The sequence below is a fragment of the Schistocerca piceifrons genome, chromosome 1, assembly GCF_021461385.2.
Source record: "Schistocerca piceifrons isolate TAMUIC-IGC-003096 chromosome 1, iqSchPice1.1, whole genome shotgun sequence".
Lineage (NCBI taxonomy): Eukaryota > Metazoa > Arthropoda > Insecta > Orthoptera > Acrididae > Schistocerca > Schistocerca piceifrons.
In genome coordinates, this window is record NC_060138.1 from 57,881,498 (window position 1) to 57,953,586 (window position 72,089).

The window sequence follows — 72,089 nt, forward strand, 5'->3', positions numbered from 1 at the left end:
TCCAATCCAAAGCCCACAACCGCCTCTGACTCCTCAAAATCCTCTCTGGGCGGACATGGGGGTTGCAACCCTCTACCTTCCTCCAGACCTACAAATCCTTAATCCGACCCATCTTCTGTTATGCCAGTCCTGCCTGGATATCTACCCCCCCCCCCCCCCCAAATTCGATAAGTCCTTCCAGATCCTTGAGCGTCATGCACTCCGCCTCGCCTTCCGTATACGCCTCCCATCCCCTATGCGGATCCTGTATGACCTCATTTCTTTCTCCCATCTGCTCCTATTCCTCGAACATATACGCATCCTCTACACCTCCCGCCGCCTGCCGCATGCCGTGTGCACCACTGTGTGAGAATGAAGCTCTAGTATTACAGGTTCCTCGGTCTGCCTTTAATCGAGGACAGGAAACAGTAACATCTACACCGAGAATTAGACGTTGTGGTGAAGTCACAGGACTCCCATTGGGGAAGTGTATGTTGAGCTACAGGTGCAGTCATCTAGACTTGTGTATGCCTTCATTTACCTAGCCTTTTATTTGCTCTGCTAAGAAATGATGTTAATCCTGGTAGCATCTTCGCCCAGTATAAGAGTTTGACTCTTCTGATGGTTTGCTTTGGTTTCGTTTCCTCAGTATTTCATGTGTCATATTCATAACTTGCCATGAAGAGGAACATGAGTGAAGGTTCACAAAATAAGACAAAATTTGTCTATGAAAACTTGGCTACATGAATGTCATTTACACAGTATGACTATTTACAATTTTTATTTACAACATAGTTTGTTAAATGTAATTCTACCACATACATGCTATTTATTGAGAATTTCTTCTATGAAGCAGATTTGATTTCAGTTTGTGTCTTAAACCTTCATTGTCTGTCTCAACGTTTAATTTACAAGAGGAATCATCAAAAATATTTTTAAGGCTGCAAATATTGTTTCTTTCTGTGCCACAGTAAGTTTAATTTGTGGATAACGGAGAGGTTGTTTTTGTACCCAGTGTTATATTCCTACTATTACCTTCAAAGTGTGATGATTCATCACAGGAAACCCCACAGTACATGTATATGTATTCTGGCACTGTAGCTCCTGGCCTAATAATTTAAACAGTGACATACATAAATTTGGAAGATGATATCCTTACTGCAGAATTCTTTGTAGTGAATACTTTATGCATATCTGTGGATTTGACCCTGAAAATTACATTAATCCATATTGTCATAACCTCGTCATCGAAAAGTCTCTAAATTCTAAGAATTCTTCCTTCAAATAATTATTGTCTGCCGCTACTCTTCAGAGCAATCTGCGGTGAGGTTAACCAGACACGTCGGGACTGTTACGAAGCCTACAACCAAAACCACAAATGAAGTGTGTTTGTCTCAGTGAGCAGTTTGCTACCAGAAATTTTAGGGCACAGCACAAGTAGGAAAGAATCAACATTGGAACGTACAATGTGACTCTTCAGATTCTGTCACGAAGTTGTAAATTAAGCGGTAGAGTTAGGGGGAAGCAAATACGGATTATTATGCTGTGTGGTTAACCTAATTAGCATCGAGCACGATGTTAGTGGAACTTCCAGGTATTAAATGCTGTAGCTCGCGCTAGGAGTGGGATGTCGTTTCTTGGGAGAGACCGTGAGATCACACACTAGCTGGATAACTGATGCACGACCCACAACATTTTAAGACCTTTTCTTTTTTATTTATTCACAACATGCACCATTACAGGACTTGTGATACTAGATGTATGTATCGTGTGTGTGCTTCTGTTGTTGTTGTGTACGTGTGTGTGTGTGTGTGTGTGTGTGTGTGTGTGTGTGTGTGTGTGTGTGTGTGTGTTTTTGTGTAGTGTAATGTTTGTGTCGTATGACAATGATGATGACGATGAGAGAAGGAAGAGGCCGAAACACGGTCCCGGCACATAGTGTACTTCTCGCGAAGCTTAACGTCTACACCTGATTCACGGGTCACCATCAACAGCGTCACATGCGCTTACCTCATGAGACTCGAGAGAGGTTCGATATTCAGATCAAGATACTGGCGCAAAGGCGGGTGATGAGGAGCTTTACGTCACCACCTCTCCTCATATTTCATGCCAATTACTGGGAGTGAAAATTTTTTCTACGACCAGAATTCGAACTGGCTTATCCCGGGCAAGCGCTAAGGTACAAGGGTGTGTTTGCGATCTCGGCCACTCTTTTGTTCTTTTCTTTCTTTTTTTTTTTAAGACAGCACTTTACAACCTGCTACATAAAAAAAAGAAGAAGAAGAAACAAGATCGTAGTTAAACCTACGTGGCATTCGTTACTTAAAAATGAAAAGGGCATTTTATTTCCAGTCGCAGCGTCCAACAATTTTTGTTTATTTTTTGTTAATGAAGTAATATGTGTTACAGTACATCTCAATAGGGGGCTATGACGAGAATACATACGAGGGCCGGTTAACTAAACCGATACCTTGATAACGAAATACAAGATTCAACATATTGGTGAATAAGTCGCGATATCGTGGCAGCCGCAAACACTTCCAATATGCAGTGGACATATATTGGTGGATGCGAGGCAGTCCCCATCGTCCCCTACATCTGAAATGTAATGAACAAAGTCAAATACCATATCCAGTAGTATTTGACTTTGCCGTCGGAAAGTGGAAGGAGCGTGGACGCAGTAGAATATCAGCTCAAAAGGCAGGCTTAAGGGATAGAGCTAGAAACACTGCATAGAAGCCGCAGCTGAGCCTCCGCTATACAGTAATCACAATCAAATTGTTACAGGTACCTCGGATGGGTGAATAGTTTCGGGTGGTAAATGGCCTGACACAGTTGTTCTGATAGAGGGACTTTCTAGCAATAATTTTGTGTGTGTCATTGTTAAGGAACTATGAATTAACTACGGCATGTTGGTCGACAAGTATCTGGCATTACCTAGTAATGCTCGCATTGACTATCAAATCTGCCCCGTCTGGAGAGGGCAACTCTACGAAAACAGCGATTTACAGTTGCCAGGATACTACATATTATGAAATCTGATGTCCAAGAAATGCGTAGTGCTGTTTTGCATGCCCTTCGTATACATATCGTTTTATAGTTGTGCCCATGCAATACAATAATACGTGTATATTGCAGGTAAGAATACCACACAATTGGAAATAGCAAATGGGATTATTTTACAAAAGATTAAAGTCAAGGGTCCTCCTGGCTTCTAACTGCTGATACAGACCCATTTGCGTTCTCGATGCCTCATGTTAAGGGCTGATGTAAACTATAGGAAAAAGACTTCTTCAAGAAACGTACTTCAAATAATATGGGTGGTAAATTAACAGAAGACGCTGTAAATGAGATGATACGTCTTTCAAAAGCGCTTCAAATAATTATGTTGTAACCATAATGGTAGATAACATCAGCACGTTCGATCGCTTATGGACAACCAGTGAGCATTATATGGTAGTTAAAAGAAATATTTCTAGTACAGATGAGCAAGTTTATCCTTCCCAAGAGAAATCTTTAGAAATAAAAGTTTAAAATGCTGCCCATAGTGATCCATTATTATTGGCCCTGTGTTTGTGATCTGGCACTCGACCTCGTATTAGGGAAAGTTGAAGGACAACTAAGCGGTGAGTAGGTGTGGTGATATATGCTGACGACGTGATAAACCTTTTGAAGGGAACCTCCAGCAGTACACTGGCAGAAGGATCTAACCAGTCCTTCAAGAATTACACCGGCTAAGACAAAGAGGTAAACTATCTGTTGCGCCAGTAAGGACCAAGTGCATGCTGTTAAATGAAAAACTTTTAAAAGACCTGATGATGGTAGTAGTCATAGCTTCATTCGTAGTAGGAAAAGTTGCGATGATCGGAAGTGGTCTGCGTTAGATTTAACTGTGTACTTTGTGTATTTAAATGGCTATGGATAGTGCAAAAATTGATAATTGATTGTAGTAATTTGAGTAGAAATGAATGCAGACTGTGTTTAAATTATAGGCAAGACTCTATAATGTAATAAATCAATAAATATATAGTTAAATGAGCTGGTGGTATAAAGTAACGCACCACCCACTAGCTTACAAGATAGGAAGATGTGTTAGGTTTTTAATACACAAACACGATCCAATACCGTATTGATAAGCTAAACTCATTCTCAGCATCATTCGTGAATCAGGTCTAAAACGGCTACTCTTAACGTCATGATAGGTACCTAATAAGAAACCCCCTTCTTCATTGTCCGTTTGCATAAATGACTAGAAATTAAGGACGTATATGGATTTAAAAAAAACTAATCATTGAATGTAATGTTGATTTACATCTCTAGTCAATCTGTGATAGTAATTCAGACTTTTATTGTTTAATCTTGAAGGCCAAAACTTTTCTAGTCCCTATTTTTCATCTTTGTTTATCGCTTTTTCCATGTCCAAAAGTGGTCAAAGATAAATATTGAGCACTTTGTTTGCAAGAGTAATACACTGTGCAACAAAATTAAAGGACTCCTTTTTCGAAACACCATAATTGTCTCCCATTTTGAAGCATAAGTTTGAATATTGGCTCAAAAGTGCCTACAACCTCGCTCTTTGATGGCGTGGCGTCCAGCGACTTCACCCTCTTGCTTGGAGACCTTTCAAACAGCAAGGTGCGCAAATACCACCCAAGGGGTCTCCAAGAGATTGTCTAACCTTTAGGTGACAGAGCAGCTGCTAGAGTGAATTGGTGTCGAAATTTCTAGAGGTGCATTTATAACGTGCGTGACGAAGATGCTTGGGTGTCTCTGAGGATGCTGCCGAACCTGGGGTCTTATAGGGCTCTTTGCCATTTTATTCACGTACATGTTAATGTTGCACTCCTGCGTGATCACGCCACAGTAGGACGGAATACAGGAAGGTTGATAAAGCGTAAGTTTTCTTTGCTGCTTCGGATCACTTTCAAATGCCGTGGAACTGTTTCGAACGTCTCCAGAGCAAAACTTACGGTCGCTGTGCGTGCCGAAAAGGGGTGCAATAAAGTAAAATGTAGGTACGGCCACACAGTGGCCTTAGAGAAGGATTGAATCGTCTGAGGGTGTTAGAAGTGTCAGAGGTTGTGAAGGACAACTTCTTATTACTCGCCGCACTGCGAACTGTATTTTCCGACAGCGAAATTCGTGGGAAATCAACGCCCCAGGGAAAGGGGTGCTTTCACTGACGCCGTTTATGCAACCCCCAAAGGCCATGTCGTGTCGATTCTGAGTGGTCAAAATATTTTCCTTTGGAAACCTAGAAGGAAACCGTCTGATTTCAACTCTGGGTGTCGCGCTTCTGACCTCAGTCGCTAAGACGTCAAAAGAAGGAGTGAAAGTGGGTACAAAGGACTGTGACGACCTTCTCTTCGTGCGACACGTTCACGGTGGTGTGGGGCAGAAGTTTGGTAAGACTTGGTGCCTATTTAGCATCATTAACCCACCTGACAGCCCACATAAACTTTGGAGGTACGGCTTATTTTTCGCATACGTCGACACCTTGCTGTTAACGTCCCCGCAAACGCTCAAACGTGTCTGACAAAATCGCTCTTATCTAGCCACGGGTATGCCAAGCAAGCCGGTAGACGTTTAAATAATGCTTGTCAGTTTAATCCCGCTCTGAAGCAGACGCCATTCGTGTTCCTGTGTATTTTGAGAGTAGTGAGAACGGCCACAAGTGCAGAAAAAGCAGCCCTGTCATTGACTTTGTGAACTGGGTTGAAAGAAGAAGAAGAAAACAGCACTCTGGTCCTTGGGAATGGCGTAAAATGAGAGATATACCCTGAAAATACGCTAAAGGTAATATTACCTTCAGAACCCGTTGATTACATCACCTTCCTTCGCATGGTGAAACTTTTTAAAACTTATTACGTCCCCCCTAAATGAGCAAACTAGCCAGTCAGGTTCGCTCGTATATAGGTACGGATGCGTGAAACAAACCCGTAAAGTTACTAAGGAACCTTGTCAAATTATCCTTAATTTTGAGGCAGGCAATTTTCCAGTATGCTGTATTCCGGCACTAGTGGAAATTACTACAAAGTTATGTAAAGCATTTATAACATTGCCTCAGGCAGAAGAAGAAAACAAGGCATTGGTCCAGGAAATGGTTTAAAATGAGAAATTTACAACTGGCAACCTGTTGACGGAAATGTTTCACTCCGAACCTGATTATTACACGAACTTTCGGTAATCGTACAATAACTTGATAAGCGTTACTTCACCCTCACATTGGAAAAAAAGACACAGTTATGCGAAAATGTATTATCTTATACTTGTTCCTCTAACGGCAGGTTATTAAAATAGCGCAACGTTGAAACATGAAGCGCACATCGTCCATGGAAGAACCGGAGGACTTCTATTTCTTTTATTTCAGTCCACTCCGCCTGTATGTCACTGTATGCGTAAAACACTGATTTTCATCATAACCTCTTCAAGTGTAATATATGGCTGGTGAAGTACCTCTAGCATTGTGGTAATTGTCAGTGCTAGTTTGTTTTTATACACGATCGTGGTCTTCATAGTAGTGGAAACTAACGATACAGTGAAATAAATATAAATAAAATAATTTTTCCCGAAACATATGCGTCATATGGTATTGGCTCATCCTCAGCCTTGATAACAGCTTCCACTCTCGCAGGCATGCGTTCAATAGGGAACTGGGAGGCTTCTTGGGGAATGGCAGCTTATTCTTCACAAAGTGCTGGACTGAGGAGAGGTATCGATGTCGGTCGGTGAAGCCCGGCACGAAGTTACCATTCCAAAACATCCCAAACGGTGTTCTATAGGATTCAGGTGAGGATTCTGTGCGTGCCAGTCCTTTACAGGGATGTTGTGTATCCACTCCGCTAGAGGCCGTGCATTATGAAAAGGTGCTCTCAATCGTGGTAAAACATGCAATCGTCATCCCCCGATTGCTCTTCAACAGCGGGAAGCAAGAAGGTGCTGAAAATATCAAGTAGGCCTGTCTTGTGATAGTGCCACGCGAAACAACAAGGGGTGGCAAGCCCCCACCATGAAAAACACCACCCCCTCCGAATTTTACTGTTGGCACTACACACGCTGACAGATGAAGTTCACCGGGCATTCGCCATACCCACAGCCTGCCATCGGATGCCCACATTGTGTACCGTGAATCGTCAGCCCACAAAACTTTTTCCACTATTCAATCGTCCAATGTTTACGCTCCTTTCACCGAGCGAGGCGTCGTTTGGCATTAACCGGCGTGATGTGTGACTTATGAGCAGCCGCTCGACCATATAATACAAGTTTTCTCACCTCCAGCCTAATTGTCGTAGTATTTGCAGTGGATCCTGATGCAGTTTGGAATTCCTGTCTGATGGTCAGGACAGATGTCTGCCTATTACATATTACGACTTTTTTCAACGGTCGGCGGTCTGTCTTAGTTAACAAACGAGGGCGGCCTCTACGCTTTTGTGCTGTAGGTCTCCCTTCACGTGTCTACTTCACTATAACATTGGAAACAGTGGACCTAGGGATGTTTAGGAGTGTGGAAATCTCGCGTACAGACGTAAGAATAAGTGACACCCAATCACCTGACCACGTTCGAAGTCGGTGAGTTCCGCGGAGCGCCCCATTCTATTCTCTCACGGTGTCTAATGAGTACTGAGATTGCTGATACGGAGTACCTGGCAGTAGGTGGCAGCACAATGCACCTAATATTTAAAAAAAAAAAACATTTAGGTTTGGGGGTGTCCGGATAGTTCTGATTACATAGTGTTTGGTACCATACACCGATTTCGACTGTCATATTCTGGCGAATATCCTGTAATACGTCAGTATGTAGTCGATATTAATCGGAAAAAACTGTTAGACACTTATTATAAGCTGGTAACCAACTACCCTTTATCACAGTCGAGATAATACCATCAAGCCTTATACCGGCATACTGGTTACAAAAGAAAGAAAGTGGGAAGAGTAAAAACCGTACAATGGTACCAACACTTGACTGCAGTAAACAGGTTCAAATGGATGTGTATTTCGGCGGTTAGGGAAAGATGAAGATGTTTGGGCAAGACAAGCTAGCATGGAGTGTTGCATCAAAACTATCTTCGGATTGAAGCCCAAAACAACAAAAACCACGACAACTGCCCTTTACGCTACGACTTTCATCGACAAATGTTCATAGCTTGTCCAGCAATAAATTTCGGCGTATTTGTATCCGTGAGCTCCGGTAATTCGGCACATATTAATAACGTAAATATATTGTGTTCGTTTCCGTTAAAATATCTTCACCATAGCGAGAAAAACTGTAAAATTTAAGCACCAAAATGTACATTAGAAACCACCGAGTAATGCAACAAACTTCAGACCAGAATTCTGTAATTTGTGCGTCCACGATGCGTGTAAAGCTCAGTATAACGTAGATGTCGCCCAGTTCAATTGCATTCAGTGAATCCGTACATGTAGCGTATCTGCCAAATTCTCATTCATAAATTTGTCAAGAAAACGTCCGAGGCAGTACCGAACGATATTGAAATCAAGCTTGAGGTGAAATAGCTAAATGGCCATTATATTTATCGACAGCACGAGCAATGAGCGAAGGAACAAGTTTATTTCCAAACAACTTTCGAACTTCCGACGTAATATGAATCCGTAGTCCACAGTCCAGTGCACTGTGTCTTTCGGAATGTACTGTACATTAGCTTCACTAATACATTATTTGGATGTGTGTGATGTCCTTAGGTTAGTTAGGTTTACTTAGTTCTAAGTTCTAGGCGACTGATGACCTCAGAAGTTAAGTCGCATAGTGCTCAGAGCCAATACACTATTTAAGCCAAGTAAAAATGTAACATGAAGACTTCGAAAGTGAATGAAAGTATGATCTGGAGAATACTATGGGAAATGAAATATTTACAAGTCAGGAAATGCTGATTTTTTGCCCCTATTCCTAATTACTCACCGGTGGAGAGTGACTGAAATAAGTGTGACATAGATAGATTACAGAGTCGATGACGTGGATCTGAAATTCGTGAAATCATATACAGATGGGCCACGGAGAAGCAGGTAGGCCAGTTCCACAGTAGCCGTGTGGAACTGAAGATAGAAGTAAATAAATGACGTCAAGCAAACCACATTCAAGAAGAGAAAGAACCTTCATGAAAAATTAAAAAACACGGTTGACCCATGTATTCTAATACGCTGAGCCCAGATGGGAGCAGTAGCATGAGTAATACGGGGACGAAACAATAATAGTGTGTAAATAACCAAAATGGATCAAAAAGAAATGTGAAAATGTGATTTAATTAATAACAAATAATTCTACAAATTTAAGAGGAGCCCAATCTCTGCTATATGGGAAATCCCTGCTTTGGTCAGAATAATCTGAAGAATCCATCGAGACCATGTAATGCAGAAAAATACAGAATAAACGCTTCGAAATCACGTAGCCCAGGAAAGATGCGTTACGGGAAAATCATTGACGAGTAGTAAAGCCTTATTACGCTATTGCTATTTAATGATAATAACCCAAAATCCAAGGGAATATTTTAGGAGTAACGTCCATCGCTCAAACATAAACTACCGAGAATTTTATTCAATATGGTAGTCAGAGGTAACGGACTTCTACAAAAGCCGCTACATTCGCATCACTAAGGAACTTGGACAACGTGTTTTAGATAAGCGCTCTAAAGAGCCTATGGAGATGGGCAGAGGAACAGGAATCCAATGCGTTTACGTATCTAATTCTCCAGTTCCAAATGTTAAACTGCTACTTGCATTATGGAGATATCACTTAGCTATCAGACAGAACATTGTGACCACCTGCTTAGAAGCCTGTATGTCCACTTTCTGCACGATTAGCAGCGGCAATGAGTCGTGGCATGGAAGCAGTGAGGCCTTGTCAGGTCGCTGGATGGAGTTGGTACCACATCTGCACACACAACTAATTCTCGTAAATTCCGGGGAGGAAAGCGATGAGCTATGGCTCCTGGTTCAATGATATCCCATACGTGTTCGATCAGGTTCAGCACATCAATTGGAACCCGCCACTAATTTGCTCGTACCACTCTATCACACTCCTGTCCTAGTGACACGGAGCCTTATCGCGTTGCAAAATGCCAGTGTCGTCAAGAAACACGATCGTCATGTAGAATTATACGCGGTCTGCGACCTATGTGCGATACTCCTTGGTCATCATGATGCCCTGCGCGAGCTCCACTGGAGCCACTGACGCTCACGTGAATGCTCAAGCGTAATGGAAGCGCCGCCAGCTTGCCTCCGTGCAGCAGTGCAGGTGTCAAGGAGCTGTTTCTCTGTAAGAAGACGGATTCGAGCCCTCCCATCGGCATGATGAAGAAGGTATCGAGATTCATCAGAACATGCAACGTTCTGCCACTGCGCCAACTTTCAGTGCCGACAGTCACGTACGCGTTTCAGTCGTTTTTGCCGATGTCTTCGTGTTAACATTGGGCACATGCATGGGTCGTCAGCTTTCGGGCCTCATCTTCGGGAGTGTGTGGTGCACTGTGTGCTCAGACGTGCTTCTTCTCTGCCCCAGATTCAAAGTTTGGTGTTAGCTCCACGACAGTTCGCCGCCGTTCCTGTTACACCAGTATGCCCATCAGTCGACATCCGATACCTGTGATGAGGGGTGGCCGCCAAATCCCTCGATGCCTGAACATGGTTTCACATTGATATCGCCATGTGCCAAACACACTCACCACAGCACTCCTCTAACACCTGACAAGTCGTGGAGTTTCAGAAATGCCCGTGACGAGCCTCCGGGCCATCGTAATCTGGTTCAAAATGGTTCGAATGGCTCTGAGCACTATGGGACTCAACATCTGAGGTCATCAGTTCCCTAGCACTTAGAACCACTTAAACCTAACTAACCTAAGGACATCACACACATCCATGCCCGAGGCAGGATTAGAAACTGCGACAGTAGCTGTTGCGCGGTTCCTAACTGAGCGCCTTAACCGCGAGACCAATGTGGCCGGCTCGCAATCTGGTCTCGGCCAAACTCAGATAGACCTTGTGCCTTCCCCATTTTAAACACGGACAGCACGCTCACTGATGCTACTAATACATGCACTGTGCGTGAGTCTGAGTAGCAGCATTCCTCGCCAGGTGACGCTGCTATCGCCTGGGAGGGTTTGTGTCGATATAATGTCGGTGGTCATAATGTTGTGGCTATCAGTGTATATTGGCGGTTCCGGACTGAGTGCCTTAACCGGGAGACAACCGCGGCCGGCTCGTGATCTGGTCTCGGCCAAAGACAGATAGACCATGTGCCTTCCCCATTCTACACACGGACAGCACGCTCACTGATGCTACTAATACATGCACTGTGCGTGTGTCTGAGTAACAGCATTCCTCGCCAGGTGACGCTTCTATCGCCTGGGAGGGTTTGTGTCAATAGAATGTCGGTGGTCATAATGTTATGGTTATCAGTGTGTATTGGCGGTTCCGGACTGAGCGCCTTAACAGCGAGACCACCGCGGCCGGCTCGTAATGTGGTCTCGGCCAAACTCAGATAGGTACCTTGTGCCTTCCCCATTCTACACGCGGTTAGCACGCTCACTGATGCTACTAATACATGCACTGTGCGTGTGTCTCAGTAGCAGCATTCCTCGCCAGGTGACGCTGCTATCGGCTGGGAGGGTTTGTGTCGATAGAATGTCGGTGCTCATAAAGTTACGGCTACCAGTGTATATTGACAGTTCCGGACTGAGCGCCTTAACTGCGAGACCACCGCAACCGGCTCGCAATCTGGTCTCGGCCTAACTCAGATAGACCATGTGCCTTCCCCATTCTAAACACGGACAGCACGCTCACTGATGCTACTAATACATGCACTGTGCGTGTGTCTGAGTAGCAGCATTCCTCGCCAGGTGACGCTGCTATCGCCTGGGAGGGTTTGTGTCAATAGAATGTCGGTGGTCATAATGTTATGGCAATCAGTGTATATTGGCGGTTCCGGACTGAGTGCCTTAACCGGGAGACAAACGTGGCCGGCTCGCGATCTGGTCTCGGCCAAAGACAGATAGACCTTGTGCCTTCCCCATTCTACACACGGACAGCACGCTCACTGATGCTACTAATACATGCACTGTGCGTGTGTCTCAGTAGCAGCATTCCTCGCCAGGTGACGCTGCTATCGGCTGGGAGGGTTTGTGTCGATAGAATGTCGGTGCTCATAAAGTTACGGCTACCAGTGTATATTGACAGTTCCGGACTGAGCGCCTTAACTGCGAGACCACCGCAACCGGCTCGCAATCTGGTCTCGGCCTAACTCAGATAGACCATGTGCCTTCCCCATTCTACACACGGACAGCACGCTCACTGATGCTACTAATACATGCACTGTGCGTGTGTCTGAGTAGCAGCATTCCTCGCCAGGTGACGCTGCTATCGCCTGGGAGGGTTTGTGTCAATAGAATGTCGGTGGTCATAATGTTATGGCAATCAGTGTATATTGGCGGTTCCGGACTGAGTGCCTTAACCGGGAGACAAACGTGGCCGGCTCGCGATCTGGCCTCGACCAAAGACAGATAGACCTTGTGCCTTCCCCATTCTACACACGGACAGCACGCTCACTGATGCTACTAATACATGCTCTGTGCGTGTGTCTCAGTAGCAGCATTCCTCGCCAGGTGACGCTTCTATCGCCTGGGAGGGTTTGTGTCGATATAATGTCGGTGGTCATAATGTTATGGTTATCAGTGTGTATTGGCGGTTCCGGACTGAGCGCCTTAACAGCGAGACCACCGCGGCCGGCTCGTAAAGTGGTCTCGGCCAAACTCAGATAGGTACCTTGTGCCTTCCCCATTCTACACACGGACAGCACGCTCACTGATGCTACTAATACATGCACTGTGCGTGTGTCTGAGTAGCAGCATTCCTCGCCAGGTGACGCTGCTATCGCCAGGAAGGGTTTGTGTCAATAGAATGTCGGTGGTCATAATGTTATGGCGCCTTAACCGCAAGACCACCACGGCCGGCTTGTTATCTGGTCTCGGCCAAACTCAGATAGGTACCTTGTGCCTTCCCCATTGTACACGCGGTTAGCACGCTCACTGATGCTTCTAATACATGCACTGTGCGTGTGTCTCATAGCAGCATTCCTCGCTAGGTGACGCTGCTATCCACTGGGAGGGTTTGTGTCGATAGAATGTCGGTGCTCATAAAGTTACGGCTACCAGTGTATATTGACAGTTCCGGACTGAGCGCCTTATCTGCGATACCACCGCAACCGGCTCGCAATCTGGTCTCGGCCTAACTCAGATAGACCATGTGCTTTCCCCATTCTACACACAGACAGCACGCTCACTGATGCTACTAATACATGCACTGTGCGTTTGTCTGAGTAGCAGCATTCCTCGCCAGGTGACGCTGCTATCGCCAGGAAGGGTTTGTGTCAACAGAATGTCGGTGGTCATAATGTTATGGCAATCAGTGTATATTGGCGGTTCCAGACTGAGTGCCTTAACCGGGAGACAAACGCGGCCGGCGCGCAAATCTGGTCTCGGCCAAAGACAGATAGACCTTGTGCCTTCCCCATTCTACACACGGACAGCACGCTCACTGATGCTACTAATACATGCACTGTGCGTGTGTCTGAGTAGCAGCATTCCTCGCCAGGTGACGCTTCTATCGCCTGGGAGGGTTTGTGTCGATATAATGTCGGTGGTCATAATGTTATGGTTATCAGTGTGTATTGGCGGTTCCGGACTGAGCGCCTTAACAGCGAGACCACCGCGGCCGGCTCGTAAAGTGGTCTCGGCCAAACTCAGATAGGTACCTTGTGCCTTCCCCATTCTACACACGGACAGCACGCTCACTGATGCTACTAATACATGCACTGTGCGTGTGTCTGAGTAGCAGCATTCCTCGCCAGGTGACGCTTCTATCGCCTGGGAGGGTTTGTGTCGATATAATGTCGGTGGTCATAATGTTATGGTTATCAGTGTGTATTGGCGGTTCCGGACTGAGCGCCTTAACAGCGAGACCACCGCGGCCGGCTCGTAAAGTGGTCTCGGCCAAACTCAGATAGGTACCTTGTGCCTTCCCCATTCTACACACGGACAGCACGCTCACTGATGCTACTAATACATGCACTGTGCGTGTGTCTGAGTAGCAGCATTCCTCGCCAGGTGACGCTTCTATCGCCTGGGAGGGTTTGTGTCGATATAATGTCGGTGGTCATAATGTTATGGTTATCAGTGTGTATTGGCGGTTCCGGACTGAGCGCCTTAACTGCGAGACCACCGCAACCGGCTCGCAATCTGGTCTCGGCCTAACTCAGATAGACCATGTGCCTTCCCCATTCTACACACGGACAGCACGCTCACTGATGCTACTAATACATGCACTGTGCGTGTGTCTGAGTAGCAGCATTCCTCGCCAGGTGACGCTGCTATCGCCAGGAAGGGTTTGTGTCAACAGAATGTCGGTGGTCATAATGTTATGGCAATCAGTGTATATTGGCGGTTCCAGACTGAGTGCCTTAACCGGGAGACAAACGCGGCCGGCGCGCAAATCTGGTCTCGGCCAAAGACAGATAGACCTTGTGCCTTCCCCATTCTACACACGGACAGCACGCTCACTGATGCTACTAATACATGCACTGTGCGTGTGTCTGAGTAGCAGCATTCCTCGCCAGGTGACGCTTCTATCGCCTGGGAGGGTTTGTGTCGATATAATGTCGGTGGTCATAATGTTATGGTTATCAGTGTGTATTGGCGGTTCCGGACTGAGCGCCTTAACAGCGAGACCACCGCGGCCGGCTCGTAAAGTGGTCTCGGCCAAACTCAGATAGGTACCTTGTGCCTTCCCCATTCTACACACGGACAGCACGCTCACTGATGCTACTAATACATGCACTGTGCGTGTGTCTGAGTAGCAGCATTCCTCGCCAGGTGACGCTTCTATCGCCTGGGAGGGTTTGTGTCGATATAATGTCGGTGGTCATAATGTTATGGTTATCAGTGTGTATTGGCGGTTCCGGACTGAGCGCCTTAACAGCGAGACCACCGCGGCCGGCTCGTAAAGTGGTCTCGGCCAAACTCAGATAGGTACCTTGTGCCTTCCCCATTCTACACACGGACAGCACGCTCACTGATGCTACTAATACATGCACTGTGCGTGTGTCTGAGTAGCAGCATTCCTCGCCAGGTGACGCTTCTATCGCCTGGGAGGGTTTGTGTCGATATAATGTCGGTGGTCATAATGTTATGGTTATCAGTGTGTATTGGCGGTTCCGGACTGAGCGCCTTAACTGCGAGACCACCGCAACCGGCTCGCAATCTGGTCTCGGCCTAACTCAGATAGACCATGTGCCTTCCCCATTCTACACACGGACAGCACGCTCACTGATGCTACTAATACATGCACTGTGCGTGTGTCTGAGTAGCAGCATTCCTCGCCAGGTGACGCTGCTATCGCCAGGAAGGGTTTGTGTCAACAGAATGTCGGTGGTCATAATGTTATGGCAATCAGTGTATATTGGCGGTTCCAGACTGAGTGCCTTAACCGGGAGACAAACGCGGCCGGCGCGCAAATCTGGTCTCGGCCAAAGACAGATAGACCTTGTGCCTTCCCCATTCTACACACGGACAGCACGCTCACTGATGCTACTAATACATGCACTGTGCGTGTGTCTGAGTAGCAGCATTCCTCGCCAGGTGACGCTTCTATCGCCTGGGAGGGTTTGTGTCGATATAATGTCGGTGGTCATAATGTTATGGTTATCAGTGTGTATTGGCGGTTCCGGACTGAGCGCCTTAACAGCGAGACCACCGCGGCCGGCTCGTAAAGTGGTCTCGGCCAAACTCAGATAGGTACCTTGTGCCTTCCCCATTCTACACACGGACAGCACGCTCACTGATGCTACTAATACATGCACTGTGCGTGTGTCTGAGTAGCAGCATTCCTCGCCAGGTGACGCTTCTATCGCCTGGGAGGGTTTGTGTCGATATAATGTCGGTGGTCATAATGTTATGGTTATCAGTGTGTATTGGCGGTTCCGGACTGAGCGCCTTAACTGCGAGACCACCGCAACCGGCTCGCAATCTGGTCTCGGCCTAACTCAGATAGACCATGTGCCTTCCCCATTCTACACACGGACAGCACGCTCACTGATGCTACTAATACATGCACTGTGCGTGTGTCTGAGTAGCAGCATTCCTCGCCAGGTGACGCTGCTATCGCCAGGAAGGGTTTGTGTCAACAGAATGTCGGTGGTCATAATGTTATGGCAATCAGTGTATATTGGCGGTTCCAGACTGAGTGCCTTAACCGGGAGACAAACGCGGCCGGCGCGCAAATCTGGTCTCGGCCAAAGACAGATAGACCTTGTGCCTTCCCCATTCTACACACGGACAGCACGCTCACTGATGCTACTAATACATGCACTGTGCGTGTGTCTGAGTAGCAGCATTCCTCGCCAGGTGACGCTTCTATCGCCTGGGAGGGTTTGTGTCGATATAATGTCGGTGGTCATAATGTTATGGTTATCAGTGTGTATTGGCGGTTCCGGACTGAGCGCCTTAACAGCGAGACCACCGCGGCCGGCTCGTAAAGTGGTCTCGGCCAAACTCAGATAGGTACCTTGTGCCTTCCCCATTCTACACACGGACAGCACGCTCACTGATGCTACTAATACATGCACTGTGCGTGTGTCTGAGTAGCAGCATTCCTCGCCAGGTGACGCTTCTATCGCCTGGGAGGGTTTGTGTCGATATAATGTCGGTGGTCATAATGTTATGGTTATCAGTGTGTATTGGCGGTTCCGGACTGAGCGCCTTAACAGCGAGACCACCGCGGCCGGCTCGTAAAGTGGTCTCGGCCAAACTCAGATAGGTACCTTGTGCCTTCCCCATTCTACACACGGACAGCACGCTCACTGATGCTACTAATACATGCACTGTGCGTGTGTCTGAGTAGCAGCATTCCTCGCCAGGTGACGCTTCTATCGCCTGGGAGGGTTTGTGTCGATATAATGTCGGTGGTCATAATGTTATGGTTATCAGTGTGTATTGGCGGTTCCGGACTGAGCGCCTTAACTGCGAGACCACCGCAACCGGCTCGCAATCTGGTCTCGGCCTAACTCAGATAGACCATGTGCCTTCCCCATTCTACACACGGACAGCACGCTCACTGATGCTACTAATACATGCACTGTGCGTGTGTCTGAGTAGCAGCATTCCTCGCCAGGTGACGCTGCTATCGCCAGGAAGGGTTTGTGTCAATAGAATGTCGGTGGTCATAATGTTATGGCGCCTTAACCGCAAGACCACCGCGGCCGGCTGGTAATCTGGTCTCGGCCAAACTCAGATAGGTACCTTGTGCCTTCCCCATTCTACACGCGGTTAGCAGGCTCACTGATGCTACTAATACATGCACTGTGCGTGTGTCTCAGTAGCAGCATTCCTCGCCAGGTGACGCTGCTATCGGCTGGGAGGGTTTGTGTCGATAGAATGTCGGTGCTCATAAAGTTACGGCTACCAGTGTATATTGACAGTTCCGGACTGAGCGCCTTAACTGCGAGACCACCGCAACCGGCTCGCAATCTGGTCTCGGCCTAACTCAGATAGACCATGTGCTTTCCCCATTCTACACACAGACAGCACGCTCACTGATGCTACTAATACATGCACTGTGCGTTTGTCTGAGTAGCAGCATTCCTCGCCAGGTGACGCTGCTATCGCCAGGAAGGGTTTGTGTCAACAGAATGTCGGTGGTCATAATGTTATGGCAATCAGTGTATATTGGCGGTTCCAGACTGAGTGCCTTAACCGGGAGACAAACGCGGCCGGCGCGCAAATCTGGTCTCGGCCAAAGACAGATAGACCTTGTGCCTTCCCCATTCTACACACGGACAGCACGCTCACTGATGCTACTAATACATGCACTGTGCGTGTGTCTGAGTAGCAGCATTCCTCGCCAGGTGACGCTTCTATCGCCTGGGAGGGTTTGTGTCGATATAATGTCGGTGGTCATAATGTTATGGTTATCAGTGTGTATTGGCGGTTCCGGACTGAGCGCCTTAACAGCGAGACCACCGCGGCCGGCTCGTAAAGTGGTCTCGGCCAAACTCAGATAGGTACCTTGTGCCTTCCCCATTCTACACACGGACAGCACGCTCACTGATGCTACTAATACATGCACTGTGCGTGTGTCTGAGTAGCAGCATTCCTCGCCAGGTGACGCTGCTATCGCCAGGAAGGGTTTGTGTCAATAGAATGTCGGTGGTCATAATGTTATGGCGCCTTAACCGCAAGACCACCACGGCCGGCTTGTTATCTGGTCTCGGCCAAACTCAGATAGGTACCTTGTGCCTTCCCCATTGTACACGCGGTTAGCACGCTCACTGATGCTTCTAATACATGCACTGTGCGTGTGTCTCATAGCAGCATTCCTCGCTAGGTGACGCTGCTATCCACTGGGAGGGTTTGTGTCGATAGAATGTCGGTGCTCATAAAGTTACGGCTACCAGTGTATATTGACAGTTCCGGACTGAGCGCCTTATCTGCGATACCACCGCAACCGGCTCGCAATCTGGTCTCGGCCTAACTCAGATAGACCATGTGCTTTCCCCATTCTACACACAGACAGCACGCTCACTGATGCTACTAATACATGCACTGTGCGTTTGTCTGAGTAGCAGCATTCCTCGCCAGGTGACGCTGCTATCGCCAGGAAGGGTTTGTGTCAACAGAATGTCGGTGGTCATAATGTTATGGCAATCAGTGTATATTGGCGGTTCCAGACTGAGTGCCTTAACCGGGAGACAAACGCGGCCGGCGCGCAAATCTGGTCTCGGCCAAAGACAGATAGACCTTGTGCCTTCCCCATTCTACACACGGACAGCACGCTCACTGATGCTACTAATACATGCACTGTGCGTGTGTCTGAGTAGCAGCATTCCTCGCCAGGTGACGCTTCTATCGCCTGGGAGGGTTTGTGTCGATATAATGTCGGTGGTCATAATGTTATGGTTATCAGTGTGTATTGGCGGTTCCGGACTGAGCGCCTTAACAGCGAGACCACCGCGGCCGGCTCGTAAAGTGGTCTCGGCCAAACTCAGATAGGTACCTTGTGCCTTCCCCATTCTACACACGGACAGCACGCTCACTGATGCTACTAATACATGCACTGTGCGTGTGTCTGAGTAGCAGCATTCCTCGCCAGGTGACGCTTCTATCGCCTGGGAGGGTTTGTGTCGATATAATGTCGGTGGTCATAATGTTATGGTTATCAGTGTGTATTGGCGGTTCCGGACTGAGCGCCTTAACAGCGAGACCACCGCGGCCGGCTCGTAAAGTGGTCTCGGCCAAACTCAGATAGGTACCTTGTGCCTTCCCCATTCTACACACGGACAGCACGCTCACTGATGCTACTAATACATGCACTGTGCGTGTGTCTGAGTAGCAGCATTCCTCGCCAGGTGACGCTTCTATCGCCTGGGAGGGTTTGTGTCGATATAATGTCGGTGGTCATAATGTTATGGTTATCAGTGTGTATTGGCGGTTCCGGACTGAGCGCCTTAACAGCGAGACCACCGCGGCCGGCTCGTAAAGTGGTCTCGGCCAAACTCAGATAGACCAAGGGAATTCCCCATTCTACACACGGACAGCACGCTCACTGATGCTACTAATACATGCACTGTGCGTGTGTCTGAGTAGCAGCATTCCTCGCCAGGTGACGCTTCTATCGCCTGGGAGGGTTTGTGTCGATATAATGTCGGTGGTCATAATGTTATGGTTATCAGTGTGTATTGGCGGTTCCGGACTGAGCGCCTTAACAGCGAGACCACCGCGGCCGGCTCGTAAAGTGGTCTCGGCCAAACTCAGATAGACCAAGGGAATTCCCCATTCTACACACGGACAGCACGCTCACTGATGCTACTAATACATGCACTGTGCGTGTGTCTGAGTAGCAGCATTCCTCGCCAGGTGACGCTTCTATCGCCTGGGAGGGTTTGTGTCGATATAATGTCGGTGGTCATAATGTTATGGTTATCAGTGTGTATTGGCGGTTCCGGACTGAGCGCCTTAACAGCGAGACCACCGCGGCCGGCTCGTAAAGTGGTCTCGGCCAAACTCAGATAGGTACCTTGTGCCTTCCCCATTCTACACACGGACAGCACGCTCACTGATGCTACTAATACATGCACTGTGCGTGTGTCTGAGTAGCAGCATTCCTCGCCAGGTGACGCTTCTATCGCCTGGGAGGGTTTGTGTCGATATAATGTCGGTGGTCATAATGTTATGGTTATCAGTGTGTATTGGCGGTTCCGGACTGAGCGCCTTAACAGCGAGACCACCGCGGCCGGCTCGTAAAGTGGTCTCGGCCAAACTCAGATAGGTACCTTGTGCCTTCCCCATTCTACACACGGACAGCACGCTCACTGATGCTACTAATACATGCACTGTGCGTGTGTCTGAGTAGCAGCATTCCTCGCCAGGTGACGCTTCTATCGCCTGGGAGGGTTTGTGTCGATATAATGTCGGTGGTCATAATGTTATGGTTATCAGTGTGTATTGGCGGTTCCGGACTGAGCGCCTTAACAGCGAGACCACCGCGGCCGGCTCGTAAAGTGGTCTCGGCCAAACTCAGATAGGTACCTTGTGCCTTCCCCATTCTACACACGGACAGCACGCTCACTGATGCTACTAATACATGCACTGTGCGTGTGTCTGAGTAGCAGCATTCCTCGCCAGGTGACGCTTCTATCGCCTGGGAGGGTTTGTGTCGATATAATGTCGGTGGTCATAATGTTATGGTTATCAGTGTGTATTGGCGGTTCCGGACTGAGCGCCTTAACAGCGAGACCACCGCGGCCGGCTCGTAAAGTGGTCTCGGCCAAACTCAGATAGGTACCTTGTGCCTTCCCCATTCTACACACGGACAGCACGCTCACTGATGCTACTAATACATGCACTGTGCGTGTGTCTGAGTAGCAGCATTCCTCGCCAGGTGACGCTTCTATCGCCTGGGAGGGTTTGTGTCGATATAATGTCGGTGGTCATAATGTTATGGTTATCAGTGTGTATTGGCGGTTCCGGACTGAGCGCCTTAACAGCGAGACCACCGCGGCCGGCTCGTAAAGTGGTCTCGGCCAAACTCAGATAGACCAAGGGAATTCCCCATTCTACACACGGACAGCACGCTCACTGATGCTACTAATACATGCACTGTGCGTGTGTCTGAGTAGCAGCATTCCTCGCCAGGTGACGCTTCTATCGCCTGGGAGGGTTTGTGTCGATATAATGTCGGTGGTCATAATGTTATGGTTATCAGTGTGTATTGGCGGTTCCGGACTGAGCGCCTTAACAGCGAGACCACCGCGGCCGGCTCGTAAAGTGGTCTCGGCCAAACTCAGATAGACCAAGGGAATTCCCCATTCTACACACGGACAGCACGCTCACTGATGCTACTAATACATGCACTGTGCGTGTGTCTGAGTAGCAGCATTCCTCGCCAGGTGACGCTTCTATCGCCTGGGAGGGTTTGTGTCGATATAATGTCGGTGGTCATAATGTTATGGTTATCAGTGTGTATTGGCGGTTCCGGACTGAGCGCCTTAACAGCGAGACCACCGCGGCCGGCTCGTAAAGTGGTCTCGGCCAAACTCAGATAGGTACCTTGTGCCTTCCCCATTCTACACACGGACAGCACGCTCACTGATGCTACTAATACATGCACTGTGCGTGTGTCTGAGTAGCAGCATTCCTCGCCAGGTGACGCTTCTATCGCCTGGGAGGGTTTGTGTCGATATAATGTCGGTGGTCATAATGTTATGGTTATCAGTGTGTATTGGCGGTTCCGGACTGAGCGCCTTAACAGCGAGACCACCGCGGCCGGCTCGTAAAGTGGTCTCGGCCAAACTCAGATAGGTACCTTGTGCCTTCCCCATTCTACACACGGACAGCACGCTCACTGATGCTACTAATACATGCACTGTGCGTGTGTCTGAGTAGCAGCATTCCTCGCCAGGTGACGCTTCTATCGCCTGGGAGGGTTTGTGTCGATATAATGTCGGTGGTCATAATGTTATGGTTATCAGTGTGTATTGGCGGTTCCGGACTGAGCGCCTTAACAGCGAGACCACCGCGGCCGGCTCGTAAAGTGGTCTCGGCCAAACTCAGATAGACCAAGGGAATTCCCCATTCTACACACGGACAGCACGCTCACTGATGCTACTAATACATGCACTGTGCGTGTGTCTGAGTAGCAGCATTCCTCGCCAGGTGACGCTTCTATCGCCTGGGAGGGTTTGTGTCGATATAATGTCGGTGGTCATAATGTTATGGTTAACAGTGTGTATTGGCGGTTCCGGACTGAGCGCCTTAACAGCGAGACCACCGCGGCCGGCTCGTAAAGTGGTCTCGGCCAAACTCAGATAGGTACCTTGTGCCTTCCCCATTCTACACACGGACAGCACGCTCACTGATGCTACTAATACATGCACTGTGCGTGTGTCTGAGTAGCAGCATTCCTCGCCAGGTGACGCTTCTATCGCCTGGGAGGGTTTGTGTCGATATAATGTCGGTGGTCATAATGTTATGGTTATCAGTGTGTATTGGCGGTTCCGGACTGAGCGCCTTAACAGCGAGACCACCGCGGCCGGCTCGTAAAGTGGTCTCGGCCAAACTCAGATAGGTACCTTGTGCCTTCCCCATTCTACACACGGACAGCACGCTCACTGATGCTACTAATACATGCACTGTGCGTGTGTCTGAGTAGCAGCATTCCTCGCCAGGTGACGCTTCTATCGCCTGGGAGGGTTTGTGTCGATATAATGTCGGTGGTCATAATGTTATGGTTATCAGTGTGTATTGGCGGTTCCGGACTGAGCGCCTTAACAGCGAGACCACCGCGGCCGGCTCGTAAAGTGGTCTCGGCCAAACTCAGATAGGTACCTTGTGCCTTCCCCATTCTACACACGGACAGCACGCTCACTGATGCTACTAATACATGCACTGTGCGTGTGTCTGAGTAGCAGCATTCCTCGCCAGGTGACGCTTCTATCGCCTGGGAGGGTTTGTGTCGATATAATGTCGGTGGTCATAATGTTATGGTTAACAGTGTGTATTGGCGGTTCCGGACTGAGCGCCTTAACAGCGAGACCACCGCGGCCGGCTCGTAAAGTGGTCTCGGCCAAACTCAGATAGGTACCTTGTGCCTTCCCCATTCTACACACGGACAGCACGCTCACTGATGCTACTAATACATGCACTGTGCGTGTGTCTGAGTAGCAGCATTCCTCGCCAGGTGACGCTTCTATCGCCTGGGAGGGTTTGTGTCGATATAATGTCGGTGGTCATAATGTTATGGTTATCAGTGTGTATTGGCGGTTCCGGACTGAGCGCCTTAACAGCGAGACCACCGCGGCCGGCTCGTAAAGTGGTCTCGGCCAAACTCAGATAGACCAAGGGAATTCCCCATTCTACACACGGACAGCACGCTCACTGATGCTACTAATACATGCACTGTGCGTGTGTCTGAGTAGCAGCATTCCTCGCCAGGTGACGCTTCTATCGCCTGGGAGGGTTTGTGTCGATATAATGTCGGTGGTCATAATGTTATGGTTATCAGTGTGTATTGGCGGTTCCGGACTGAGCGCCTTAACAGCGAGACCACCGCGGCCGGCTCGTAAAGTGGTCTCGGCCAAACTCAGATAGGTACCTTGTGCCTTCCCCATTCTACACACGGACAGCACGCTCACTGATGCTACTAATACATGCACTGTGCGTGTGTCTGAGTAGCAGCATTCCTCGCCAGGTGACGCTTCTATCGCCTGGGAGGGTTTGTGTCGATATAATGTCGGTGGTCATAATGTTATGGTTAACAGTGTGTATTGGCGGTTCCGGACTGAGCGCCTTAACAGCGAGACCACCGCGGCCGGCTCGTAAAGTGGTCTCGGCCAAACTCAGATAGGTACCTTGTGCCTTCCCCATTCTACACACGGACAGCACGCTCACTGATGCTACTAATACATGCACTGTGCGTGTGTCTGAGTAGCAGCATTCCTCGCCAGGTGACGCTTCTATCGCCTGGGAGGGTTTGTGTCGATATAATGTCGGTGGTCATAATGTTATGGTTATCAGTGTGTATTGGCGGTTCCGGACTGAGCGCCTTAACAGCGAGACCACCGCGGCCGGCTCGTAAAGTGGTCTCGGCCAAACTCAGATAGACCAAGGGAATTCCCCATTCTACACACGGACAGCACGCTCACTGATGCTACTAATACATGCACTGTGCGTGTGTCTGAGTAGCAGCATTCCTCGCCAGGTGACGCTTCTATCGCCTGGGAGGGTTTGTGTCGATATAATGTCGGTGGTCATAATGTTATGGTTATCAGTGTGTATTGGCGGTTCCGGACTGAGCGCCTTAACAGCGAGACCACCGCGGCCGGCTCGTAAAGTGGTCTCGGCCAAACTCAGATAGACCAAGGGAATTCCCCATTCTACACACGGACAGCACGCTCACTGATGCTACTAATACATGCACTGTGCGTGTGTCTGAGTAGCAGCATTCCTCGCCAGGTGACGCTTCTATCGCCTGGGAGGGTTTGTGTCGATATAATGTCGGTGGTCATAATGTTATGGTTATCAGTGTGTATTGGCGGTTCCGGACTGAGCGCCTTAACAGCGAGACCACCGCGGCCGGCTCGTAAAGTGGTCTCGGCCAAACTCAGATAGACCAAGGGAATTCCCCATTCTACACACGGACAGCACGCTCACTGATGCTACTAATACATGCACTGTGCGTGTGTCTGAGTAGCAGCATTCCTCGCCAGGTGACGCTTCTATCGCCTGGGAGGGTTTGTGTCGATATAATGTCGGTGGTCATAATGTTATGGTTATCAGTGTGTATTGGCGGTTCCGGACTGAGCGCCTTAACAGCGAGACCACCGCGGCCGGCTCGTAAAGTGGTCTCGGCCAAACTCAGATAGACCAAGGGAATTCCCCATTCTACACACGGACAGCACGCTCACTGATGCTACTAATACATGCACTGTGCGTGTGTCTGAGTAGCAGCATTCCTCGCCAGGTGACGCTTCTATCGCCTGGGAGGGTTTGTGTCGATATAATGTCGGTGGTCATAATGTTATGGTTATCAGTGTGTATTGGCGGTTCCGGACTGAGCGCCTTAACAGCGAGACCACCGCGGCCGGCTCGTAAAGTGGTCTCGGCCAAACTCAGATAGACCAAGGGAATTCCCCATTCTACACACGGACAGCACGCTCACTGATGCTACTAATACATGCACTGTGCGTGTGTCTGAGTAGCAGCATTCCTCGCCAGGTGACGCTTCTATCGCCTGGGAGGGTTTGTGTCGATATAATGTCGGTGGTCATAATGTTATGGTTAACAGTGTGTATTGGCGGTTCCGGACTGAGCGCCTTAACAGCGAGACCACCGCGGCCGGCTCGTAAAGTGGTCTCGGCCAAACTCAGATAGGTACCTTGTGCCTTCCCCATTCTACACACGGACAGCACGCTCACTGATGCTACTAATACATGCACTGTGCGTGTGTCTGAGTAGCAGCATTCCTCGCCAGGTGACGCTTCTATCGCCTGGGAGGGTTTGTGTCGATATAATGTCGGTGGTCATAATGTTATGGTTATCAGTGTGTATTGGCGGTTCCGGACTGAGCGCCTTAACAGCGAGACCACCGCGGCCGGCTCGTAAAGTGGTCTCGGCCAAACTCAGATAGGTACCTTGTGCCTTCCCCATTCTACACACGGACAGCACGCTCACTGATGCTACTAATACATGCACTGTGCGTGTGTCTGAGTAGCAGCATTCCTCGCCAGGTGACGCTTCTATCGCCTGGGAGGGTTTGTGTCGATATAATGTCGGTGGTCATAATGTTATGGTTATCAGTGTGTATTGGCGGTTCCGGACTGAGCGCCTTAACAGCGAGACCACCGCGGCCGGCTCGTAAAGTGGTCTCGGCCAAACTCAGATAGACCAAGGGAATTCCCCATTCTACACACGGACAGCACGCTCACTGATGCTACTAATACATGCACTGTGCGTGTGTCTGAGTAGCAGCATTCCTCGCCAGGTGACGCTTCTATCGCCTGGGAGGGTTTGTGTCGATATAATGTCGGTGGTCATAATGTTATGGTTAACAGTGTGTATTGGCGGTTCCGGACTGAGCGCCTTAACAGCGAGACCACCGCGGCCGGCTCGTAAAGTGGTCTCGGCCAAACTCAGATAGGTACCTTGTGCCTTCCCCATTCTACACACGGACAGCACGCTCACTGATGCTACTAATACATGCACTGTGCGTGTGTCTGAGTAGCAGCATTCCTCGCCAGGTGACGCTTCTATCGCCTGGGAGGGTTTGTGTCGATATAATGTCGGTGGTCATAATGTTATGGTTATCAGTGTGTATTGGCGGTTCCGGACTGAGCGCCTTAACAGCGAGACCACCGCGGCCGGCTCGTAAAGTGGTCTCGGCCAAACTCAGATAGACCAAGGGAATTCCCCATTCTACACACGGACAGCACGCTCACTGATGCTACTAATACATGCACTGTGCGTGTGTCTGAGTAGCAGCATTCCTCGCCAGGTGACGCTTCTATCGCCTGGGAGGGTTTGTGTCGATATAATGTCGGTGGTCATAATGTTATGGTTATCAGTGTGTATTGGCGGTTCCGGACTGAGCGCCTTAACTGCGAGACCACCGCAACCGGCTCGCAATCTGGTCTCGGCCTAACTCAGATAGACCATGTGCCTTCCCCATTCTACACACGGACAGCACGCTCACTGATGCTACTAATACATGCACTGTGCGTGTGTCTGAGTAGCAGCATTCCTCGCCAGGTGACGCTTCTATCGCCTGGGAGGGTTTGTGTCGATATAATGTCGGTGGTCATAATGTTATGGTTATCAGTGTGTATTGGCGGTTCCGGACTGAGCGCCTTAACAGCGAGACCACCGCGGCCGGCTCGTAAAGTGGTCTCGGCCAAACTCAGATAGGTACCTTGTGCCTTCCCCATTCTACACACGGACAGCACGCTCACTGATGCTACTAATACATGCACTGTGCGTGTGTCTGAGTAGCAGCATTCCTCGCCAGGTGACGCTTCTATCGCCTGGGAGGGTTTGTGTCGATATAATGTCGGTGGTCATAATGTTATGGTTATCAGTGTGTATTGGCGGTTCCGGACTGAGCGCCTTAACAGCGAGACCACCGCGGCCGGCTCGTAAAGTGGTCTCGGCCAAACTCAGATAGACCAAGGGAATTCCCCATTCTACACACGGACAGCACGCTCACTGATGCTACTAATACATGCACTGTGCGTGTGTCTGAGTAGCAGCATTCCTCGCCAGGTGACGCTTCTATCGCCTGGGAGGGTTTGTGTCGATATAATGTCGGTGGTCATAATGTTATGGTTATCAGTGTGTATTGGCGGTTCCGGACTGAGCGCCTTAACAGCGAGACCACCGCGGCCGGCTCGTAAAGTGGTCTCGGCCAAACTCAGATAGGTACCTTGTGCCTTCCCCATTCTACACACGGACAGCACGCTCACTGATGCTACTAATACATGCACTGTGCGTGTGTCTGAGTAGCAGCATTCCTCGCCAGGTGACGCTTCTATCGCCTGGGAGGGTTTGTGTCGATATAATGTCGGTGGTCATAATGTTATGGTTATCAGTGTGTATTGGCGGTTCCGGACTGAGCGCCTTAACAGCGAGACCACCGCGGCCGGCTCGTAATGTGGTCTCGGCCAAACTCAGATAGGTACCTTGTGCCTTCCCCATTCTACACACGGACAGCACGCTCACTGATGCTACTAATACATGCACTGTGCGTGTGTCTGAGTAGCAGCATTCCTCGCCAGGTGACGCTTCTATCGCCTGGGAGGGTTTGTGTCGATATAATGTCGGTGGTCATAATGTTATGGTTATCAGTGTGTATTGGCGGTTCCGGACTGAGCGCCTTAACAGCGAGACCACCGCGGCCGGCTCGTAAAGTGGTCTCGGCCAAACTCAGATAGGTACCTTGTGCCTTCCCCATTCTACACACGGACAGCACGCTCACTGATGCTACTAATACATGCACTGTGCGTGTGTCTGAGTAGCAGCATTCCTCGCCAGGTGACGCTTCTATCGCCTGGGAGGGTTTGTGTCGATATAATGTCGGTGGTCATAATGTTATGGTTATCAGTGTGTATTGGCGGTTCCGGACTGAGCGCCTTAACAGCGAGACCACCGCGGCCGGCTCGTAAAGTGGTCTCGGCCAAACTCAGATAGGTACCTTGTGCCTTCCCCATTCTACACACGGACAGCACGCTCACTGATGCTACTAATACATGCACTGTGCGTGTGTCTGAGTAGCAGCATTCCTCGCCAGGTGACGCTTCTATCGCCTGGGAGGGTTTGTGTCGATATAATGTCGGTGGTCATAATGTTATGGTTATCAGTGTGTATTGGCGGTTCCGGACTGAGCGCCTTAACAGCGAGACCACCGCGGCCGGCTCGTAAAGTGGTCTCGGCCAAACTCAGATAGGTACCTTGTGCCTTCCCCATTCTACACACGGACAGCACGCTCACTGATGCTACTAATACATGCACTGTGCGTGTGTCTGAGTAGCAGCATTCCTCGCCAGGTGACGCTTCTATCGCCTGGGAGGGTTTGTGTCGATATAATGTCGGTGGTCATAATGTTATGGTTATCAGTGTGTATTGGCGGTTCCGGACTGAGCGCCTTAACAGCGAGACCACCGCGGCCGGCTCGTAAAGTGGTCTCGGCCAAACTCAGATAGGTACCTTGTGCCTTCCCCATTCTACACACGGACAGCACGCTCACTGATGCTACTAATACATGCACTGTGCGTGTGTCTGAGTAGCAGCATTCCTCGCCAGGTGACGCTTCTATCGCCTGGGAGGGTTTGTGTCGATATAATGTCGGTGGTCATAATGTTATGGTTATCAGTGTGTATTGGCGGTTCCGGACTGAGCGCCTTAACAGCGAGACCACCGCGGCCGGCTCGTAAAGTGGTCTCGGCCAAACTCAGATAGGTACCTTGTGCCTTCCCCATTCTACACACGGACAGCACGCTCACTGATGCTACTAATACATGCACTGTGCGTGTGTCTGAGTAGCAGCATTCCTCGCCAGGTGACGCTTCTATCGCCTGGGAGGGTTTGTGTCGATATAATGTCGGTGGTCATAATGTTATGGTTATCAGTGTGTATTGGCGGTTCCGGACTGAGCGCCTTAACAGCGAGACCACCGCGGCCGGCTCGTAAAGTGGTCTCGGCCAAACTCAGATAGGTACCTTGTGCCTTCCCCATTCTACACACGGACAGCACGCTCACTGATGCTACTAATACATGCACTGTGCGTGTGTCTGAGTAGCAGCATTCCTCGCCAGGTGACGCTTCTATCGCCTGGGAGGGTTTGTGTCGATATAATGTCGGTGGTCATAATGTTATGGTTATCAGTGTGTATTGGCGGTTCCGGACTGAGCGCCTTAACAGCGAGACCACCGCGGCCGGCTCGTAAAGTGGTCTCGGCCAAACTCAGATAGGTACCTTGTGCCTTCCCCATTCTACACACGGACAGCACGCTCACTGATGCTACTAATACATGCACTGTGCGTGTGTCTGAGTAGCAGCATTCCTCGCCAGGTGACGCTTCTATCGCCTGGGAGGGTTTGTGTCGATATAATGTCGGTGGTCATAATGTTATGGTTATCAGTGTGTATTGGCGGTTCCGGACTGAGCGCCTTAACTGCGAGACCACCGCAACCGGCTCGCAATCTGGTCTCGGCCTAACTCAGATAGACCATGTGCCTTCCCCATTCTACACACGGACAGCACGCTCACTGATGCTACTAATACATGCACTGTGCGTGTGTCTGAGTAGCAGCATTCCTCGCCAGGTGACGCTGCTATCGCCAGGAAGGGTTTGTGTCAATAGAATGTCGGTGGTCATAATGTTATGGCGCCTTAACCGCAAGACCACCGCGGCCGGCTGGTAATCTGGTCTCGGCCAAACTCAGATAGGTACCTTGTGCCTTCCCCATTCTACACGCGGTTAGCAGGCTCACTGATGCTACTAATACATGCACTGTGCGTGTGTCTCAGTAGCAGCATTCCTCGCCAGGTGACGCTGCTATCGGCTGGGAGGGTTTGTGTCGATAGAATGTTGGTGCTCATAAAGTTACGGCTACCAGTGTATATTGACAGTTCCGGACTGAGCGCCTTAACTGCGAGACCACCGCAACCGGCTCGCAATCTGGTCTCGGCCTAACTCAGATAGACCATGTGCTTTCCCCATTCTACACACGGACAGCACGCTCACTGATGCTACTAATACATGCACTGTGTGTGTGTCTGAGTAGCAGCATTCTTCGCCAGGTGACGCTGCTATCGGCAGGAAGGGTTTGTGTCAATAGAATGTCGGTGGTCATAATGTTATGGCAATCAGTGTATATTGGCGGTTCCGGACTGAGTGCCTTAACCGGGAGACAAACGCGGCCGGCTCGCGATCTGGTCTCGACCAAAGACAGATAGACCTTGTTCCTTCCCCATTCTACACACGGACAGCACGCTCACTAATGCTACTAATACATGCACTGTGCGTGTGTCTGAGTAGCAGCATTCCTCGCCAGGTGACGCTTCTATCGCCTGGGAGGGTTTGTGTCGATATAATGTCGGTGGTCATAATGTTATAGTTATCAGTGTATATTGGCGGTTCCGGACTGAGCGCCTTAACCGCAAGACCACCACGGCCGGCTTGTTATCTGGTCTCGGCCAAACTCAGATAGGTACCTTGTGCCTTCCCCATTGTACACGCGGTTAGCACGCTCACTGATGCTTCTAATACATGCACTGTGCGTGTGTCTCATAGCAGCATTCCTCGCTAGGTGACGCTGCTATCCGCTGGGAGGGTTTGTGTCGATAGAATGTCGGTGCTCATAAAGTTACGGCTACCAGTGTATATTGACAGTTCCGGACTGAGCGCCTTAACTGCGAGACCACCGCAACCGGCTCGCAATCTGGTCTCGGCCTAACTCAGATAGACCATGTGCTTTCCCCATTCTACACACAGACAGCACGCTCACTGATGCTACTAATACATGCACTGTGCGTTTGTCTGAGTAGCAGCATTCCTCGCCAGGTGACGCTGCTATCGCCAGGAAGGGTTTGTGTCAATAGAATGTCTGTGGTCATAATGTTATGGCAATCAGTGTATATTGGTGGTTCCGGACTGAGTGCCTTAACCGGGAGACAAACGCGGCCGGCGCGCAAATCTGGTCTCGGCCAAAGACAGATGGACCTTGTGCCATCCCCATTCTACACACGGACAGCACGCTCACTGATGCTACTAATACATGCACTGTGCGTGTGTCTGAGTAGCAGCATTCCTCGCCAGGTGACGCTGCTATCGCCTGGGAGGGTTTGTGGCGAAATAATGCCGGTGGTCATAAAGTTGCGGCTACCAGTGTATATTGACTGTTCCGGACTGAGCGCCTTAACTGCGAGACCACCGCAACCGGCTCGCAATCTGGTCTCGGCCAAACTCAGATAGACCATGTGCCTTCCCCATTGTACACACGGACAGCACGCTCACTGATGCTACTAATACATGCACTGTGCATGTGTCTGAGTAGCAGCATTCCTCGCCAGGTGACGCTGCTATCGCCTGGAACGGTTTGTGTCGATAGAATGTCGGTGGTCATAATGTTATGGCTATCAGTGTATATTGGCGGTTCCAGACTGAGTGCCTTAGCCGGGAGACAAATGCTGCCTGCTCGCGATCTGGTCTCGGCCAAAGACAGATACACCTTGTGCCTTCCCCATTCTACACACGGACAGCATGCTCACTGATGCTACTAATACATGCACTGTGCGTGTGTCTGAGTAGCAGCATTCCTCGCCAGGTGACGCTTCTATCGCCTGGGAGGGTTTGTGTCGATAGAATGTCGGTGGTCATAATGTTATGGTTATCAGTGTATATTGGCGGTTCCGGACTGAGCGCCTTAACAGCAAGACCACCGCGGCCGGCTCGTAATCTGGTCTCGGCCAAACTCAGATAGGTATCTTCTGCCTTCCCCATTCTACACACGGTTAGCACGCTCACGGATGCTACTAATAGATGCAATGTGCATGTGCCTCAGTAGCAGCATTCCTCGCCAGGTGACGCTGCTATCGCCTGGGAGGGTTTGTATCGATAGAATGTGGGTGCTCATAAAGTTACGGCTACCAGTGTATATTGACAGTTCCGGACTGAGCGCCTTAACTGCGAGACCACCGCAACCCGCCCGCAATCTGGTCTCGGCCAAACTCAGATAGACCATGTGCCTTCCCCACTCTACACACGGGCAGCACGCTCACTGATGCTACTAATACATGCACTGTGCGTGTGTCTGAGTAGCAGCATTCCTCGCCAGGTGACGCTTCTATCGCCTGGGAGGGTTTGTGTCGATAGAATGTCGGTGGTCATAATGTTATGTCTATTAGTGTATGTTGGTGGTTCCGGACTGAGCGCCTTAACCGCGAGACCAACTAGGCCGGCTAGCAATCTGGTCTCGGCCAAATTCAGAGAGACTATGTGCCTTCCCCATTCTACACACGGTTAGCGCGCTCACTGATGCTACTAATACATGCACTGTGCGTGTGTCTGATGGTTCAAATGGCTCTGAGCACTATGGGATTCAACTGCTGAGGTTATTAGTCCCCTAGAACTTAGAACTATTTAAACCTAACTAACCTAAGGACATCACAAACCTCCATGCCCGAGGCATGATTCGAACCTGTAACCGTAGCGGACTCGCGGTTCCAGACTGCAGCGCCTTTAACCGCACGGCCACTTCGGCCGGCTCGTGTGTCTGAGTAGCAGCATTCCTCGCCAGGTGACGCTGCTATCGCCTGGGAGGGTTTGTAACGATAGAATGGCGGTGGTCATAATGTTATTGCTATCAGCGTATATTGGCGGTTCCGAACTGAGTGCCTTAACCACGAGACCACGGCGGAAGGCTCGCAATTTGGTCTGAGCCAAACTCAGATAGACCAAGGGAATTCCCCATTCTACACACGGACAGCACGCTCACTGATGCTACTAATACATGCACTGTGCGTGTGTCTGAGTAGCAGCATTCCTCGCCAGGTGACGCTGCTATCGGCTGGGAGGGTTTGTGTCGATAGAACGTCGGTGGTAATAATGTTATGGCAATCAGTGTATATTGGTGGTTCCGGACTGAGTGCCTTAACCGGGAGTCAAACGCGGCTGGCGCGCAAATCTGGTCTCGGCCAAAGAAAGATAGACCTTGTGCCTTCCCCATTCTACACACGGACAGCACGCTCACTGATGCTACTAATACATGCACTGTGCGTGTGTCTGAGTAGCAGCATTCCTCGCCAGGTGACGCTCCTATCGCCTGGGAGGGTTTGTGGCGATATAATGCCGGTGGTCATAAAGTTGTGGCTACCAGTGTATATTGACAGTTCCGGACTGAGCGCCTTAACTGCGAGACCACCGCAACCGGCTCGCAATCTGGTCTCGGCCAAACTCAGATAGACCATGTGCCTTCGCCATTGTACACACGGACAGCACGCTCACTGATGCTACTAATACATGCACTGTGCGTGTGTCTGAGTAGCAGCATTCCTCGCCAGGTGACGCTGCTATCGCCTGGAACGGTTTGTGTCGATAGAATGTCGGTGGTCATAATGTTATGGCTATCAGTGTATATTGGCGGTTCCGGACTGAGTGCCTTAGCCGGGAAACAAACGCTTCCTGCTCGCGATCTGGTCTCGGCCAAAGACAGATAGACCATGTGCCTTCCCCATTCGTCACACGGACAGCATGCTCACTGATGCTACTAATACATTCACTGTGCGTGTGTCTGAAGAGCAGCATTCCTCGCCAGGTGATGCTGCTATCGCCTGATAGGGTTTGTGTCGATAGAATGTCGGTGGTCATAATGTTGTGGCTATCAGTGTATATTGGCGGTTCCGGACTAAGTGCCTTAACCGTGACACCACCGCGGCCGGCTCAGAGTCCGGTGTCGTCCAAGCTCAAATGGACCATGTCCCTTCCACATTCTACATACGGACAGCACGCTAACTGATGCTACTAATACATGCACTGTGCGTGTATCTGAGTAGCAGCATTCCTCGCCAGGTGACGCTGCAATCGCCTGGGAGGGTTTGTGTCGATATTGTGTCGGTGGGCATAATGTTATGGCAATCAGTGTATATTGGCGGTTCTGGACTGAGCGCCTTAACCACGAGACCACCGCGGCCGGCTCGCAATCTCATATCGGCCAAACTCAGATACAACTTGTGCCTTCACCATTCTACGCACAGGACAGCACGCTCACTGATGCTACTAATGCATGCAATGTGCGTGTGTCTGAGTAGCAGCATTCCTCGCCAGGTGACGCTGCTATCGCCTTGGAGGGTTTGTGTCGATAGAATGTCGGTGGTCATAATGTTATAGCTATCAGTGTATTTTGGCGGTTCTGGACTGAGCGCCTTAACCACGAGACCACCGCGGCCGGCTCGCAATCTCTTATCGGCCAAACTCAGATACAACTTGTGCCTTCACCATTCTACACACAGGACGGCACGCTCACTGATGCTACTAATGCATGCAATGTGCGTGTGTCTGAGTAGCAGCATTCCTCGCCAGGTGACGCTGCTATCGCCTGGGGGGGTTTGTGTCGATAGAATGTCTGTGGCCAATAGATTATGGCTATCAGTGTATATTGGCGTTTCCGGACTGGGCGCCTTTAACCGGAAGACCACCGCGGCCAGCCCACAATCTGGTCTTGGGCAAATTAAGATAGACCATGTGCCTTCCCCATTCTTCACACGGACAGCACGCTCACTGGTGCTACTAATACTTCCACTGTGTGTGTGTCGGAGTAGCAGCATTCTTCGCCAGGTGACACTGCTATCGCCTGGGAGGGTTTGTGTCAATAGAACGTCGGTGGTCATAATGTTATGTCTATTAGTGTATGTTGGTGGTTCCGGACTGAGCGCCTTAACCGCGAGACCAACAAGGCCGGCTAGCAATCTGGTCTCGGCCAAATTCAGAGAGACTATGTGCCTTCCCCATTCTACACACGGTTAGCGCGCTCACTGATGCTACTAATACATGCACTGTGCGTGTGTCTGATGGTTCAAATGGCTCTGAGCACTATGGGATTCAACTGCTGAGGTCATTAGTCTCCTAGAACTTAGAACTATTTAAACCTAACTAACCTAAGGACATCACAAATATCCATGCCCGAGGCAGGATTCGAACCTGTAACCGTAGCGGTCTCGCGGTTCCAGACTGCAGCGCCTTTAACTGCACGGCCACTTTGGCCGGCCCGTGTGTCTGAGTAGCAGCATTCCTCGCCAGGTGACGCTGCTATCGCCTGGGATGGTTTGTGTCGATAGAATGGCGGTGGTCATAATGTTATTGCTATCAGCGTATATTGGCGGTTCCGAACTGAGTGCCTTAACCACGAGACCACGGCGGAAGGCTCGCAATTTGGTCTGAGCCAAACTCAGATAGACCAAGGGAATTCCCCATTCTACACACGGACAGCACGCTCACTGATGCTACTAATACATGCACTGTGTGTTTCTGAGTAGCAGCATTCCTCACCAGGCGACGCTGCTATCGCCTGGGAGGGTTTGTGTCGATAGAATGTCGGTGGGCATAATGTTATAACTATCAGTATAAATTGGCGAATCCGGACTGAGTGCCATAACCGCGAGCCCACCGCGTCCGGCTCGCAATCTCTTATCGGTCAATCTCAGATATAACATGTGCCTTCACCATTCTACACACAGGACAGCACGCTCACTGGTGCTACTAATAAATGCACTGTGCGTGTGTCTGAGTAGCAGAATTCCTCGCCAGGTGACGCTGCTATCGCCAAGGAGGGTTTGCATCGATTGAATGTCGGTGGTCATAATGTTATGGCTATCAGTGTATATTGGTGGTTCCGGGCTGAGCGCTTTAGACGCGAGACCACCCAGGCCGGCTCGCAATCTTGTCTTCGCCAAATTCAGATAGACCATGTGCCTTTGCCATTCTACACACAGCAGGACGCTCACTGATGCTACTAATACATGCACTGTGCGTGTGTCTGAGTAACAGAAGTCCTCGCCAGGTAACGTTGCTATCGCCTGGTAGGATTTGTGTGAATTGAATGTCAGAGGCCATAATGTTATGGCTATCAGTGTATATTGGTGGTTCCGGACTGAGCCCCTTAGCCGCGAAACCACCGCGGCCGGCTCCCAATCTGGTCTCGGCCAAATTCATAGACCATGTGCCTTCCCCATTCTACACACGCTCACTGATGCCACTAATACATGCACTGTGCGTGAGTCTGAGTACCAGCATTCCTTGGCAGGTGACGCTGCTATCACCTGGGAGGGTATGTGTCGATAGAGTGTCGGTGGTCATAATGTTATGGCCATCAGTGTAAATTGTCGGTTCCGGACTGAGCGCCTTAACCGCGAAACCACCGACGCCGGCTCGCAATCTGGTCTCGGCTAAACTCAGATAGACCATGTGCCTTCCCCATTCGTCACACGGACAGCATGCTCACTGATGCTACTAATACATTCACTGTGCGTGTGTCTGAAGAGCAGCATTCCTCGCCAGGTGATGCTGCTATCGCCTGATAGGGTTTGTGTCGATAGAATGTCGGTGGTCTTAATGTTGTGGCTATCAGTGTATATTGGCGGTTCCGGACTAAGTGCCTTCACCGTGACACCACCACGGCCGGCTCACAGTCCGGTGTCGTCCAAGCTCAAATGGACCATGTCCCTTCCCCATTCTACATAAGCACAGCACGCTAACTGATGCTACTAATACATGCACTGTGCGTGTGTCTGAGTAGCAGCATTCCTCGCCAGGTGACGCTGCTATCGGCTGGGAGGGTTTGTGTCGATAGAACGTCGGTGGTCATAATGTTATGGCAATCAGTGTATATTGGTGGTTCCGGACTGAGTGCCTTAACCGGGAGACAAACGCGGCTGGCGCGCAAATCTGGTCTCGGCCAAAGACAGATAGACCTTGTGCCTTCCCCATTCTACACACGGACAGCACGCTCACTGATGCTACTAATACATGCACTGTGCGTGTGTCTGAGTAGCAGCATTACTCGCCAGGTGACGCTCCTATCGCCTGGGAGGGTTTGTGGCGATATAATGCCGGTGGTCATAAAGTTGTGGCTACCAGTGTATATTGACAGTTCCGGACTGAGCGCCTTAACTGCGAGACCACCGCAACCGGCTCGCAATCTGGTCTCGGCCAAACTCAGATAGACCATGTGCCTTCCCCATTGTACACACGGACAGCACGCTCACTGATGCTACTAATACATGCATTGTGCGTGTGTCTGAGTAGCAGCATTCTTCGCCAGGTGACGCTGCTATCGCCTGGAACGGTTTGTGTCGATAGAATGTCGGTGGTCATAATGTTATGGCTATCAGTGTATATTGGCGGTTCCGGACTGAGTGCCTTAGAAGGGAGACAGCCGCTGCCTGCTCGCGATCTGGTCTCGGCCAAAGACAGATAGACCTTGTGCCTTCCCTATTCTACACACGGACAGTATGCTCACTGATGCTACTAATACATGCACTGTGCGTGTGTCTGAGTAGCAGCATTCCTCGCCAGGTGACGCTGCTATCGCATGGGAGGGTTTGTGTCGATATTATGTCGGTGGGCATAATGTTATGGCTATCAGTGTATATTGGCGGTTCCGGACTGAGTGCCTTAACCGGGAGACAAACGCGGCCAGCTCGCGATCTGGTCTCGGCCAAAGACAGATAGACCTTGTGCCTTCCCCATTCTACACACAGACAGCACGCACACTGATTCTACTAATACTTGCACTGTGCGTGTGTCTGAGTAGCAGCATTCCTCGCCAGGTGACGCTTCTATCGCCTGGGAGGGTTTGTGTCGATAGAATGTCGGTGCTCATAAAGTTACGGCTACCAGTGTATGTTGACAGTTCCGGACTGAGCGCCTTAACTGCGAGACCACCGCAACCGGCTCGCAATCTGGTCTCCTCCAAACTCAGATAGACCATGTGCCTTCCCCATTCTGTACATGCACAGCACGCTCACTGAGGCTCCTAATTCTTGCACTGGGCGTGTGTCTGAGTAGCAGCATTCCTCGCCAGGTGACGCTGCTATCGCCTGGAAGGGTTTGTGTCGATAGAATGTCAGTGGTCATAATGTTATGGCTATCAGTGTATATTGGCGGTTACGGACTGAATTCCTTAACCGCGAGACCACAGCGGAATGCTCGCAATTTGGTCTCAGCCAAACTCAGATAGACCATGTGCCTTCCCCATTCTACACACGGACAGCACGCTCGCTGAAGCTACTAATACATGCACTGTGTGTGAGTCTGAGTAGCAGCATTCCTCGCCAGGTGACGCTGCTATCGCCTGGGAGGGTTTGTGTCGATAGAATGTCGGTGGTCATAATGTTACAGCTATCAGTGTATTTTGGCGGTTCTGGACTGAGCGCCTTAACCACGAGACCCCCGCGGCCGGCTCGCAATCTCTTATCGGCCAAACTCAGATACAACTTGTGCCTTCACCATTCTACACACAGGACAGCACACTCACTGATGCTACTAATGCATGCAATGTGCGTGTGTCTGAGTAGCAGCATTCCTCGCCAGGTGACGCTGCTATCGCCTGGGAGGGTTTGTGTCGATAGAATGTCGGTGGTCATAATGTTATAGCTATCAGTGTATTTTGGCGGTTCTGGACTGAGCGCCTTAACCACGAGACCACCGCGGCCGGCTCGCAATCTCTTATCGGCCAAACTCAGATACAACTTGTGCCTTCACCATTCTACACACAGGACAGCACGCTCACTGGTGCTACTAATACATGCACTGTGCGTGTGTCTGAGTAGCAGCATTCCTCGCCAGGTGACGCTGCTATCGCTTGGGAGGGTTTGTGTCTATATTATGTCGGTGGGCATAATGTTATGGCTATCAGTGTATATTGGCGGTTCCGGACTGAGTGCCTTAACCTGGAGACAAACGCGGCCAGCTCGCGATCTGGTCTCGGCCAAAGACAGATAGACCTTGTGCCTTCCCCGTTCTACACACAGACTGCACGCACACTGATTCTACTAATACATGCACTGTGCGTGTGTCTGAGTAGCAGCATTCCTCGCCAGGTGACGCTTCTATCGCCTGAGAGGGTTTGTGTCGATAGAATGTCGGTGCTCATAAAGTTACGGCTACCAGTGTATGTTGACAGTTCCGGACTGAGCGCCTTAACTGCGAGACCACCGCAACCGGCTCGCAATCTGGTCTCGGCCAAACTCAGATAGACCATGTGCCTTCCCCATTCTGTACATGCACAGCACGCTCACTGAAGCTCCTAATACTTGCACTGGGCGTGTGTCTGAGTAGCAGCAATCCTCGCCAGGTGACGCTGCTATCGCCTGGAAGGGTTTGTGTCGACAGAATGACGGTGGTCATAATGTTATGGCTATCAGTGTATATTGGCGGTTACGGACTGAATTCCTTAACCGCGAGACCACCGCGGAATGCTCGCAATTTGGTCTCAGCCAAATTCAGATACACCATGTGCCTTCCCCATTCTACACACGGACAGAACGCTCACTGATGCTACTAATACATGCACTGTGCGTGTGTCTGAGTAGCAGCATTCCTCGCCAGGTGACGCTGCTACCGCCTGCGAGGGTTTGTGTCGATAGAATGTCGGTGGTCATAATGTTACAGCTATCAGTGTATTTTGGCGGTTCTGGACTGAGCGCCTTAACCACGAGACCCCCGCGGCCGGCTCGCAATCTCTTATCGGCCAAACTCAGATACAACTTGTGCCTTCACCAGTCTACACACAGGACAGCACGCTCACTGATGCTACTAATGCATGCAATGTGCGTGTGTCTGAGTAGCAGCATTCCTCGCCAGGTGACGCTGCTATCGCCTGGGAGGGTTTGTGTCGATAGAATGTCGGTGGTCATAATGTTATAGCTATCAGTGTATTTTGGCGGTTCTGGACTGAGCGCCTTAACCACGAGATCACCGCGGCCGGCTCGCAATCTCTTATCGGCCAAACTCAGATACAACTTGTGCCTTCCCCATTCTACACACAGGACAGCACGCTCACTGGTGCTACTAATACATGCACTGTGCGTGTGTCTGAGTAGCAGCATTCCTCGCCAGGTGACGCTGCTATCGCCTGGGAGGGTTTGTGTTGATATTATGTCGGTGGGCATAATGTTATGGCTATCAGTGTATATTGGCGGTTCCGGACTGAGTGCCTTAACCGGGAGACAAACGCGGCCAGCTCGCGATCTGGTCTCGGCCAAAGACAGATAGACCTTGTGCCTTCCCCGTTCTACACACAGACTGCACGCACACTGATTCTACTAATACATGCACTGTGCGTGTGTCTGAGTAGCAGCATTCCTCGCCAGGTGACGCTTCTATCGCCTGGGAGGGTTTGTGTCGATAGAATGTCGGTGCTCATAAAGTTACGGCTACCAGTGTATGTTGACAGTTCCGGACTGAGCGCCTTAACTGCGAGACCACCGCAACCGGCTCGCAATCTGGTCTCGGCCAAACTCAGATAGACCATGTGCCTTCCCCATTCTGTACATGCACAGCACGCTCACTGAAGCTCCTAATACTTGCACTGGGCGTGTGTCTGAGTAGCAGCATTCCTCGCCAGGTGACGCTGCTATCGCCTGGGAGGGTTTGTGTCGATAGAATGTCGGTGGTCATAATGTTACAGCTATCAGTGTATTTTGGCGGTTCTGGACTGAGCGCCTTAACCACGAGACCCCCGCGGCCGGCTCGCAATCTCTTATCGGCCAAACTCAGATACAACTTGTGCCTTCACCATTCTACACACAGGACAGCACGCTCACTGATGCTACTAATGAATGCAATGTGCGTGTGTCTGAGTAGCAGCATTCCTCGCCAGGTGACGCTGCTATCGCCTGGGAGAGTTTGTGTCGATAGAATGTCGGTGGCCAATGGATTATGGCTATCAGTGTATATTGGCGTTTCCGGACTGGGCGCCTTAACCGGAAGACCACCGCGGCCAGCCCACAATCTGGTCTTGGCCAAATTAGGATAGACCATGTGCCTTCCCCATTCTTCACACGGACAGCACGCTCACTGGTGCTACTAATACTTCCACTGTGTGTGTGTCGGAGTAGCAGCATTCTTCGCCAGGTGACGCTGCTATCGCCTGGGAGGGTTTGTGTCAATAGAACGTCGGTGGTCATAATGTTATGTCTATTAGTGTATGTTGGTGGTTCCGGACTGAGCGCCTTAACCGCGAGAGCAACTAGGCCGGCTAGCAATCTGGTCTCGGCCAAATTCAGAGAGACTATGTGCCTTCCCCATTCTACACACGGTTAGCACGCTCACTGATGCTACTAATACATGCACTGTGCGTGTGTCTGATGGTTCAAATGGCTCTGAGCACTATGGGACTCAACTGCTGAGGTCATTAGTCCCCTAGAACTTAGAACTATTTAAACCTAACTAACCTAAGGACATCACAAACATCCATGCCCGAGGCAGGATTCGAACCTGTAACCGTAGCGGTCTCGCGGTTCCAGACTGCAGCGCCTTTAACCGCACGGCCACTTCGGCCGGCCCGTGTGTCTGAGTAGCAGCATTCCTCGCCAGGTGACGCTGCTATCGCCTGGGAGGGTTTGTGTCGATAGAATGGCGGTGGTCATAATGTTATTGCTATCAGCGTATATTGGCGGTTCCGAACTGAGTGCCTTAACCACGAGACCACGGCGGAAGGCTCGCAATTTGGTCTGAGCCAAACTCAGATAGACCAAGGGAATTCCCCATTCTACACACGGACAGCACGCTCACTGATGCTACTAATACATGCACTGTGCGTGTGTCTGAGTAGCAGCATTCCTCGCCAGGTGACGCTGCTATCGCCTGAAGGGTTTGTGTAGATAAAATGTCGGTGGTCATAATGTTATGGCTATAAGTGCATATTGGCTCTGGTTGTGTCTATGTTAATCTGTTCGTAGTTGCAAATGTTCCAAGTAACGAAGATTCCCCTGCACCTATTATTTTATAGCTTTGGCCCCTAATATGAACCTTGTTAAAATGTTTGATTATTCAGCACGCTATTCTGATTCAATGAGCTGTGTAACTGGCGACTTACTAAAATAGTATGAGGCTGGAACATGTAATAAGTAACGAAAATCGAAAGTTTGCGATTACAAACGTGAAGAAGATGAGGTGACCTGCACGAAATACATTACACCAGATCGAATGATCAATGAAGTATTGTTTCATGATGTGTTAACTACAGCACGTAAAATTAACATTCTTAAGTATGAATAAGGCAATAAAAATACATGCATGTAAGTGATATCTAAAAAATTTTATAGCTTCTGTCTGCGCCGCAGTACCGGTTACCGGCGCTAGCACATCAAAATTCATTGGATCTAAAGCGTTGGATGTTGCCAATTACCGAAAAAGCTATCGGCGTTTCTCGATGAATTGACTGTTCAATATTTACCATTAAGTCAGGCCTCATGAGAAAATCTGTCAGTGAAATGGGTACTCACCGGGAGCCAAGTAATAAGGGATATGGCACCCCCTGTCACGTCGCGGCTCAAAGAGAGTTAGGTAGGATGTGTTGCACAAACGAAAAACCAGACATATTCATTGAAGCATTAGAAACTCCTTGTAGCGGTAACATAGGTCCCTGTCATCCACCCTGAATCTTCACGCTCCAGAACTCCACTGCTGTAGTTGCCCAGAAACAACGGCGCCACCGCACAGTACCTCACCCCATTCGTACACGACGCAGGGTACATACGCGCCAGCGGTGTGGTGGCTGTGATTAAGCGAGAGCATCCATTAGCGTCGCAATTAAGCGGGACGGAAATGCATCGCACCCGAGGTGAGATTACACAGCAGGAATGCATGGGAACGCGGGGCATAGTGATGGCACTTGGGATCGCCGGCAGCACCTTTGCGGCTGTCGGCGACATGCGAACGGTCTTCTGTACTCGAGCTAAATAATGGGTAAATGAAAAATTGCTTCCTCAACATTATGAATATATCATAGCGGATATACATGCTCTTTGTGATACTCCTCTGCGTTCTAATTACTTAAGCACTGCCGGCCGCGGTGGTCTAGCGGTTCTAGGCGCTCAGTCCGGATCTGCGCGACTGCAACGGTTGCAGGTTCGAATCCTGCCTCGGGCATGGATGTTTGTGATGTCCTTAGGTTAGTTAGGTTTAAGTAGTTCTAAGTTCTAGGGGACTGATGACCACAGATGTTAAGTCCCGTAGTGCTCAGAGCCATTTGAACCTTTTGAACTTAAGCACTACATGAAATCATGCTACACCTTCACATGTTACATCGTAAACAACATCAGTAGACCAAAATGATAATGTAGATTCTCAACATAAATCTACATTCATACTACGCACCATAGGTACAGCTAGGTACTTTGGCACCCACTGCTGAGTTTTAAATTTTCATCCTCCCCCCCTCCCCCTTTCTCCGCCAGGCCGCCCAACCACGGAAAACCCACAAAACAAAAAAAAATTTCGGGCGGGAGCAAGTGATAAGCAAGCAACGCACAGTATTACATATTTTGTTATTCGTTTCTATCTACAACTTCAGTAGACCAAAATGATAATGTAGATTCTCAACATAAATCTACATACATACTACGCATCATAGGGACAGCTAGGTAGTTTGGCACCCACTGCTGAGTTTTAAATTTTCATCCTTCCCCTTACCCCGCCAGGCCGCCCAATCACGGAAAACCCACAAAACAAAACAAAATTTACGGGCGGGAGCAAGTGATAAGCAAGCAACGTACAGTATTACATATTTTGTTATTCGTTTCTATGAATGGAAATGAGCTAAACCACAATCACTACTAGTGATTCTCTAGCAGAAGGAGGTTTTTACTCATTGGTCTTAAGATGACCACAGTAGTGGTCGAAACCGGTCACCGTATTAAGTCAATTGTGATCAAGACTGTTTTTAATAGCAAATATTTGTACATAAATTTGATTTAGTATACCGAAAGACAATTGCTGTGACCATAGTGATGTCACATTTCCTTAATTTCCTTCGTTTGTGTAATTTTCAGTTAATCTATGTACAATACACGTATTTAGACCACATTTAGGTAATATTTTCTTAATTGTTTCATTCTATTTATTTCAGTAATGGTTAGCTAATCTATGTGCGAAACATTTACTCAGACCATAATGAGTCATATACAGGGTGACAGTTACTGAACTATAAGAAAAAAAGTAGATTAGTTACGTACTACAGCATGCACACACTTCATTCAACATGTAAACGTCACTACAGATATTCGGATTTAGGTTACGGCATGTTCGATATGCCTGCCATCATTGGCGATTATGTGGCGTAGATATATACCGAAATTCTGCATGACCCGTGAAGTCTCGGGACGTCGATCCTGTCGATGACCTCCTGAATGGTTGTTTTCAGCTCAGTAGTGGTTTTGTGGTTACTGCTGTATAGCTTATCTTTAATACAGTCCCACAAAAATGAGTCGCATGTGTTCAGATCCGGAGAATATGGCGGCCAATCGATGCCCATTTCAGTGGCCTCTGAGTACCACAGAGCCAGAAAGAGTTCCCATAAGTGCTCTTCCAGGACAGCGAAGACTCTCCTGCTTCGATGGGGTCGAACTCCGTCTTGCATGAATCATATCTTGTCGATATCAGGGTCACTTTTAATAATCAACGCATATCACAGCGATTATTTCGTGAGTGGACATTGCACACCACACAGTCACCCGTTGAGGATGTACAGACTTCTCGATCGCGAAGTGCGAATTCTCAGTTCCCCAAATGCACCAATTTTGCTTATTGACGAACACATCCCAATGAAGGTGGGCTTAGTTGTTAAAACAAACCGTATTCACGCATACTAATTCCCATCGTTCCCCACGGCCAACAGTGCAGTTTGAAGGCCCTAAGGCAAACCATTCAGAAGTTATGATGATTTTATTTTATATAGTTCAATATTTGTCACCCCATACATTTTTACACTTGCTAGAAGCAGTTGTGAAGATAGAAGACGGATCACGCTAGGACTAGTGGCTACGAAGAAGCTTTCCATTATATGGCAGAAAAGACCAACGAAGAATACCACAAACTACGGGATAGTTGAAACGCTTGTGTTTTCCGTATTCTTTTACGGTTGCGAAACATGGCCCAATAAAAGCCAGAGACAAACAGCGCAGCGATGCATTTGAGTTTTGGCGTTAACACGGGATGCGGCACATAAAATAAACAGTTCCTCGGCCATATTGTGAGAAGAGATGGGGAAAATCTAGGGAAATTAATTGTAGCACGGAAGATCGAGAGCATTGGACCACGGAGACGAGCAGCGAGCAATAGGATTTATCAAATCAAGAAGATCTCTGTTCTACCTCTTCAGAAAGAATGAGAAGTAGGTAACCTTTCAGGATGGAGACGCTTGGTTCATGGGGTCATGGCACTCAGCAATGAGCACAACAACTTTTGTCGAAAAACCTAATGAGATAACATTTTGATAATTAACTCTCCATGAAGAAGTCACTATTAGGACTGGGTGTCCGTCTTAACTTACGCATTTTGCAAATTTCAAACAAATATTAACACCTTTAAGCATGTGCCTAGGGGGCACGTGTATTACATAATTATGTGAATATCAATTAGTAACCGACTAATTGTTGCCAGAATCTTTATTTCTGTAATATTTTTGTCAAGACTTTCGATTCATGAAAATATTTTCTCATTGTCAGACTAGGACAATGTCTGTCTGATTTAGTTGCTGAATGAGGACGGCGTTAATTGATGATCTGTATACATTCGACGATCTGCTTCGAATGTGTTCTGATAATGATTCTTCTTCTTCTTTTGCTTGTGCCTTTTGCCTGCAGTTTTCGCAGGGTCGGCATCGTTACAATTGGATTCGGCATCGTTAAGTTAAAGGGGTGGCTAGGTGCCCTTTCTCCCGCCACCCCATACCCCCCAGGACGGAATTAGTGTACCTCAGCTGTCTGCGTCTATTGTAAACCATGGAATAGTGCGAACGTGTTTCAAATGTCTGTGTGGCGTGTAACTGAGGCGGGCTTGGGGTACTAGCTTGGTATTACATCACATGGGGGTGTCATTCTGCTCATGTGGGATGACTTTTGTAGTCAACCCATTTCCCTCACTACCCATCTACAAGCTTTTGGAGTTCGCCTTTTCCTTCCCTGCCTGACTTTTACCCTGTGTACCAAATATGTTCCTCTGTCATTCGATGTCACCTGGGCAGACTTCCTTCAGCTTAATGGGCAGCTACCTCCTTCATTTTAGCTACTCGGTGTCTTTAATGCACATCATTCCCTTTGGGATTCTCCCAGGACCTGTCAGAGAACTGCCCTCTTGGCTGACCTTCTTAACCAACTCAACCACCTCTGCCCTAACACTGGAGCATCCACTTTCCCTTCCAACTCCTGACACAGCTATTCCGATCCGAACCACTCCTTTTGCATGCCCAGCTTCCCCATCATCTTGAGTGGTCTGTTCTTCCTGACGCCAACTCGAGTGTCCATTTCCTGTGTGCTCTCCATCTGCTGACTCCAACCCCATCCACATGCACGCCCAAATAACAGCTTACTAAGGCTGACAGGCAGCCTTACTCCTCCCTGGCGAACTTCGAAGAAAAATATCTCCTCAGTTGTGATGACCAGGTGGTCTATCTTACTGCTGCATAACGTTCCACTTCACGCACTTCGACTTTACCACGCCGTGTCCCAGTGCCTTGGTAGACTGAGGCATGCCGCGCCGTTATCCGCGCACGGAGACGTGCTCTCCGCACTTTTAACCGCCACCGTGCGCTGGAAAACTGCATTCATTATAAACAAATGCGTGCAAAGTGTCGTCGAGTTCTTCGGGCTTGATTGCACTCACCAGTTCTTTTAGCAGTTCAACACCTTCCTCTGTTGTGTGGGCCAAGCGCAGACAGATCCCTGGAACCGAGATCCATTCCCCACTTTCCGGGCTAACAGTAGCTGACGATGTCATCATGGACCGTATTGCAAACGCCTAGAGCCGCCATTTTGCTGGAATTTCGAGCTCTTCCCACTAACACCCTGCCTTCGTACAACGGAAACCAGCAGAGGAGGCTCGGGTGATACCTTCCTCAGAATCGTGAGTGCTAAAATGCCACCTTCACACCTTTACTATGAGAGAGCTATATCATGCTCTCAGTTCATCCCGATCCTCCACCCCAGGGCCAGACGCTGTCCATATTCAGATGTTGTAGCACCTGTCTCTTGTGGGCAAGCATTTTCTTCTTAACATGTACAACCGCATCGGCGCTGAGGGCACACTTCCTGGACACTGGCGTGAAGCCATTGTCATACGTATACTTAAGCCCGGTAAGGACGAATTCCTTCGTTATAGCTACAGCACCGCCTCTCTTACCAGCTGCGTATGCAAGGTGATGGAACGTGTGATACATGCCTAACTGGTGTGGTGGCAAGGGTCTTGCCATTTACTAACGGATGCAAAGTGTGGATTTCGAGGGCGGCGTTCTGCAGTGACCATCTCATTACTTTTTCAACCCAAGTTATGAATGGTTCTCCGCGGCATTCTCAGACTGTGGCCGTGTTTTTCTATTTGGAGAAGGCTTACGACACCTGCTGGAGAACTGATGTCCTCCGTGCTCTTTAGATATGGGACTTCCGTGGGCGCCTGCCCTGTGTTCTTTGCGCATTTTTACAAGGCCCAGTTCTCAAGGTGCGTGTGGGTTACGCCTTGTCTGACACCTTTACCCAGGAAAATGGTGTGCCTCAGGGTTCCGTCCTGAGTGTCATCGGCTTTGCTATGGGCATTAATCCGATAATGGCCTGTCTCCCACCGGGCATCTCTGGCTCCCTTCCTGTCGATGATTTTGCATCTACTGCAGTTCTCCACGGACCTGTCTCACCGAGCGTCGTTGGCTCAACTGGCTCTGAGCGCTATGGGACTTAACATCTGTCGTCATCAGTCCCCTACAACTCAGAACTACGTAAACCTAACTAACCTAAGGACATCACACACATCCATGCCCGAGGCAGGATTCGAACCTGCGACCGTAGCGGTCACGCGGTTCCAGACTGAAGCGCCTTTAACCGCACGGCCACACCGGCCGGCTCTGAGCGTCGTCTTCAGCAATGTCTTGATCGTCTTTAGTCATGGATCATCCACAATGTTTTTCGCTTTTCACCTGACAAAATCGTCTGTATATTTCTGGCGGCGCAAATGGTTTCTCCCGCCGTCTTCCCATCTTGGGCCTGTTGCCCTTCCGTTCGTTGGTACTACGAAATTTCTGGGGCTCCTGCCCAATAGGAAACACTCTTGATCCATCCATGTATCTTACCTGGTAGTTCACTGTCCGCGGTCCCTCAATGTTCTACGTGTGCTCAATGCTGCCGATCCTCCTTTTGTACTGGTCCCTTGGCCGTTCGAACTCGACTATGGGTGCTTTGTTAATGCATCTGCGTGCCCATCCCTTCTACGCTATCTCTACATTATCCATCGTCATGGCATCCGTTTGTCCATGGGCGCTTTTTACATCAGCGTAGTAGTGAGTCTGTATACTGCAGCTGCTGAACTACCACTGTTTTACCACTTTGACTTTCTAATTAGCAGGTATGCATGCTGTTTGTCTGCCATGCGTGGCCACCCCTCCTATGCCTCCTTCTTTGATGATTCCTTTGATCGCCAGTATGGGGCTCGTCCCTCTTCTCTATTACCTCCTGGAGTCTGCTTTCGCCACTTTCTACTGCTGCTTAACTTCACGCTACCTGCAACCTCCCCTGTGGGTATGAACCATACACCACCTTGGCTTTGTGTAGCGGCTCCTGTTAATCATAGCCATAATTTGCTTCCTTAGGACACTACTACAGCCTCGGTATTTCGCATGGAACTTCGCGATAGTAACTTTCTCTACACTGATGGCTCTCTGACTGACCGTGGGGTCGGGTGTGCCATCGTTATTGACACCCATGTCTTTCGATATCGGATTCCGGCACATTCCTTAGTATTTACAGCCGAGCTTTTCGCCTTGTATCAGGCCACAGAGTACATCCGGCGACACAGCCTTCCTAATTGTGTCCTCTGCTCAGATTCACTCAGTGCCTTCCAGAGTCTCTGTGCGCTGTGCACTGCTCATCCCTTAGTGCAGCGGGTCAAGGAAAACTGTTACTTGGTGAAGCCAACGTCATGTTTGTGTGGGTCGCTGGTCATGTCGGTCCGCCAGGAAACGAGGCTGCTGACGCTGCTGCCAAGGATGCAGTCCTCGTACCTCGGCCCGCTAGTACCAACGTTCCCTCTGAAGTTCTCTGTGTTGCCGTCTGGCAGGAGGTGCTGTCCCTTTGCAATCGCCAATGGTCCTCCCTTCACGGGAATAAGCTTCGGCTTATTAAGCCTCTCCCGGCGTCTTGGACGAACTCCTCTCAGCCCTCCCGCCGGGAGGAGATTATTTTAACTCGGCTGCGTATTGGGCGCTGCCTTTTTAGCCATCGTGATTGGCTCAGTGGCGCTACCCCACCATTTTGTACGCATTGGACCCAAATTTTAACTGTTTGCCACTTCCTGCTGGAATGCCCTTTTTTTTAACAATTTACGTTCCAGCTCCGATTTGGCGACTTATTTATCAGCCGTTTTAGTGAATGACTGTCGGGCTGTCGACCGTGTTTTACTGTTTATCCACCGAAGCAAAATGGCGAAAGTAATTTCATTTTTAGTTTTGGATCTCCATTTCTACATGGTGTTTTTTTAGCTCTAATTCAACGTGCCCATTTTCAGTTGTCTCCTACTCTGCCCATTGGGATTTACGTATAGTCGTTTCCCTCCTCTGTGTCAGTGTTTTAAATTTTTGACTTGGGCGCGTATGACCCCACTTTTTAGCGGCCGAAAACAAAACGAAACAAACCATTGATTTCGTTTTCGAGTATATCAGTAATTTTTTTTTCTCTTCGGTTAAGTGTTTAAGGAAGATTTGCCATTAACTTTGCAGCTACTTCAGACATTTTCTATACGTTTGGGTACATTTTGTTTTGTCATTTCATAATGAAAGGATGCTTCTTTGTAACTCCCTGTGCTGTTAAATTTATAGTTCATCGTCAAGAAAACATGCGTATGAATATCCCGCTTTTACAACTGTGGTGCAGTATTTTAATTAAGTATTTCTAGATATGCATACGTAGTTTTATATATTTTGTTAGACCACAAGCTCACTTCATTTCATCAAATATTTCTTAAAGAACAGAGCAGCACACTGTAAACGGGAGTACTGTAAGAAAATGAAACACCTACAGCCGTTCTTATGTTGTAATTTATTGCGTAGCTACCAGTTGGGCGCTTCTGGGCACCATCTTCAGTCTGCAGTTGATCCTGAAGGGGTTATCGCGATTCATATATGAGAAGCATCAGTGGCCAGTAACTGGTTTATGCAAACTAACTGTAACTGCGGTGTCGCCTCTCCAACCATCAACTGTCAACAAACAGTTGACGACATCACAACTACACGTACTCTGCATTAACCGATTGTAGGCCACTTATACATCGTATATGTGAATCGTATGACCCCTTCAGCATCAAATAAAGCCTGGAGATGGTGCACTGAAGCGGCGAAACTGGTAGCTACACAATAAATGACAACATAAGGATGGCTGTAGGTGTTTCACTTTTTTACAGTAGCGAACGGCCGTAGGTCCCCAGACCTCCTGGCACGAGGATGGACACACAAAGTGGAGGTCTGTATGAACGACACAGCGCTTCGCTGCCAAGCACCCAATTTATCTTAGATTGACGTCTTATACGACGTTACTGTCAGGAAATATTTGCAAAAACTTTCTTGGGAATTAACCACATGGGACAACTTTATCTATAAACTCTGCGGTAGTAGCTGGGGTGCATCAGCAGATACGCTTCGAGCTTCTGAGACACGTTTAGTGCCTACCACGGTTGTACAGTATGCTCCGACGCAGCTGTAGATTTCTCAGCTAAATAAGTTTGACACTCAGCTCAATACAATCATGAGAATAATCCGTAGCTTCCCACACAGCCGAAAAGCATCACCTCTGTTTGGATGACAAGAAGTGCTGTTGAAAGCATATCCCCAAAAATCAATGAAATTCAATTTCCCATCCACGAAGATATACCCAGGTTAACAATAAATCGATATGGTTACAGACATCCACCGCTGAAACTGTCCCCACAGCTTGTTGACCTTGTATAGAGCTCAAGGGTCTCTGAAGTCCGGCGGCTTGCGCGGAAGAATAGAAATCGCAATGAATCATGACAAACAGTGTGCGTGCAACCTACACAAATGGGGTAAGCAGTCCATGCTAAGCTGCGATATCAATTTTCTCGAAGCGACAGTCTATATCTGTCAAGTACTTGAAATAATGCATTGCAAGTCACCAGCTTTATCAAACACAACATCATTCCTCTACCGGTTTCTGTTCGTAAAATCATCATTACTGGACGGAAAGCTGGACACTGGTGTTTTGTACATACATATCGATATAATGTCTTTTCACTATGAATGTGCTTCTGTCTTGTTTCACACAGTATTTACTAATCATTACAACTTACGTCAGAAGGTCACAAACATGAAATATGGTAATCATAACCGTTTCATACTCAGTTCATGTTGGTGATCTTCTGACGTAAATTATTGTAATGGTTAGTAAATATTATGTGAACCAAGACAGAGGCGAATTCACAGTGAAGGGCCATTATACCAATGTGTATTTTGTAAATCACCAGTGTCTAGCTTTCCCTTCGGTAATGATGGTTTTTTGAACCGAAACCGGTAGAGAAATGAAGGTGTAATGGTACTGCTGGTCGTTCGCGATGCCATACTCAAAACTGTGGTAGTGGAGGCCCCGAACCCGCCCATACAGCACATTGTCGAGGAGTGTAGATTGCAAGCCAGCTGAGCAGTCCACACGACCTTTCCGTACCTACACCGTCAATCGTTCACTGGAAAAGGCGTCAGGGTACCAGCATGTAACAACTGTTTGTTAATTTAATTGTTTACGTCTTTCTTTTCGATTTCTGATTTTATTTCTCATGTGGTGCTACACGTTGAATAAAGTATTTCGTGCAGTGTTTTCCAGTGTGTTTTTCCAGTGCGTGCTCCGTGTTGTGTCTTTTGGGAAGTGTAGCGAACAGCCATCATACTGTCGCTGGGTGTGCTTTTTATCACTTGCGAACAGAAACCAGACTGTCGCCATGTTTCTTTTAATTGTGTGTCTACTATGTTACTTGTCTGATTCCTGCGTCTTTTATCTACATTGCCAACCCCTTTTGCTTTCTGTTTTAACTTTCCGCCATTTTTCGCCATTTTACACTTTAAATCGCCGTTTTATCGCCTGTTTTTCCTTGTTTCTTTCTTCTTTCTTTATTTAAAAAAAGTCAGAAGGCTGTAGAGCAGCGTAGTAAGCTGCTGCCGGCCCGCCCCCTTCAGGGGGAATTAAAAATCAATAAAGAAAAAAAAAGTCCATAGTTATAGGCAAGTCTGCCGCCAGAGTTCGCTTGTGATTTGTAGACTGCGAGCACCTGGTACAGAGGACGGAAGCGTCGGTACGTGTAGGTTTCCTGTTAGTTCTACTAGTGCTCGCTGCAGTAGTTCGCGTGCCTCGTTTGCGTTTCTTGTGCAAATTTTAGCGGAATAGCAGCGGTACGCTGGTGACGGACTTGCCTACGTTCTGTGAGCGGAGTGTCTTGGCGCGGTATCTCACTGCCGTTTACTGTTTGACGCTGTGCTCCTTGGTAAGTACTGAACATATTCTGATATTGACCTGCACAGCGCACTAAAACGTTCACCGGTACAATTTATTACGTAATAATTAATTCAGTTTATGATAGACCACGAATAATAAAGTCGTACTGCCGATATTTGCTTTGTATAGCGAATCTTGTATCACTTTCATTATTTCGTAAGAGAATTTCTTCTTATGTGTAAGGGAATTTCCTCTTATGTCTTCGAAAAAAAGGTGAAGTGGGAGCTGCCGTCAGTGTTCGGGTATTGGCTAAATTTAACAACTTTTCCGAAAACAAAAATTACGGAAGTGCATTTTGAATTTTACTCCGAATTACTGGTTTGCGTATCAACTGCTAAGGGAATCCTGACATCCTGGTTACACCATGTAGCCTAATGTGGAGTAATTTCCATACGTCGAGGATCTGCTTGAAAGATAAACTGCAGTTGATAATGGTGTTGTAAAGTCATATGCGATGCTTATCCTGTAATTGCCAGTAATAAATTAAAAACATATGCGTTTACTGTTGAGACTTGGACGATCAGCTATGATGTGAAGACTTCAACGTGACAGATTAAGGGGCCTTACTCGCAGTTCCCGGCCTACAAATTGGAAGTGTCAGCGTTCCGACCGACCGACTGACGATTTTTGTTGGGTTTGTCTGGCGAATAGGACAAGCCAACCTCCACCCAATAAATTGTGCGCGCCAACCGTCCTACAAACGTCCGTGTTTCATCAAATCGCGTGTTGTTAAATGCTGTTCTAATATTCATGATACGGCACGAGGTATATCAAACGTAAAGCATAAAGTTTCTGTAGGAATTTTAAGATTGCAGGTATTCGAGGGACACCTCTTGGAAGAAATGAAAAATTTCATTTGCACTAATCCATTAAGGTTTCGTGTGGTACGTACAGTGAGAAAATGTTCGTCGAACTCCCGTATTTCTGGACTCGCTTTCGTTACGTTTTGTTTCCGATACCTACCGGAAATTCGTAACACGAAACATCTATATTTGATAGACGTAAATTCATAATTCAGCACACATAGGTTTAGACTGTTTCTAGTTCAGGTCATATCCAAGGCATCTGCTATGATGTGAATTTTTTATATGTAAACATATTGTACATCTAATAGTTGTTAAATGCTTCATTTCTTATATATTTCTTGCGTTTCTTAGATGATGGGCGCCAAAATCACGTATAGTCGGTCTTCTTGGAATTCAAAATAGTTTTATTAATCTTGGGTCATCTTTCATGCTACATGTTGTGTCTAGACAAGACAGCCTAGACACAATGAGAGGAAGCCGAAAGGCACGCGCTAAGCTAAAGCAGGATGGCGTGAGGTCTGAAACAGGATACGTAATGAATGCTATAAAGAAAAGTACGTAGCTTCTGGAATACTTAACATTAATCCATCCTTTTGGTACATCTGGAGATTGTGGCGATACAAGTGAGACTCTTTAGATACATGCAATGTTACTAATGGCGCCTTGCTAGGTCGTAGCCATTGACTTAGCTGAAGGCTATTCTAACTATCGGCTCTGCAAATGAGCGAGGCTTCGTCAGTGTGCATCGGTAGCTACGTCGTCCGTACAACTGGGGCGAGTGCTATTCCGTATCTCGAGACCTGCCTTGTGATGGCGCTCGGTCTGCGATCCCTGACAGTGGCGACACGCGGGTCCGACATGTACTAATGCACCGCGGCCGAATTAAAGCTACCACCTAGCAAGTGTGGTGTCTGGCGGTGACACCATACTACATACATCAATAATTAACGTATTTCATGAGTTTCCCATTTAATCCATTTTGCTGTACCATGATAAATTTCCTTCGTCAACTGTGAACCACGTTTCAGGATTTGTTCTGTATATTTGTGGCGATACGACAGCACGTAACTTGAGGTGCTCTGAACTTATTCCAGTGGATGGAAACTGTAATGCAGGTAGTAGTCACTCCTCGCAGTTCACAGCCTCTCATACCATTGTTTTCGTCAAGAACTTTTTGATATTTAGCAGCTCCGAATTGCACAACTCATTCCTTCTCTGATAATTACGATAATGATTGGCTATTAGCTGCTTGACAAGGTGACTTAATTCCTTCCCATGAATTAGCGACTTCACTGTCCACAGCATTCTCTCGGCCTCGTTAGCTCTAAAACACAAGGCAAAAACCCGTTTCCGTTTGTGTAAACCCAAGCTCGGCGACGTTGTAAACGCTGAGTGCAGTCGGCCGGAAGTGTGTAGGCTGACGTGCAATCGGTCGGTCGGTCGACCAAGCGATAAGTACGAAAGTATGTAGCGGCCTTCAATAATTTTAAAGTGAGTGGAGACATACTGCTTAAAGTAAGAGTCCCACATGAGGAGGCATCGGCGTTCACTGGCTGTTTCCTCAGCAGCACACATGGGTTTAGGCTGTCTGTTGTGCGGCATGGCGCGTCTGTTTCGGGCCGCTCATCCCTTGGCAGGTCTGACTTTTCGTTTTCGCTCGCGGCAGATTGTTCTGACCGCGCTGTAGGTCAGATTTGTGGTGTCGGTGAAAACTATTTTCTTAAAAAGTTAACGACACATATGAAGTGCTAGGGCGCGATACTGTAACGTTCATAAATCCTTGGCTCCGGTGACGGACTGATTCGTAGCGTAGCTGGAGCTTGTTTTTGTTCATGAATGATTCCCTACTACAAATAACAATGGCGTGCAACGAGTCATTGTACGTTCACGTAGCAAATTAATGGTAAAAGTGACTACTGAAAACCTAAGATATTTAAAATATAGGAATGCGAGTTGGGAATTCCTACCTTTTTTACACAGCACAACAAAAATTCAACCGAATAGGCCCTGTTAAGAAGAAACTTTTCTCAGATTTTTACTTTGCTGTCAGATATTTTATATCACTAGGTAAGCGGCAGATTTTTGATGCTGCACTGTGCGGCTCCTGTTGTGCTAAGGGAAACATTAAAGTGCGGTCGTGAACGTAACTTTTCCTATTTGTATTGTAGTTACGTTAATCATTGTTCCTTTCGAACTGTCGCATTACGTACAATAAATTTCTTGATGGAATAAATAAGCTGTGAAGCAGTCGTTACAACGACCGTCTCCGTAAACATATGTCAAGATAACAGGGGGTGAGCACCACATATTCCCATAGCATGCTTTTTAGCAATGAAAACTTAATTTTTTATAGATGAGTAGCTTCAGAAGGTTATTCCATTTGAGTGAAACTATCCAAAATGACAACTTAGTGATTCCTCCCTAGGACTTGGAACGATTCTAAGAGCAAATGTGGCTGAACATATCTGTTGGAGTTCCAAAATACGCTTTTTAAACCAGAATGAGATTTTCACTCTGCAGCGGAGTGTGCGCTGATCTGAAACTTCCTGGAAGATTAAAACTGTGTGCCCGACCGAGACTCGAACTCGGGACCTTTGCCTTTCGCGGACAAGTGCTCTACCATCTGAGCTACCGATGCACGACTCACGCCCGGTACTCACAGCTAGGAGACGAGATACTGGCAGAAGTAAAGCTGTGAGTACCGGCCGTGAGTCGTGCATCGGTAGCTCAGATGGTAGAGCACTTGCCCGCGAAAGGCAAAGGTCCCGAGTTCGAGTCTCGGCCGGGCACACAGTTTTAATCTGCCAGGCAGCTTCATACGCTTTTTAAAGTTTTATTTCTCATTGGTATAGACAAGTAAGAATTTTTAAGTTCCCACCCTGTTCATTTCCTTACTTTGTCTAGGTATGACTGACAGGTAATTCGGTGGAGTTGAAACCAACGAAGATTACAAATAGTGGTATCAGCCTAACTTGTAATGTAGCTAAATTCTTCCGTTCATGCCTTGTCAGCGAGCATTCCCATATTTAACGCACTTTGAATCACAACTAAAATTGCAAGATAATTTCTGGAAACGTATGTTACGTGAACAAGTCAGACAAATACTGATTCGTATTATGCATATGTCGTATATATAAAAAAAACTGTAAATAAAAGTGGGGTCCGCTAAGTAAAATTTAGACAAACGCTACGTATGATCATAGCTTCTCATTCATGTAAAATGCGTGGACGTAATTCCATGATACCTGAAAAGAGCTGCTAATGTTAGTAGAAAACTCTAGTTATGTCATTACATCAGGCTGAGCTGTGTGTTTCATTGGCTAACCGTGACTTGTATGAAATTATCTCGCTAGTCATTTCCGAGAAAGGAAATTTGTTGCCGCCAAGTCTTCCGTATACTACTTGGACTCGATTTCCCTCGTGCTATCAAAACGGAAACAAACGGTCAACGCAAATATTCGAATGCAAAAGTCGTTCCTGTCACTCACGAATACTGCAGTATTTATTTTCAGTGCTACTGTTTACTGCACACTGAATTGAACATCGTTAAGACTTAGGTGCTGTTATTTTAAGTATTTAGACGATTCTATTGCTTTAGCTACATATCCTGCAACACAACATTTCTGGAGTCGCTTTTTCCACGACCTTACCATTAAAAATTTCCTGAAAGCGCCTGGAAAATAGAATCCTAAATTGATGTCAGGTTCCTCAAAGAAGTACGAGGAATATTTTACTGACTGCTTGTGACAATTGTGGTGGTCCAAAGAAGACAACAGGTAGTAAATACTACGTATGCTGGAGAACAGGCTTACTCAGTAACCGAACCATTAGGTGATGTCTATTTTTCTAGTCGCGGAAAAAGTAACAACTCGGCGGAAGGAGAAAGAAGTTGAGTGAAGTATTCGACTGAACGGACAATTGGCTCACTATTATCCTCTGCGCTAAAAACTATTACCAAGATTAAACTGCGATGTACTCTGTATACCTTAGTGGATCGAATACGTCTTATGATACCAGATATAAAACAGGTAGCGTACGTTTAGTTAATCAGTCAATTAGTTATAGTGTGTTAAGCTGCAAAACCATAAGAGAACAAATGGGTGTACCTCTTAGTCCGAACAAAGTACTCACGAATGTCTTCCTTCAGGGATACAAAAGTAAGGATACCTGATGTGATCTTGGGGACTGTATGGAGCATGTATAGGGATTTCCCAGTCAAACTTCAGCGTAGTCGAAACACTTCGCAACATGTGATTGGTCGTTACCTTGGAACAAAATGCTGTCGAACATTGCTGGGCGCACTTCAATTTCTGCAAAAGGTCCACGCATTGTTCTGCTTACGTTACGGCACCATGTTCAGGAGTTCTGAGTTGTGCGCTCTGGCAGTCAAAGAATCTGACCATGACTTTCCCTTAGCCGAGGTGCTTTTGGTACGGCTAGGCCGCAGAAGTTTGACTAGGAAGCCCTTACACACACTCCATACAGCCACTATCTTTCTGCCACGTGGTTACCGTACTTCAGTGCTGTAAAGACATTCGTGGCCGTAGCATTGCTTCGGACGAAGAGGTGCACGATTGTCCACAATCGTGGTACCGTTGGCAACTGCAAAATTTTTGCATAAAGGCATTGGCCGTTTTGTGTCAGTAGGATAAATGTGTTGAGTTACGGCGATTGTTTTTGAGGCAATTAACTGTTTATCTATCGTTCTTCCGCTTTATCTCCCCTTACACACGGCTTCTTGTGGATCGAATGGGGACGTTGGTATTTGTGCTTGCTGAAACATACGCGCTCTTTAAAAATTTAGTTCTGTAGCACTCCAGTCACTGAAACCTTGTGCTACAAAATGGTCATCCGCAGTTGAAGATAGTATAATGTACGCAATAATTCTGAAGTTTCCTCGTGTTTCTATATTGGTAGCTCGTTCTTTAAGCAGCGAACGTTAGTGCCAGGAAGAAAACTGCGGAAATCAGGTGCACATAAAGTTTGATAACTACATACTTTACATGGTTTAATACTAACGTGCATTAATTCCATCATGCTTGATTTAATCAGGAATCATCGCAATTAGTTCCAGTAACCTAATGTTTGTCACGGTTAAGATCTAGACGAGCAATTAAATTAGTTCCTAAATGTCGCATATGTTAAAGCAATGGGAGAAAGTACCATCATTTTCAGATGTCTGCGGTTGTTACCTGTTTTTGTCAGTGTTCATTGAAATAGCCTAGGTAGGTATTCTCAAGTATTTTAACCAACGATATACAAAGGTGTAATCAGATACCGGATTCTGCTTTGTGACACTTCGAATATGAAAAAAGTATGCGACAGGCGTTTTTAGCGCATAGAATGTAACTAAAAAGGGATCTGACTACCAAAATTTGCAGCTTACCGAAGAAAGTTTCACGTCGGCGCCCATTCGAAATACTGTGTCGCCCTAAAAGAACCGTTTTGCAAAAACTGTATTAGAGATTCAATGGTCATCAGGAAAACGTCGCTCCTGAAACGTCGCCGTTATTTCTGTTTCCAATAGGTAATAATAAAGCATATCTTTTGATAGATTGGATTAGAGCCCACACAGAAGCATACCAACAATCCTTCTTTCCACGAACAATACGAGACTGGAATAGAAGGGAGAACCGTCAGGTGGCTTGCGGAGTATGGATGTAGATGTAGATGACTATGTTGGCACATTGACCCACAGCCTCGATATTGTCTTCTATAGAAAAATTTCCGTTACAGACACCAGACTTATCAATTTGCTGTTGCCGAATATCGACCTTTCATTACCAAAAAACCCACAACCAAACCTATATCGGGTGTAACAGATCTAGACAAAGGAAGGCTAGAAAATTTAAAGGATAGGATCTAGTAGTCAGATTCCGATACATTTATGCAACAGCTGCTACATAAATCAATCCACCTGGCCACATAAGGCGTATATTTATTTGGCGAAGTCCGTAATGAAAAGTTTTATTCCGAAAAATATTTTATTCCTTCCAGCAGTAAACGCAACAAATGGCAGTGTCGTAGTGAGAAAGGTCCATTGGTACGCATTGGATAAGAATTAAGCCAATCACCAACTGGATGCAATAACGCGTGACTGACACTGGCACCCTTAAACTAAATGTGTTTCACTCTCAACGGGGATACATGTCGATATTGTTCAAAATAAAACTTTTGGCGTTTCATCCGTGACAACGCTAAGTGTGCGTGCTTAATACTGAAATGTGGTGGTGATCGATCAGATGCTTACTTTCTTACTAATTTACGAAATTACTCTATTGGTAAGGAAATAATTACTAATTCAGTGCTTCAAAATGTATAGAGAAACATCACAGTAATTGTTCCACGTGATTTTGGCGACAAGTGAACCTCAAGAAATATTCCCTCGTCTTACACCCTTTTTCTCAAACCTGCCCCACAGAACATTTATGTATTTACATATCTCATTCTGGAAAATTTCTGCATGGGCTCACGAGTAAACCCGAAATCTGATCCTGTATGGTATTATGGAGTCAAAGCAAGCTAAGAATTACAGCTTTATTTTTCTATCTACATCTGAAATATGCACAGCAGATAGATATGTTTAGGCGTTTCACCATTTCTGTACACGGCCTAGACTGAATTCGTAGAACTATATCCGGAATGTATGTGACATCGAATCATTTATGTAAATTAGAGATTCTTTAGCAGCTAGAATACTAAGCTTGATGTGCTATTTGTCACAACTTAGTACTAGATGCAAGCAATGAATGAAATTTTTAACACACATCTGTTTTCTCTATAATTGGATCTTATATGGCATACGGCTGTGAAGTTACGGTTTTGATAGTGCTATTTCGTCCTGTACGCAGTTATAATCCACGAATGATAGATGTCATCCCATGCCACAGAAAAAATTTTTGGGCTACGTCCCACTTCACAAAAGGAATTAACTTAGATGGACCACTCAGATACAACAGGAGCTACGGTGGTAGCTGCTGTACGCTTCGAACATACGTTGTAGATCTTCTCACAGACGCACGAATCTACTGAACTTCCTCTTATGTCGTATGTGTGTTTTCGTTTGAACGCAGAGTGCAACAGTGTCTGCTTCCTCAGAATCTAAAGAATTTAGTTACTGAGACGCGGTGGGTAGTTTCCATCCTTTACCAAATTACGAGGCACAAATCGCTTAAGCTTTGTTCCTAACTCCTCTACATTCATCTTACTGGAACTAAACGACGTCACTTCACTGTGTGAGATGCTAATAACTGCTTATCTGCTGTGTCTAGCATAAAACTCCCCTAGCCTTTTTCACAGGTTTATCAACTTTAGTACTCACAGTTGGTAAAATGACATCGTGATAACTAAACCCCGTTTCTATACTGACATCGTCGATAACGTATGGCCTGTTCTTTGATAAAAGGTCTAAGATATTTTCATTGCGTGTAGGCTGCCGAGCTAGCTTCTGAAGACAAGTTTTCAGGAAACGTATTCAAAATCATTTGGCTCTACCACCCCCCCCCCCACCCCATAATGAATCCATAGACATCCCAGTCTATACTCTCCTCCAACTAGTAATGCATAATGTATTTACGCGCTACTGACTGACCGTAGAGTTTCTTTCAATGACACCATACAGTTACAGCGAAATCGGGCAGCCGGTAAAAACATCCAATCAATATCTTGTTGCCACATACGCCTGCTACACGCGAGCAACTAACTTCACTGTCGCACTCAACTTCGATCTCAATAGAGAAATATTTTTGTCAACTGCAATCAACACTTCACCTCCTATGGTTTCTAACCCGTCTTTCTGATATGTTTCATGACTCTCTAAGTATCCCATAGCCCCTAACCTAGGGCTTCAGCCATCTCTCGGTCGCCAAGAATAACTAGAGCACAAGAACTTTCTTGGGGGCAGTAAATTAGAGAACTTCATTATGAATACTTTGCCAGTGTACTGATGAAACTGACAGTCAAAATGTCTTAATTCTGAACGCCGTCGTGTCAGGTCTTGCATTTCGGGAATCGAGAGCGGAAAATAAGAAACAGCGGAAAAAAGGGTGGAGACCCTACCTGACAAAGAGAAAAAAACTTTTGTAAGGTTTAGAGTTCCCCATGGAAAACATGTTGATGAAGGGAACATAACATTACAACGTATCCTCTTTTGACCGGCCGGTGTGGCCGTGCGGTTCTAGGCGCTTCAGCCTGGAACCACGTGACCATTACGGTCGCAGGTCGAATCCTGCCTCGAGCATAGATGTGTGTGATGTCTTTAGGTTAGTTAGGTTTAAGTAGCTCTAAGTTCTAGGAGACTGTTAAGTCCCATAGTGCTCAGAGCCATTTATCCTCTGTTGATCCACTGTGACCGTGGACAGTGGCTGGTCAAATGTTTAGCAATGAAATTCGCTGAACAGCCGTGCAAATTAAGAAGTCTTTTATTTTTGCTACCGGTTTCGGCACTTCAGTATGCCATCTTCTGGCCTCATATGCACCCCTCCAAAATTATCGCTACTGGCACACTGGAAGCATCTGTTCCTGGATGTAGTGAATTCTCAAGTGCTTCCATTCTGTCGTCGGTGATCACGTTACGCTCACGACACAATGAATATTATAGTGACTTCGGAAAGTTAAAAATGCCCTTCCTACTATAGATAAGTTTTGCACTGGTTTTCACTGTTCCTCATTGCTTACCGCCCTCCATTCACGAAATACAAAATATAATATCTAAATTCTCACAACAGGACAGGGCATTTCACCTCACTCAAGAGCAAATGTAAATTTAGTATTAGGCGATCGACACCTGAAGATGGACATACGTGTTCAGAAGTACATCTTGTAATTTAATAAAACAGAAAAAACTTGTGACAAGGCGTTATTGTTGAAAATTCTGCATAGATTTTCAAACCATAACCAACACAAATATGTACATCTAACTTAGTCAGGTCCAACGGATCGAATGCAAAACAAAAATAAGAAACATGTGCTTTACTTTATCTATTCTAGTCTCAGGCTGGGTATCGTCTCGCTGGGACAGTATATTATTTTCGTGTACGTCGGAGATTGCTCGCGAGGACGATTTCGTAAAAAACGACGGCACGCTGTTCGTATTTCACCTGCGCCAAGGGCTTAACTAAACTGCACATTAAAAGAACCGCTCTGCTATGAGCCAGTTAGGTATCAACTGAAATGATGAATTGTGTCCGATCTCTGCATCACACAGTTACTATTATTTCTACCTGCTGTGCAAGTAGTTTTGTGTTGCGTAATAGCGTTGTGAATCAGCGTTGCAAGTAGAGGTGATAAGTGCTATGGTGCCTTTGGTGTTTGAGCGTACTATCTATTGTCGAGAAGCTACTGTGTGTGGTTGCCGTGTCATATTATGTGACATGTAACGATGTTAGTGAATGGCATAATTACTTTTACTTGGAAACAAACAATTTACTGGAGAAAATTATTGCTCGCATTAGCCAGTACTCTGTATCACATTAAGATTCCTATATAAAAGTAGGACAACCACAGTAAATATTTTTTAGTTTTCACAAATTTGGCGTGGCAACAATGTCACTATTCTGTATCTTAGACACGGCTTATACCTGTTCCGATACACATTACCTCTATGGTAGGACATTTCCTCACTTTAGTATAACTATAGTTCGTTTCACAATATTTTGGTAAAAGTAATAAAACTTCTTGTTTAATACCTTACATGTAGATAACAGTTCTTCCGCTATAACGTTTCAGTTGACTATGTAGAATGTCAAAGAGCTTTCTGGAGAAGAAAACTGTATTAAACTTTCTCTTTCGGTTCTGAGTGATAAACCGTGCAGATATGACTAATTTCCTTAGGGCTATTTCGAAACATTTTCAACGGGAAGTAATCATGAAGGAAATGGACCAGAACTAAAATGTAACGCAGGTTTCATTTTTCATTTTATCTACATCTCATTCTGAAGAGATTTCAAACGTTTAAAGTGATGGAAAAGTTCGTTTGCACAGGCAGATGTGGTAAGAGACCGGCAGCCTCCCATTCAGATACAACAGGAGCAACTTTTCACCTGGGTCGACGACTGGGATTCATTTTATTTTTTAATAGTCGTTGTTAGTCCCTCGAACGAAGGTCTGCATCAAGAAGGCACTCTTGCTTCGTTTCCCTTAATTTTGAACGCCTGACTGTGTCAGTGTTCATATTCACTGAAGTTCTGAAAATAATCATTGGGTGTATATCAGGTGCATCATAATTTAACCATTCAGTTCTCTTCGACAAAATATGTAACGGATGTCAATTATGATGCACCTGATGTACATTCAAAGTATCCGAAGAAAGTACATGAAAACAGTACCAGACAATAATTCTTACCTTACGACCTGACGTTTAAGTTGTAGCAGGGAAACCAATGTAGATTTCCTAAGCGTCCTTTGCGAATGTCCTTGATTTAAAAGAACAAGAAGAAATGTTACAAAACATTATGAATACAATATGTTGCACTGTAGTTTACAGTCAAACCAAAGTAGCTACAGAAGCGCCTGGATGCTACAAATGTTATGAAAGAGAAATATCGACCTCAACTGCATGGGGGCGTTCAAATAATTCAGTGGCGAGGAGTGAAAACCTTTTCCTGGCGGGGAGTCGAACCTTGATTTCTCCTTCACACCAGCCCTTGCCTTAACCGCCCTGGCCATCCGAATACGCTTCTCGTTCAACCCACATGTCCACCTTATCACACACAAATTTCGTAGCACCCCCCATTCGCCATCATCGCGGCCCGCATCATCGCTTAATTCCTGCAGAAAGCCTGACCTAGGGTGCATCCACACTGAGTATGTGTCAGATACATCGTAAAATACCATCAAGGCGTAAATATAATATATGTGTAGTGTGTATTTTTTCGGATATGTCAGAGAGTAGACGCAACGCATAGTACGTGATTGATCTGTCCCCACCTCAAAGTTTTATGCAATCCACAACGCTTTCAAATGCCACTTATAATATTTACGGACTCCATCCTGCCACATGGACCAGGGCTGACGATATGTATCAGAAAACGTACCAACACAGCTCAAACTTGAGAATGACTTCATTATCTCATATGACTCCCTTCAGCAGCATAATAAAGCCATCCTCGGGCCCCACCTTGTCCCCCACTCCCCAGAGGGTCCACAACTCTTATGTGGATATGTGCATGGTGATCACGGGACCCCGAGCTAGTGTGGCCCTCTTCTCTTTCCAGGCTGCATACCTTCCTTTTCCACATACTTCCCCATCCCCCATCCTCCCCCCCCCCTCACCACCGCCTCATCCCTTCCCCTTCCCCCCTCTGGGAGTATGTTTTGTGCCTATGTCCGGAGACGGACTCCTGTAACTTCGACAGTCTCTCAACTTCGCGTTCTCTGCTGGAAAGTCTCTGTCCTTCCTTTCTCCGGCGGCGTTTGAGACCTGTCTTTCCTTTTCTTTGTTTCTAACTTTTTCCTTTTTTTTCCTCACTGTGTGTGTCTGAAGGCCGACCCAAGCAGTCCCACGCAAAGCCAGTGACGGGGTTACGCGTAATTCCCTGCCCCAGGTAGACAGGTTGCACACATACGTACGACTTAGTAGTGACCAGGCACAGGGAGGGGTGATTACCCAAGCTGGTACCTTCTGAATGTGCCAACTCGTTCCTTGTTGTTTCTCGGTCGGACAAAGGTCAAGACGTCCCCACAGTCAACCCTTTCATTATTCAGAAAGGTGTCGATGCATTTGCAGCTCCTGTCCCGATTAAGAAAGGGCACCTTGTTGTTAGAACCAGTCAGTGCCCTCCAGGTACAAAAATTGCTGCGAACGTCATTGCTACACACCTTCCTGCCGGGGTGGAGGCGCACTGCACTTTAAATTCATCAAGTGGGGTAGTTTATACACGCTCCCTCGACGGATTAACCGACAAGGAAACGCAAAACCACCTGTCTGACCAGGGCGTAAAGGCTATTCGAGTCAAGAAAAGGGTTGACAAGGACTTGGTACCAACTCGTATTATCTTCTTGACATTTGGCAGAGTTCAACTTAAATCGAACACAAAAGCGGGCTATGAGATAATTTCAGTTCGCCATTACATCCCCAACCCTACGTGTTGCTATCTTTGTCAGCGGTTCAATCACAACAGCCAGTCGCGTTCCAATCCGGCCAAATGCGTTACGTGTGGCAAAGATGCCCATAAGGGTGCTTGTCCACCTCCATCCCCTCATGGCATCAAGTGTATGGGTGACGACTCTGCTTCCTCTCGAGATTGCCCCATTTTAAAAGATGAACGGCTTACTCAGGAAATAAGAGTGAAGGAAAAGGTGTCGACATTTGCTGATCGTAAGTTATTAGCCAGTCGAAAGCCCACTGTGCCTCCCGCAGGTATGTCCAGCACTGTCGTTGCATCTTCTTGGCCTAAAAAGGAGGCAGCCATGCAAACCTGTGATCTCACCTTTAGTGCCACGTGCGTGATATGGGCCAGCGCAGAGCTCGCCCGTTCAACCTCTCCACATCACCTGCTCACTCTACGGTTCACCCTGCATCGGGTTCTGCTAAATCTTGAACCCCAAAATCAGACACCCGGACTTCCAAAGAAGAACGTACTCGTGAAGATTTATTACACACCCCGACTTCACAACCATCGATGTCTCCCTCATCTTAACGTCCCATGTCCAAGTGGGCTGATACGAAACCCAGTTCCTCTCCTTCTCCGCCGCGGCGTGTCTCATCTACAGCACCACCTGGCGGTAACCGCTGTCTTCTGTGTCACCAAGGCGCACTGCTGGTGGCAGGAGCTGCTCCCCAACAACCAATGCATCAGGATCCTCTGCCTTCAGCTGAATGCCATTTCGCATTGTCAGCCCCAGCTCTCAGCAATCATAGAGTTAATAGCAATCGTGGTAAGATTCTTCCATTTTCTGTCCACCCTATGTCCATTAACCATTGTAATATCTGCGGCATTAGAGTCAATCGGGACGAATTGTCGATCCTCTTACGAACCTACTCGCCGGTCACCTTCTGTCTTCAGGAAACAAAGCTGCGTCCCCACGATCGCTTTGTTTTCCCTCATTTTGTCAGTCAGTCTGGTTTTGTCTCCCCTCTGCTGATACCACTGCAGCACATGGGGACTCATGATTCTTCTCTATGATACTGTCAGTTATCACCCAATCCCCTTAAACAATTCCTTCCAAGCTGTTGCTGCCTGTCTTTGCGTTTCTGGATACACCTTCTCTCTTTGGATTGTATACGTTCCATCGTACACACCTATGGCAAGAGCTGACCTCCTTCATCTCCTTTGTCAGCTCTCGCCCTCCTAGTTGCTGGTTGGGTACTTCAATGCCCACCACCCGCGTTGAGGATCTCCGTGTCCTTGTCCGCGAGGCTCCATGTTAATTGATGTATTCCACCAAGCGGATCTTGTTTGCCTCAACACTAGGGACCCTACATTTCGTCTGCCTCCACGACAAATTTCTCTCATTTGGTCCTTCAGGTCGGTACTGTTCAGATAGCTCGGCGCTTTGAATGGTTCGCTCTTGTTGCTACACTCTCAAGTGACCATTTCTCATGTGTCCCTAGATTGCAGCCACAACTGCCATCTATGCGCCCGAGACGCTGGAAGTTTGACGAAGCCGATTGGACACTTTTTTCGTCTCTAGCGACATTGGATGACAGTCACTTTCCTAGCGTTGACGATCAGGTTACTCATACTACAGAAGTTATTCTTACAGCCGCCAATCGTTAAATACCTTGCACCTCCGGTTTGCCCCGGCGACACCCCCCCCCCCCCCCCACTGTTCCTTGGTAGAACGAGGCATGTCGTAACGCAATACGTGAGCGGCGAGATAGTCTGCGCGTTTTCCGCCACCATCCTATTTGGGCCAACTGTATCCGCTATAAGCAGTTCCGTGCGCAATGCCGTCGCGTCATCCGCGATAGCAAGAAGGGAAGCTGGGACTTCTTTACTAGCCCATTTAACACCTTCATTCCCTCCTCCGAAGTTCGTAGTCGGATTCGACGGTTACCTGACATACTTAGTTTCTCCCCGATCTCTGGGCTCACTGTCGCGCGTTCCCATCGCAATTTCTAACTCATTAGGTTAACACTTGGCTGAGATTTCGAGCTCTTCAAAATACCTGCCACCATTTCTCCTGAAGAAACGTGCAGCGAAAGTGCTACTTCTTGCTTTCTCCTCTCAACATCGCGAAAGCTATAACACTGTTTTCTCCATGCAGGAACTTCAACACGCACTCAATTCTTCTCGCTCCTCCGCCCCAGGACCGGATGGTATCCACATCCAAATGTTGCTGAATTTATCATACAACAGTCTGCGCTATCTCCTTCGCCTTTATAATAGCATTTGTACCGACAGTTCTTTCCCCAGAAGATGGCGGGAAGCTATCGTCGTACCTGTTTCGAAACCTAGAAAGGACAAACATGTCCCCTCTAGCTATCGCCTCATTTCTCTCAATAGTAGTATATGTAAGGTTTTAGAGCGTATGGTGAGTTGCCGTTTAGCCTGGTGGCTGGAGTTCCGCAGTCTTTTAACACCTGCCCAATACGGTTTCCGAAAGCATCGTTCTCCAGATGACCATCTTGTTGCCCTCTCCACTTATATCATGAAAAATTTTCGCAGGAAACGCCCAACATTAGCAATATTATTTGATCTGGAAAGAGCATACGATACCTGTTGGAGGACAGGCACCCTCCACAAACTGTTCTCTTGGGGCTTTCGAGGTCACCTGCCCCTTTTTCTTCTTGAACGATGGCAGAGTGCATATTTAAAGAGCGGGTGAACACTACTTCCTCCCGTACTTTCTCCCAAGAAAAGTGGGTACCCCAGGGCTCCGTGCTAAATGTGGTACTGTTTGCGATTGCCATAAATCTAATTATGGATTGTCTCCTTCCCGATGTCTCGGGCTCTCTCTTCGTAGACGATTTTGCGATCTACAACAACTCTCAACGGACCAGCCTTCTTGAACGACGTCCTCAAGGATGTCTCGATCGCCTCCTCTCTTGGAGCATCGAAACGGACTCCCGCTTTTCCCCCAGTAAGACCGTTTGCGTTAATTTTTGGTGTCGTACGGAGTTTCTTCCACCTTCCTTACATCTAGGACCTGTCAACCTTCCGTTCGTGGACAATGATAAATTCTTGGGTCTTATTTTTACAGAAAACTATGCTGGTCTTCCCACGTTTCCTATCTTTCGACTCGCTGTCTGCGATCCCTCAACACCCTCCGTGTTCTGAATGGTACCTCTTGGGGAGAAGACAGAGTGGTCCTTCTCCGCCTCTATCGCAACTTAGTGCGCTCGAAATTGGACTATGGATGCATAGTTTACTCCTCTGCTCGGCCGTCTATTCTTCGGCGTCTCGACTCTATCCACCACCGTGGATTAGGTTTAGCGTCTGGAGCTTTTTACACCATCCCTGTGGAAAGCCATCATGCTGACACTGCTGAACCTCCGCTGTTCAAACGGCGAACTGTCCTTCAGAGTCGTTATGCTAGCCATCTGTCTTTCATGCCTGCTAATCCGGCTCACGACATTTTTTTCGACACCTACTTGGATATAGTGTATGCAGGCCGCTCTTACTCTTGAATACCAGCGAGAGTCCGCTTCCGTCAACTGCAACGTTCTCTTTCCTTCCACTTTCCTAAAACCTTCTCGAAAACTTGGGGTACAGCACCGCTTTGGCGCCCGCTTCTCGTGGTCGTGCGGTAGCGTTCTCGCTTCCCACGCCCGGGTTCCCGGGTTCGATTCCCTGCGGGATCAGGGATTTTCTCTGCCTCGTGATGGCTGGGTGTTGTGTGATGTCCTTAGGTTAGTTAATTTTAAGTAGTTCTAAGTTCCATAGTGCTCAGAGCCATTTGAACCATTTTGAACCACTTTGGCTCAGGCCCCAGACCTGCCTGCTCCGTGACCTTTGTCAGTTTCCCAAGGATGGTACCCATTCAATTCATCGTCGGGCATTTGCTGCTCTATGCGCACAAATGAAGGATGGCACATTTATTTACACTGATGGCTCGAAAACCTCATTTGGTGCTGGGAGTGCCTGTATTGTTGGCGACACCCCTAATAGATTTCGTCTTCCCGACCAGTGTTCGGTTTTTACCGCGGAGCTTCACGCTGTTCTCCAGGCTGTCCGATACATCCGTCACCATGGGCGGATAGAGTATATTATACGCTCAGATTCGCTCAGCTCTCTCCTCAGTCTCAGAGCTATATACCCTACTCACCCTCTGGTCCACCGGATTCAGGACTGCCACCACTTGCTCCACTTGGGGGGGGGGGGGGGGGCGTCTCTGTGGCGTTCCTCTCGATCCGAGAACTTGATATCTGTGGAAACGAGGCGGCCGATGTAGCGGCGAAGGCTGCAGTGTGACCTCTTCTTCGGTCACCTATTCGCATGATTCGCTTCGCCGATCTACGAAGTGTTTTATGTCGTCATGTTGCTCTTTCATGGCACAAACATTGGTCGACACTTCCGAATAATAAATTGCGGGACATGAAAGCTCTTTCCTGTGCTTGAACCTCTTCCTACCGAACTCGTCGTCGGGAGGAGGTAATTTTAACTAGTCTCCGGATAGGGCACTGTCTTTTTAGCCATCGACTGCTTTTAAGTGGCGATCCTCCCCCGCTTTGGCCCAGCTGCTCCCAACTGTGGACGGTGAGACACCTTTTACTTGAGTGTCCCTATTTTACTCCGTTACGCGCCCGTGTCCCGTCTACAGCTGTCGCCTGATACATTTTCCATTTTAGCAGATGACACGTGCTCAGCCGATCGCGTTCTCGAGTTTTAGTGTCAGTGAGACGACGTCAGTCATTTAAAGTTCTTTTTGGGGACAAACAACGCCCCTTCTATAGTGGTATTTTAAGCTTTACCTCTGTTTTTAGTTTCTCCACTTTTTTGAGTTTCGCTCCCATTGCTGCTGATTTCGAGTTTGGTTTTTTACCTTTTCCCAAGTCACAGACTGGGCGCTAATGACCGCAGCAGTTTTGCGCCCTAAAACCATAACAAAAAAGTCAATGAATTCAATGTGCATTGATAATAGTAATTATCACAGATGCGGAACACATATAAACATTAACAGGTGTAGAAATTCATTAGCTGTGTAATACAGAGCATTGGATATAATAAAATAGAATCACTTCTGATATTTAAAATAATGAAATTAACAGCAAAGTGATCCATCTTACTATTGTAATTAATGGCACCCCTGACAACGACGGCTGAGTTTTTTTATTGCAGGTTGAATGTACTATCCACTTTGATATTTGAAGATGGATTTTGCTTCGTACTGGTAATTCGCATTCTTAAAGCATGGTAGATGATACGGGACAGCACACTCTTACTGAATGATGGTGCAAAAATATAATGAATGAATCATTTGTCGAATAGGTGACCGGCTTCACGTAAATACCCATTGCCGAAGAAGCGGAGGTTGACAGAGCTAATGTCAGTACAAAAAAGAGCAGTGCTAATAAATACGTCCTTTCCCAAGTGAACATAAAGCAAAAGAACAGCCACAAGAGCGGCTAAGTGGGAGGCGCGAGTGGCGACGAAAAGCAGTAGCTGCGGCCAGCGAAGGTCGGCAGCCGCGCTGCACTGGTGTGTGGCGCCAGCGTGGAGCAGCAAGTGCTCCACCCACCAGGCTGTGCTCGTGGTGCTCTCCAGAGAACTTCACACTTTCTTCTGGTAGCTTAGGCTGTGGTTGTCTGTCTTGAAAAATGTCCAGTCCTGTGATGTTTCACATTTGGTTGCTGTGGTCGTAAGTAATGTGTTGAAATGATCTGCAGTTATTAGTGATACTTACCATGTCCACCACTTCAGGAGCACCCTTAATGAAGTGTTCCTGTCTGCCATGAGTACCCAGCACTGCTTTAAAGAAGTGAATTAGTAGTTTTCACATTCTGTTTCAGAAGGTCACATGAGATGAATGCACGATATTTGCCTTGGGTACGTAGGACGGATTGAATAGATTTCCAGTTAGGCTGTTGAGAGTAGGGGTCGTCTCCAAGGAGAGAAAACAGAAGACAGATGGCGACAGCAGCCTGTTGATAAAACCAAAGTACTACTAACAGAACGATGTCTAGGAAGACAGTCAAATTCTCTATATGATCTCAATCGACAATAACACTAATGCAACGTACTATCAATCATGCCCCTACAAAAGATAAAATGAAACTGGCATCTGCAAATCTGTTGATGTATGAAAGGTTCGCAATAAATTTTTAAAGTTCAATAACTTTGGTGACATTCACTTACGGACGTCCTGTGTGTTTCGTGTCAAGTGAAGTTAATTTCAAATCGCTGCTCACAATGACATCATAATTGATCAGGATATTATTGACAAAGGGAGAAACGCCACGGAACGTAAAGCATTTAACGAAATGTTCACCAATAAAATGCGGTGTAACCCTTCTAATTTACATGCGATTCAGCTGCACCTAAGATAAAAGGCAATACGGCGGCCGTGGTTTGTACTGCACAGTAAACAAACTGTACTGTTCCATGTCCATACTGCAAGCAGA